A 72,089-nucleotide genomic window follows, 5' to 3' on the forward strand; every position below is an offset into this window, starting at 1 on the left:
AACTTTACCTTGGGGGTCACATCACGTATGAGTGTAAGGTCATAGTGGATGAGGCACCTAAATAGCATCATGAACTTTCTATGGACTGGACTCCTGGAGGCTACGATCCCACGATGAGATTTTGGTGTGATTTTGAGGTTTCTGAGATGCTGCACCAGTTTTGCACCTATTATTTAAATGAGGTTTCTTGCGTTTTTTCATTAATTTTTTTAACCTGCGTTTTTGTGGCAATTTTGATACTGTGGTTTTTGCCTTTCTTTGGTGCATCATTCTTTAAATAAAGACGCCTTGTTTTTTAAACATTCTGATATTTTCATTTCATTGAACTTTAATGACATACGTAGGTGCAGATTACATGCAGTTTTTATGTGTTTCTGCCTTGGAACCCCATGTGCTTTTTTTACCTGTGGAGTTTCTGCATCTAATGTAAGTATATGGGAAAAAGCTTCACAGAAAAAAGTAAGTAAAAAGCACTAGAAATCCCATCCACTTGGCTGGGCTTGTAAGATGTTGAGTTTTTGACAATGGAGAAAACGTGCAGCATCAAAAACTAAATAAAAATTCCTTGTGGGCACATAGCCTTATGGTACAGAGGGTCTACTCTTTATTTTTTGACTCCCATATTCAGTACTAGAACCAGCACTATAAGAACACATTATTTACATTATTTTCTACAAGCTGGAGATGGGCGTTCAGCACATATGATTGACAGCCCCATGCAGCACAAACCGGGGATTCTCCATCCTGCAGTCCAAGTCATTAAGGATGATATTTTTTGTATTTATTCACATTACTATTTCTCTGTTCCAGGCAAGAAAAATACATTTATGAGGTTTCTGAAAATAAGATATTTTGTAAATTGGTGAAAAATATCGAAAGCAAAGGACAACGATTTGCAACGTTTCATTTACCCCTTAATTTTAAACTTTCGCTTTTTCTATTTTCTTCCTCCCTTTCTTCCAAGAGCAATACATTTTTATTTTTTCCATTACCTCATCTTTTATTCTTTATTTTCTTGAAAGTTGATTTGTAGTTTGGAATGACCTCATTAACTTGATCATATAATGTACAGAAAACAAAATTCCAAGTAAGGCAAAATAGTGAAACACATGCAAATCCACATTGCTGTTTTTTACATTTTGAAATCAGTGTGAGTCAATAATCGCCTGGAGTCATGACTCTTAAGGTCAGTGTGATTTTGGAAATATCATACTTGTAAAGTTTTTTGAGTAATTTGTAATATGTTATGCTGTTTCTCCCAACTATAGTAATACCCTAGATGTGGTCACACACTCCTGTTTGGGGTTCAGAAAAGAAGGAGTCTCATTCGGCTTTTGGGGCACAGTTTCTCGGACTAATATCTGGGTGCCATTTGCACTCCCCAAAAGCTGCCAACATAAAAGAAATGCCCAAAAATTGTCCCCATTTTTTCAAATTACACACAGGCTAATGCATCTATGGTTGTAGTGAATATTTTGATCTCAAAAATTAGTGCACAGTAGATGATGTAGAGTGCAAATATGTCATTGTAGTGCTCAAAACATAGTGCCCATTGTGCTTCTGGGGTCTAAAAACTTATATTTTTTTTACCCACAGGGCCATATAAGGGCTTATTTTTTTCAGAACAAGATGACATTTTCAATGGCACATTTTTTTGTATGACTTTTTAATCACATTTTATAATATTTTGTTTTGTTTGTCAGTTTGATAAAAGGCTGTTTTTGCTGTTTTTTATTTTATTTATGCTGTTCACCAATCGAGCTCAATAATGTAATAGCCTAATAGATCAGGTCAATCCAGACGTGGTGATAGCACACGTGTCCTTTTTTTGTTTTCTTTAATGTTTACAGAAAAAAAAGGATTTAGTTTTGCAAATTATTTTTGGATTTCATTTTTGTACATTCGCTTTTACTTATTTTTTTCACATTTTTACAAACTTAGTTTGTCTTTTTTTTTTACTCATTATGGAATGTCTCAATATGAAACATCTACCTGTACTTGTTTAATTGCCCGTCTAATATTTTGCAATGTTTATTATTATTATTATTATTATTATTATTATTATTATTATCAGTCTCACACTGACGGAAGGTGTCAGGTCCTGCTTTTAACAAGACCCTTATAGGCCACCATAGCTGGATGCCCCCTTGGCCACTACTTGGCCTGTTGTCATCATTGCAAAGATTTGCACTGTAATTTCGGGGCGATGATGCGGACAAAGATGGAGCCACCGCTCACCAGCTAAGACCACTTCAGCAGGTTAAAGGCAAAAAAACTCAACACCGAAATTATTAAAAAGAATAATTTTAGTATTAAAAATAATAATAATTAAAATCATTAAAATAATAATAATAATAATAATTAAAATCATTAAACATAATAATAATAATCATTTTATTACTAAAAAGAACCTTGATGCAATAAGTGAATATTTCATTTTTATCTGCTGAATAATCTCTAATTTTATCTGATGAGCTAAATAAATTATATTTTGGTATGACTTTTGTGGAAAAAAATAATTATTTTTTTATTTATTTTGTATAGGAAACAAAGAGTTGATTCAAACTTTATTTGTTATATTTTTAAAAACTTTTTAATTATTTTTCAATTTACTATTCCTCTAGAAAACTTAAATCTGTGATAGTTTGTTCCATAGTTTGTTTTATAGACTGCAATACTTCTGCTTGTATTCATGGTGAAATAGTCTGCATGTCTGTAGATCAATACAACCGAAAGAAAAAGAGTGATATATTGCAATGTTGCTCAGTAGTAAGTCAGGTATTAACGCTCAATGCCAAGCAGCAGGTGGAAAAGCAAATACAGCAATACACTACTGAAGGTAAAATGCCACCGAGGTTTACGAATGTTCCTCGAGTTTTCAGTGGATAACAGTTGTGATAAACCTGAATACAATGAATATTGGAAAGCTTTGGAGCTTCTAGTGGATGGATTAATAGAAATAAGATAAGTATTTTACATGTAGGGTATATTGGATGGAGACAAATGACTAGTAAATAATATTCATTCTAAGAACCATAAAGGAAACTGGAGACATTATTCACGTAAGGAGGAACCTGACCATATCCACAATATAGAAAGGGGTTCCTAATAATAAGACTAATTTTGGACAATTATTTTTGATTGGAAAAATAGCGAAAACTTGATGATTATTTTTTTACATGTAATAATGGTGAATGTCGTTCATTTTGTCTTACAGGGCTTGTTCAGAAGTAACATCACCTCCATTATACTTCTGGGGTTTCCTGATCTTCACAACTTTAAATTCCTGTTCAGCACATTACTGATTATTGTATATTATGGGGTCATTGCAGGAAATCTTCTAATAATAACCTTGTATTTAGTCAGTAAAACCCTCCAATCCCCCATGTACTTCTTCATTACTCAGCTGTCACTGTGTGACATTCTGGTGACTACAGATATTGTGCCCACCCTTCTTACTTCTGTCCTGGATGGAGAAATCATTGTGTCTTTCATCGGATGCATCATTCAATTTTTTTTCTTTGCTACCTCGGAAGCCCTGGAATGTCTTCTTCTGTCGGTGATGTCTTACGATCGCTATCTGGCCATCTGTAACCCTCTCCGTTATAACGCTATAATGACTAAGAAATTTTGTGGCATGTCGGTAAACATTATTTTGTGGACATGTGTTGTGATAATATCTTGTAATTTAATTTCCATGTATAATTTACATTTCTGTGGACAAAATGTCATTGACCATTTCTATTGTGATTTTGTACCTCTTGTGCAGCTCTCTTGCTCGGACACAACCATTATCGATATCCAGGGTCTTATTTTGGGATTCTTAGTTGTTGCAGTACCGTTTATAATAATTGTTATGTCCTATGTGTACATTGTCATCACCATTCTGAAGATTCCATCCAACACCGGTAGACATAAAGCTTTCTCCACCTGTAGCTCCCACCTCATTGTTGTTACCATATTTTACGTGACATTATTCATTGTTTATATGTTTCCAACAAAAGGACAAAACCTAATTCTGAACAAGGTCTTATCTCTGATGTACAGTGTGCTGACTCCACTTCTTAATCCTATCATATATACCTTGAGGAACAAGGACTTTAAAGATGCTTTCAACAAAATTAAGTTTAGTTTCTAATTTAAAGTAACATTGAACAGTTAATTTATCGCATCTTGTTTAATAGAAATTCTGGTACAGAAATGTCAAAAACAGGTTAAATGTTTCTCAAAGTAAAAAAAAAAATACAAAATTGAGAACCCTTCATCCCAAGATTCTTGTAAGTCTTAAGATTTCAATACATATTAACTAGCTATCGACTGATGAACTACTTTCTCTCCTGTCTCCAATACACAGAAGTGATTGACTTTGCCTGTGTTCTCCATGGAGAAAGATTACAAGACTCTTCCAGCAGGAGCTGATCTCCAAAGAGAGCAAAACGATCAGCCACTGAAATACCGAATCCTCCACTCTTATGATTTCATCTATCGGGGGAGAGATCTCACCGGTTGTCCAACTTTAGTTGAATGTTCATTCATTTCGGTTTTATCCTTCTTGCATCCAAAATGATAGAAAGGACAGAGTGCTTAGTCTTGAGTTCAGAAGTCATAGACTTAGAAAATAAACAGGACAATGTGCCAAAATGTCTACTACCTTGAGATTATCTTGATTTCATCTAGTTAAGATACCAACGATTTGTTATCTTGCTTAAATTATGAACATTTTCTGTTCATGCATCCTTAGCATAAATTCTCATAGTTCAAACACTGCAAATATTAAGTTAGAAAAACTATTTTCTGTTTTTAAAAAGCAACATGAGATAGCCTGGACTCTGCTCTGTATCTGTGTGATCAGTCAAAAGCTGCATGTTCCTGCCTTCTGAACTGAACAATACTAAGTGGGCTTTTTCAGCAATCCTTTGAGACCTCAGAACTTGGAACGCCACTTATATAAAGGGAATTAAAGGAACGAAAAATTCTAAACACTTTTGAAAAAAGTTTACTTAATCTTTAAGAGCCAATTGGAACATACCAAAAGAGGGTCATCCAAATAAAGAATCCTGGATCTCATCCTGACTTTGACAAATGACATTGACAAATGTCATATAGATATTCCAAGTGGTATAGAAAAGTTCTTCCTGAAATTTTATCTTGGCTCAAGATAATGTCTGATAGAATTGGGGGGATAAGGCTATTGCCTTCTGTATAACTCCCAATAGAAAATCCTTGGAGGGATATGAAACTCACCATTGCCTGGCAACAGCCCTGAAACCTAGAAGATCAGTATGGAATAGGGGGCAAAAATGCCTACTGCAGTGTGTGCAAACCTGGTCAAGCACTGCAGGAAACGTCTGACCTCCGTAATTACAAACAAAGGTTTCTGGACTAAATATTAAGTTCTGGTTTTCTATTGTATCAAATACTTAGTTCATTCAATAAAATGCAAATAATTAATTTGTAATTTTTTTAAAATATTTTTTTCATTTACATAGGGCAGCACGGTGGCTCAGTAGTTAGCACTGCAGCCTTGCAGCGCTGAGGTCCTGGGCTCAAATCCCTACAAGGACAACATCTGCATGGAGTTTGTATGTTCTCCCCGTGTTTGCATGGGTTTCCTCCAGGTTCCAAAGGCATACTGATAGAAATGTAGATTGTGAGCCCCAATGGGGACAGGGATGATAATGCATGTAAAAATGCTGCAGAATATGTTGGCGCTATATAAAAATAAAGATTATTATTATTAATCATATACAAATATTTGTCTTTGTTCCTGACTAGGCTTCATTTTTTTAAATCGACGCATCACTGTATGTGGCAATGATTTTTTAAAGCTTTTACATATCCCCCCCCCCCATTGAGTTTATTTATAAAAATCTGAAATTTGCTGAACATTTACTACAGTATATTGTATATTTGCCGGAAATTATCCAAATGTCATCACTTTTTAAAAACGGCTGCTGTCAAAGTATGAAGATGCAAATTTTCTAAACCATTGGATGCCTTACATTCATTAAGGCAAAGAGTCATGTAAAATGAAAAATTCTATTTATTTCCACAAAAATATTGAATTATCCTCCAATTTTTCATTTGTTTAAAGTATAATAGGAAAAAAGAGGCCCAATAATTTGATATGCAGCTATGTGTAGTCAGAAATTACTGTTTGGAATGTCAATTATTTTATTTTTGGAATTCAAATTTGGTTAGAAGAGCTTGCAGATGCAAAGTCACATTTGCAGAGTCATTTTCGTGCCTGAACAGTGAAAATCACCTAAAAGTGACCCCATTTTGGAGACAACATCGCTCAAGAATTTAATTCAAGCGTGTATTGAGTATCATCAATTCATAGCCTTCTTACAGAATGTTATAACATTGTGCTATTACAATTAAAAATGTTATTTCTTTGTATCATAGCCAAGATATAGACATTCTTCTTGTTCTTTACCAACAGGATGTTCTAAATAAAATAGTACCAAGGTCTTGATCTTTCTAACCAGCTTCCTATTCTGCCTTCTGCGTTCCTTTGCAAGAAAGAAACTTAAAGAGTGGGGTGGTGTGAGAGGAGTTATACATATAAATCCTGCGTTTACTCTTTATTGTTGCTAGGAAGCTTGAATTCCTGCACCTGGAAATTCTGTGTTCTCTAATTAGTTAAGATTTTGCACAGTGGACAACTGCCAACCGCACATAAGACCTGTTGACCTGTCTCCATGTTGCGTGTCCGGATGGTGGAACCACTGTGCTGTGGTACAAGGAGGGACCAGAGGGGCGTAACTAAGCACCTACCTGGACTGACCTTGACTACACCGCAGCTTTGTCGACTTTGTGAACCAAGGAGGGACTGGGAAGATGGACTAGTTGCTACACTGGGACTGACTTCATCTGAGAGCAGACGACTCCCAGGGGACTGACAGCTGAAGCAGACAGGCACGGCATATGGGCTGGCAGATGAGCATGGCTGGTAGGCAGGCAGGCAGCACTGGTAGACAGACAGGTGGTCACGGATGGTAGACAGGCTGGCGGGCAAGGCAGAAAGACAGGTTGGCGGGCACGGCCAATAGACAGGCTGGCGGGCACGGCTGATAGACAGGCTAGTGGGCACAGGGGCTGGAGCAAGTGTTAGAGCACAAACAACAACTTTGCACAGGCACCTCCATTTTGGAGGAGGTGCTTTAAATAAGAGAAGTCGTCCGGCCATTGGCGGGGACATTTTAGGACGGCGCGGACGACCCCTTTAAGAGCAAGGGAGCGCGTGTGTGCATGCCCTAAGTACAGTGTCCGGGGATCTGCACGCGGTTAAAGCACCCCAGGCAGACGCGGCAAGGGACCCAGAAGGAGGAGCGAAGGGATGCCGGACTGGGGCCGCAGCGGTGAGGGGATCAGCCCATCTACCGGGCAGGAGACAGAGACGCCGACACTACACTCCACTCCTTACAGGTTTAACACTTCTGTGACCATGCACAGGGCATGTCAGAATAGGCAATTTTTTTTTACATTATCCAACCAAAATTCTTTGAATTATTTAACTTCTTCATCCCAGGGCCATTTTTTGTTTTCATTTTTTCCTCCCCTTCTTTTATGAGCCATCACTTTTTTTTTCCATCAATAAAGCCATCTGAGTGCTTGTTTTGTGTGGGAAGAGTTAATCTTTTGAATGACAATTGTTTTTAATGGTGAAATTGCAGAAAAAGTTAAATTCTGCAACTGTTTTTTGAGTTTTTTATTTACCATATTCACTGTAGGATAAAACTGTCCTGTCAATATGATTCTCCAGTGCAGCATAAGAACACAGATACCAAACATGTATATATTTTTTTTATTTAAATCCTGAATATAAATTTGGAAATTTGCATGAAAATATTATTTTTGCTTTTGTTGTCATTTTCGGAGATCTGTAAGGTTTTAATTTTTTGGGATATATGTCTATGTGATGGCTTATTTTTTGCATGCCAGGCTGGTGTTTTCACTGATACCATTTTGGGGTAAGTTCAATATTTGCATTATATTGCAAAAGTTGCGGTGATCAAAAAAAACCAATAATTCTGGCATTTCAATTTTTTCTTGTTACACTGTTTATAGATCAGATTAATTTATTTAATATTTCTCGGCCTTTTGGCTAAGATGAAGTGTGGTGTCTTTCGTAATGGCGGCATGGCACGAGCCGCCCTAATAGATTGATACAATGCACACTGGGGTTTGGGCGCTTGTTAGTACGCCAGGTGGCTTATATAGTTATCTGGTGGAGAGCATGGCCCCCCAGGATCTATACCATTGGGTCGGGGAAGATTGAAAGCCCGAAGTGTGAAGTGCCCCAGGAGTCGTGACCCTGGGGTGCCTTAACTCACTGGGATTTGGAACCCCACTTGAGTTTTTGGCACATTTGCACAAGCACTTCTTTTCTCTCTTCTAGCACACACTATTCTCCGGGCCTTCTGGCCTTAGGATGGGTGATTTTTTAAATTTCCGGTCAGAGGTCCGGTCAGTATTACACTGAAAACACCTTCACTATTTATTTTATTTATTATATTTTTGCCACTGTGTCACCTATTCACATGTGTCCACATGTCACTTGGATTTTGTCGGGATGCGGTTCCCTTATGGGTTCCTCTCTTGACAGGTCTAGGGGGGAATGTGTGGCCATCAGGTTATACTCCCCCCTGAACCCCTCTGGCTCTCCTCTTTTGGGAGATGTGCATTGTTGGCTTCCATCTTCCGGGAGGGGAGCAGTCTTTGGCTCCCAGTGCCTTGCTCGGGTGAAAACTCGGATAGGTACTGGGGGTAAGATTGGGTCACCTCTGGCTTCTGCTGGAGGTGGCTATTTGTCCCTGTTCCTCGCTGTGGCCCTCTGGCTCGGAGGGATTGGGAATGGTTTGGGGGACCCTTCTCTTTTTGGAGAGGGTTTCAAGAGGACCAGCATCCTAGTGCACTTTTTTTGTGGCACTTGTCACTTTTTGAAGCGCACTCGGGTTTAGACACAAATTCAGGCTTTCAAAAAAAAAACAAAAACATTGATTCCAGTTCTGATACTTTGCACTGACAAGGGCCAACAGCCCGAAACACCGTGTCTGCAAATTGAGATTCTGATTTGGCTTTTATCCTAAGTCATTTTGCATGACTCGTTAAAGGGTTGATTGTGACTTGTAGGATTGCTGCTTCCAATAGGAGGCGCTATAGACTCCAAGTCCTCCTTTTCTCTGAAGAGGCAATTTGCGCAATTAATTTTAGTAAATTTGAACATTTTGCAACAAAAGTTATATTTTTAACATTACATTCATTCATTTTATGGTTTAAAATGTTCTATGGCTATGACATGATGGGTCAGATGGTCTATTTGTCAGCAAACTGATGAAAATCAGCAGATTTAAACCTCCTAAACTGCCAGTTTTAGTCTTACTTGCAGTGTATCCTTTCTTCAGCAGATACCTTGGGCTCCAATCCCTTGAACTTCTGGGTCAGCAAATTGGATCAGTGTCACGAACTAACCCTGTTTGCTGTGGGTAGCTTGTCAAGTCCAGCTTCCAGTGTCATGTCAGAGAGGACAGTATATCTGGGGGGTTTGTCACACTTTAATGGAGCAAGTTATCCACCACAATCTTGGAAAAACTAACATTTGTCAAAATGTACCACGCTTAAAATGGGATAATTTTTGAAAGGGTTAATTTTTAAGGTTGAAGGCAGAACAAGGATGTCAAACTCAATACACAGTGGGTCAAAATAAAAAACTTGGACAGAGTCATGGGCCAACCTTGATATTTATAACATTAATAACAAAAGGTAAAAAAGAGGGAGGAAGGGGGGAAATAGGCTGGAGGAGTCTGCCTATGTCAGGGAGAACCCCAATACAGCAGGAGACGTTAGGGTTGTGGGCATGGCAGATAGCAGTATACAGGGATATGCAAATGGTGTGGTGTCTCTCATATATAAGGAAATATAGTAAAGTAGAGAACATCAAAAGTACATAAACAGCATTGAAACAATATTATTAGCTGAGTCAAGATCATAGGGAGTGAACAAAAAGAGTAAGATCTCAATACATAAGGAAAGGTTAACAATGTATAAAAATATGGAGACTACTTGACCAAATAGCACAATAAAGTAAATCATGCCTTAAGCACATCAGCTTAATACCTGATCAGAACTCTCCTTCAAACCACATATCCAAGCCCTTTCCACTTCCTGCCGACTCCAACTCAAAAATATCTCCCGGATCCGCACTTTCCTAAACCATGAATCTGCAAAAACACTAGTGCACGCCCTCATCATCTCCCGCCTTGACTACTGCAGCCTCCTGCTCTGTGGCCTCCCCTCTAACACTCTCGCACCCCTCCAATCTATCATAAACTCTGCTGCTCGACTAATCAACCTGTCCCCCCACTATTCCCCGGCCTCTCCTCTCTGTCAATCTCTTCACTGGCTTCCCATTGCTCAGAGACTCCAGTTCAAAACCCTAACCATGGCATACAAAGCCATTCACAACCTGTCTCCTCCATATATCTCCGACCTAGTTTCCCGTTACATACCTGCACGCAACCTCCGATCCTCACAAGATCTCCTGCTCTACTCCCCTCTTATCTCCTCCTCCCACAACCGTATACAAGATTTCTCCTGTGCTTCCGCCCTACTCTGGAACCCTCTACCCCAACGTATCAGACTCTCGCCTACCGTGGAAACCTTCAAAAGGAACCTGAAGACCCACCTTTTCCGACAAGCCTACAACCTGCAGTAACCACCATACCGCTGCACGACCAGCTCTTTCCTCACCTACTGTATCCTCACCCATCCCTCGTAGATTGTGAGCCCTCGCGGGCAGGGTCCTCTCTCCTCCTGTACCAGTCGCTGTCACATTGTGTTCAAGATTATTGTAATTGTTGTTTTATTATACCCCTTTTTCACATGTAAAGCGCCATGGAATAAATGGCGCTATAATAATAAATAATAATAATAATAAGAGCATACCTATGCCCAGCTTGTAGAGATAGAGGGTAGTAGATTTAATACGCATTGAGATATCTGGGAGAGTACAATGAGAGGGGAACACAGGATTTGTAGTATTAGCAGTGCATGCGCTGTCTCCGGCGGGTCAGCTATAGTAGGCATTTGATATTTTCTAGCAGGCCAAATATAATTAAACTATGGGCCAGATTTGTACCGCGGGCCTGAGTTTGACATCAATGTGGTAGACAAAAGCCCATCTAGATCAACTTGTAGCCTAATATGTTGATCTAAAGAAAAGCAAAAACACCATGCAGAAGATGACAATTGTCCCATATTAGGTGATATAATCCTTTTCGACTCAACAAACTGCAATCAGAATAGCTCTCTGGATCAGCGCCCCATCACAGAATCTAATGCCCATAATCAGTAATGTTATATTTTTTCAATACAGGCATCCAGACATTTCTTAAAAAATTTTAGTGAATCAACCATTAGAGCATCATGTGACCCAGAGATCCATAGTCTCACTGCTCTTACAGTAAAGAATATCTGTGTGTGAGTATGATAAAACATTCTTTCATTTATATTTAGGGGATGCCTTGAGGTGTAAAAAAATTATTAGATTTCTGTAGTGTACCTTCATATATAGCATTTGTACATGGAGATAACATCGGCTTCTAACCCATCACTTTTCCAAATTGAATACGCCCAAGTTTAATTGTAGCATATACCTCAGAACCAAAAATAGAAAAGTAGAGATTTTGGCACCAAAGAAATTGACAGATTTATGTCCAACGTTTCGATCAACTGGTGGTCTTTCTCAAGGACATCTATAGTGTACAAGTGTGACAAATACATTCAGTATGCAAATTGCCTCTTCGGAGAGGAAGAGGACTTGAACTCTATAGTGCCATTGTTGGAAGCAAAGAAAAGAGGTGTATGTACAGCATTTTTCTCCAGGCTTTATTAAGGAAACTTATGGCCGAAACATTCCCTGCTATGTAGTCATGTTCAATTTTTAATTGACTTGGAATAAAGAACAAGTTTTTACCAAGAATTTGCTGTTTTGGTGCCTCGGCTTTCCTGAACTTCTATGTGTAGAGGCAGAACTATGTTGTCACCATGAGCCCCTATACCTCATTTAATTCATCCAATGATTTTATTTGCCTTGGCAGCTGCTGCCTGACACTTATCACTAAAGTGGAATTTGCTGTCCACCCAAGTCTTTATCGGTGACATTTTTTCTAAATGTTTTACAATTTGGTATATAATTGTACATTTTATTTCCTCTCCCAAGTGCATGACCTACCTTTATCTACAGTAAACTTCCTGGATCATCTAAAATCCTTTTGATCCATTACATTGATTTAAACATAAATTTGGTTCACAAAACAATTCAATCATTTCTAAAATATCCCATATATGAAAAAAAGCCATGGTTATCCCAAATAAAACAAGTCAAACATATCAAACTATTTACGTCTACTTCTGTAGTGCAGTCATATAATGTAACTCTGTCCACATTGGAGCTCATAAATCTAAATTTCCTCTCAGTATGTCGGAGATCTATTTTTGCTTCATTGACTACATCAAAGCCTTCGACTGTGTTGATAACCAGAAATTTTGGAATACCATGAAGGATATGGGTATCCTGAACCATCTGAGCATCTGTCTCATTAGGAACCTTTACATTGACCAAGAAGCAACAGTCCGAACAGAACACGGTGACATGTCATGGTTCAAAGTAGAGCAAGCTGTCTCTTCAATTTATAATCAGAAGCTAATTTCAGGAAGGCTTGCTGAAAAAGTAGAAGGAATCAAAATTGCTGGAATAATCATCGACAATCTTAAATGCACAGACAATACAGTACAACATTGATAGCAACAAGCATAGATGGAATGAAGGATTTATTACAGTGTCAAGATGGAAAGCTCAATCATGGGACACCTACTCAATACAAGGAAGACAAAGATATTGACTGCTGCCAGGTGCGACCAATACACATTTGCGATGGACAGCGATGAACTGGAAGTCATAGAGGACTTTAACCTACTCGGATCAATGATCACTCAAGATGCAGTTACGTTGCTGTAAGTCAATAGAAGAATAGCTATGGGCAAATCAAAAATGAAGTCACTGGACAAGGTCTTTACTGAGGAACATTTCATTGGTGACGAAGACACAGCTTGTACATAGTTTGGTCTTTTCTGTAGTAACATGTGGATGTGAAACTTGGACGATAAAAAAACAAGACAGAAGAAGAATCAGCACCTTTGAAATGTGGTGCTAGAGAAGAATTTTATCAATCCCATGGAAGGAAAGAAGAACAAACAAATCAATTTTGGACCAAATCAAGCCAGACATGTCACTCGAGGCAAGGATAAACAAGGTATGACTTGCCTACTTTGAACACATCATACAAAACGAACAATCACTTGAGAAGGACATCATGGTCGGAAGAATAAAAGTAACAAGATGTTTAGGAAAACAAGCAACCCGATAGCTTGATACAATCAAGATAATGGCAGAGAAGACCCTGGTGGACCTATGTAGGCTTGCACAAGATCGATCTTCTTACAGAGGGTTCATCCATCAAGTCGCCATGGCTCCAGATCGAGATGAGGCCATTAATAATATTATTAATAATAATAATCTTTATAGTGTGAGAGGAAATTGGAGCACCCATATAACACCCACACAAATTCATAACAGGTCTTGTCTTTGGTGAAATTTGAACTCAGAACCTCAGCTAAGCTTCGAGCCACAATCAAGGGTATAAATCTAATATGTGCAGGGCTTGCAATTGCACCTGGGAACTGCAAAATAGTGGGCCCAAAAAGTCCCTTTTTCCCATAAAGAAAGACTATTGTTATATTCAGAGAGCTCTGCTGATGATTTTGCAGTGGGTTCGCGAGCTACAAGTTACTCCACTGGCATCTCTGCAAGTGCAGAGATCGAAGTGATGAATCCTGTTAGAGAAAGTTAGTGTTGGATAATTGGCAGGTAAACACCTACAATACCTCTGAGCTTGTTCCATCAATTTCCCAATTATATATATATTTTTTCCAATATCAGCTCAAGATATAAATCATGAAGTTAAATACCAGTTTTGGAGGATGCGAGATGCAGAAAGCCGAAGAAAATACAGACACTTTTTTTCTAGTCACGTTTGATATTTTTCCTTCAATATTAGATTTCCATCTAAATACATTGAAACTCATGTTTTAAAGTTCATTTATGCTGCATGATGTGCAAGACAAATGACCAGCAACATGTTTAATGATCACAGGTTTACCTTGATAGTCCAGTGCACTGAACTGTTGGTTTATAAATCGGTCAGTGCACTTTGTTCTCAGCAGCAAAGGTCCATAAGCTCTTGTGCAAAGAAAAAGATAATTTTATCCAATGAACAGGAAGTTTTCTCGTTTGACGGGTGATCGGCAGTGTGTTTACAAGTTATCTTTCCAAGGAACGTACATTCACGATAATTGTGCAGTATAAATACACCTTTACATTTCACCAGTTTATCCACACAATGTAGCAGAAACATTTTATGAGTAAGGACTTCACCTCTGGGACAAACATCCCTCTCCAGTAAAGGTGGCAAAATAAGAAACAAAACTGCAACTCTGTTATTATATAATCCTCATAGGTTAATATTTGACAATTTATTTTATTGCTATTGTCGGTCATGACATGTTTAATATCTATGTGTCTTCCATCACAACCATAATGTTGCCAATTTTAAGGACATTTTAAACAATTGCAAATAAGAAATTTCTACTTTTCCGTCCGGAGAAAAAATTTTACAATTCTTTTGTGTTATTAAATTACATAGAATTATTGTCATTTCTTTATTTCTAAGACTGTATATAATGGGGTTCACTAAAGGAGTGCCCACAGTATATAAGAGTGACAGTACTTTAACAATGGTCATCGATTCTGATTTTGATGGCAAAGTATAAACACTGAACACGGATCCAAAAAATATGGACACAACCATCAGGTGAGAGCTGCAGGTGGAGAAGGCTTTATGTCTACCGGAAACTGACTGGATGCTTAGGACTGCACGCATTATACAACCATAATAGACCATGATTACGAAGCAAGGGAGGATGATTATAGCAAAGCTTAGTATAGAAATGTCCAATTGTACAATGTAAGTGTCAGAACAGGGAATGTCTAATAAAGGAGCGAGGTCACAGAAGAAATGGTCAATAAGGTTTGATTCACAGAAGTACAACTGTGAGATCATCATAGTAATGATTAATATAATCAAAAAACTGAATATCCAAATGCTAGAGACTAATGTCCTATAAAGTGTATTGTTCATTTTAGAGGAGTAATGCAATGGTGTACATATGACTAAATATCTATCACAAGACATCACCGTAATGAGGAGACACTCTTAGGTTTCTGAGGTGCCAAAGAAGAAGAACTGAGCGATACATACTGAGAAAGTAATGGCGCCCCTATCCTTGCTTTGAATGTAAAGCATGTTGGGTACAATGTCCGTGATCAGTAAGATGTCATTCATAGACAGTTGTGTGATGAAGAAGTACATGGGAGACTGGCGGTTCTTACTGTAGGAAACCAGTGTGATGATCAGGAGGTTTCCCAATAATGTTGGGCAGTAAGTGACAAGGAGAAGAAAGAAGAACACAATTCTGAAGGTTCTGCCACCCTGAAATCCCAGAAGAATGAACTCAGTGACCACAGTAAGTTTGGTCTCCTTTTTTTCAATAGTATTTTGGGGAAAAAAGTAAATAAAATAATAAACATGTGAATTATACAGTATATTGCTTAATGAACAGTAATGTTAAAGGGATGATTCACCAGTCCACCTATCTCCATACTTGGCAACTGTCTCAGATTTCGGGGGCATTTCCCATAGGGGTGGGGTTGTTAAAATGATTGTCAGCACAAAATACTGCATATTGATGACCTATCTTTGGAATAGGTCATCAATATCTGATTGTAGTGGTCCAATACCGGGCCATTTTACTAATCAGTCAGTACAAGCTACAGTGATGGCCATATGTAAACACATTGAACAGAGCTGCAATTCTGGAACACCCAACAGCTGCCACTACACAATGAATAAAAGTGGGCATTGGAGCTCTATTCAATGTGTTTATATCTGGCTTCTACTGGAGCTATCAATGGCTGATTGGTGAGGATGCCGAGTTTCAGAACCCCAACTGTCCAATATTGATGATCTATCCTAAGAATAAGTCATCAATATATTCTGAACAGACAAATAGCTAGAAAAGTTAGTGTGGATCCTTCAATTCTCAGTCTTCTCTTCATTTTTACAAAATGGCTGCCATATTCTCAGCTCCTTATGCTCCTCTACCCACTCCACTGTAATTATTTGAGACATGGTCTCTGCTTCAGGTTGATCCTTATAGTATTAGGAGGGGGGTGTCTCTGGCTTGGCTATGCACATGGCTCTCCCCTCTCCTGCAGGTATAGAGTTTGTGTAGAGAATTCTAAAAAGCAATCATCAATTTTAAAGAACTAAAATAAAAGGCTAAACTGAGAAAAATATGTTTGTCATATTAGCGTGGATCATAAAAAAACACTTATTATAGTGATTTAAGCCCTAGTCTAGTCATTTAAGTCAATATCAACTGTAGTATTTATGCTATTTGACTAAAGGAGGAGTCTTCTTCTGTCAGATCATCAGTGCTCTACAATTGCCAGAAAGGAGATGAGATATTTGGCAGTTAGGGACCTAAAAGGTCCTTCAAGTCTGCCATGATTAAACTTAATACATTTTCTCCACAAAATAATAATGAAACCTTAATTTCATAATTCTTTCATTAAAAAAAATATATATTTTTTTTAGATAATATGTGTTTTTTGCCATTCGGTCTAAAAGCAATTAAGAAAAAAATAGTCAATATTAGTAGATAAAAGAACACAAACAATCCAGAACCAATAAACACACCAATAAACTCAAGAAGAGAAAACAAAGACAAAAATAAAATAGAGCAAATAGAGATTTATACGATTGTCGACTATAATGTTTGAGTTGTTTAAATGCAAATATAAAGTAACTTCTGTGAATATCTAAATCAGAATTTATAGCATTCTGACAACCCTGGAAGTGAGGAAAGTGTTAGGAGCTTTGCAGAGGAATCTAGCAAGACTGGCATAAACCAGCAAAGGCACAGGCACAATCTGCCCAGCTAGGCGAGACCTTGAGGGCCAGGAATACTCTTCACCCAACTCCCAGTAAAAGGAAGTGGAACTGTGGCAGTGCCCTTTCCAGGCCGACTGGTGACACGGCTGGTGCCTAGTCAAGAACCAGGTGAGTACCTCTGCAAGATCCCCAGGAAGTGAAACCAGAAGAGAAAATGGGAAAACCCCTAAAAAGATAGAAGCACTAATGCTAGCATTACTCACGACCAAGTACATATGAACTGCAATAAACAGCAAAGGACTTAACCGGGAACAGGGTTAAATAGCCCACCTAATGATCAGGTGTTGATTAGCTCCCAATCATGCCTAGACAGCAACTCCATACTAGCTTCAAGACCAGACAGGACACAATTCCACAACTGCACTGTGCCAGACACAACAGAATCCTGAATTGCCTGTCAACCAGGGAAGACAGTGTCCCATCTTCCCCTGGCAGAGAGATCAGTGAGAGACACCACATCCCGTGTCCTCACACATCCCACAACATGAGAACGTGCGGCTCCACAATATTGGGACAGTTTTCCTGCAAGCATAGTAGCTCTGCCTCCAGGGTCAGGACAATGGCGGTGCTTCTGATTGGAGTAGCGTAGCACCAGACCTGCTCCATTCCCAGATGGGAGCACAGAGCCATGATTCCTAATAGGTGAGACTCCCAGGCTCTCACCTCCCAACTTGTCCAGAAACCTCTTATCGAACTCAGCGATGAGACGATTGGCATGAATAGTAACTCTTGAGACACAGGACCTCTCTTCAGAACCGTACCCCTTCCATTGAATTAAATTCAGAATGGAGTTCAAACTCTACGAGATTCCACAATGCTTTCTATCTCAAATTCTTCAGTATTATCAACCAGAATAGGAGAAGGAGGATCCTGGGTCACAAGCTGAGTAACCACCATCTTTAATAATTTCTTGTGAAAAACATTGGGAACCCGCATAGAGGAAGGCAGACCTACACAAAAAGCCACTTTATTGACAACCTTGATAAAGAGAAATTGTCCTATAAACCTTGGTATGAGCTTAGAAAAAGGTACCTTAATTTTGAGATTCTTAGTAAACACCCAAACTCTGTCCCCCACTCTGAGTTTTCAACCTTGCTGACGACGTTTATCGGCCTGCCTCTTCATGCTCTCCACTACTTTCTTTAAATGGATACGGGCTTCCCCCCCAAAGCCTTTCGGAGACAGTGGATAGTAGCAGAGTTTGTGGGAAGGACATCGTCCCCTCCCTCAAAACAAGGGGACCCAGGTTGGAATTCTACATTACAGAGGAAGGAAGACATCCCAAAACCCTCATGGTGTCTATTGGTTAAGGAGAACTCTGCCAAAGCTAAGTATGATACCCATCATGCTGATTATGGGATCAAAACTATCTTAGATAGGACTCAAGACACTGGTTGGTTTACTACGTTTGCCTATTAGTTTGAGGATGGTATGCCAAGGAAAATGAGAGTTCCGACATGAGGTGTCTACAGAAAGCATTCCAAATCCTGCGCATTGGGCAACTGAGCCAAGGTAACCAAATGGCATTGTTTACAAAATCAGTCCACAATAACCCCACCATAGTCTTACCCTTAGAGTCAGGGAGATCCATAATAAAGTCAATAGATATGTAGGACCAAGGACATATAAGAATGGGCAAAGGGAGAAGTTTACCTACCGAGGCAAGGCAAAGCACCTTTTTCCTTGCACAGATCACGCATGCCTTAACATAATCTTCAACATCCTTACCCAAGAACAGTCAACAATACTTTCTGCTGAGCAGGTGACAGGTCCTCTTATTGCTCGGGTGGCCCGCTGTGACCGAGTAAGCCCAACCGTAACTGCATCGAAACTAATAATTTATCATGAGGAGTGCTGGATGGAGCCATCCCCTGAGCCTTAACCACCTTCCAAGCTAAATTGACAGAAGAGGACAATGCCCTTTGGAAGAATTAAATCAGGTTCCATACTTTCAGACTCACTATGACAAAAAGTCCGAGATAGAGGGACTGGACATTCTTAGTCCGAGGGAGGTAAGAGATCGAAAAATTGAATCTGGTAAAAAAAAATAAATAAATAATTGAAAACCCCAAAAAATGCTGCTATCCCTTGAGGTTAACCAGTTAAGTCCACTCCAACACCACCTTCACTTTCTCGGGGTCCATCCAAAACCCCATGGGGGACAAAATGAGTCCAAGGGACCCCAACTCCTGCACTTCGAAAACACATTTTTCTTCTTAGACATACAGAAAATTATCCTACAATCTTTTCAGGAGGATGCATACATGGTCCCTATGTACAGTCAGGTCTCTGAAGAAGATGAGGATATCATTGATGTTAACAAGAACACAACTACAAAGAAGATCATGGAAAATACCATTTACAAGCATTTGAAACACAGCTGGAGCATTAAAGAGCCCAAAGGGCATGACATGATACTCATAATGACCCTCGGGGGTATTGAAGACAGTTTTCCACTCATCCCCCTCCTTGATGCAAACAAGATTATAAGTCCCCTGAAGATCCAGCTTAGTAAACCAACTTGCCCCCACCAGTTGGTTAAAGAGGTCAGGGATGAGTCGGAGAGGGTACTGACAGTTATGCGATGGAGCTAACGATAGTCAATACACAGTCTCCAACCGACATCCATTTTGCCACAAAAAATAACCCTGCTCCAACCGGGGATTTCAAAGGGTGGATAGACCCGTTTTTCAAATTTTCTTGAATATATTCCCTCATGGCTTGCCTCTCGGGTTCTGAAAAGTTAAACATTCTGTCTATAGGTAACTTTGCCCCCTTAATGAGCTGGATGGAACAGTCATAAGTTCTATGTGGAAGGTAATTTCTGGGGGACCTCTTCGGAGAACATCCGTGAGAACTCTGCCACGTACCACAGGACCTGGGAGGTGGAACCTACTACCTTAGGAAGCTTAATGATGCAAAGGAATGGGCAGTTGGAGAACCACTTAATATTATCGCCACTTTGTCAGTCAATAATAGGGTTATGAGTGCAAATCCACGGGAGACCTAACATCACAGCAGTCGGAAAATTCTGTAAAATAAAAAACATGCCTTTTCTTTATACAGACAACCTGTGGTGATAGATACTGATTCGGTGGTGTGATACCCAATACTTTTGGCAAGGGGAGAATTATCAAGAAAATATAATGTTATTGAAGCATCCAAGGAACCTCCAACTTCTTGGCCACGCAGAATTTAAAAAACTTCTCATCCCCACAATCCACAAAAGCATAACCCTCCACACTCTTACTGCTAAATGTGATAACAATAGGTAAAAGTATCTTTTTATAGGGTACCTGAGTGCCTACCTGGGGATCCTCAAATTCAGCAATGCACAGTCATTTCCCACCAGCTCCAGATGTGGACATTCACGAACCAGATGGTGCACAAAACCAAAAAAAGACAATGTTGCTACCTCCATCTTTGCTGCCTTGAGTCCCGTGAGGTTCCAACTCCACCAAGGTCCATGAGTTCTCTCTAAGTTTCAAGATCGGCAGATGGTATGGATGAACTCCTCCCGAGGACAATTTTTCTCTACTTCTTTCCCATCTTCTCCGATCAAGCCACAAAAATCTAAAAGCTAAAGTCATGGGGGCCACCAATGACCAGGAAGAAGCACTAGCATATCTTTAATATGTTCAGTAAGCCCAGACAGGAAAGTACTGTGAAGAGCAGTATCGTTCCACCCAGTTTTTATGGCCCGCCTACAAAACTGGGAGCAGTAGTTCTCCGTAATGAGCTCCCGCTGACATAATCCCAAAGATGTGGTTCAGCTAAAAACACCCGGTCTGGTTCATAATAAATCTGCCACATAGTTTTAAAAAATTCATCCACTGACGGTATAGGTGAACTTGAGGGTAATGAAAATGCGCAAGATGGGGGATGCCCTCCAAGAAGGGAAATAACAAGTGTCTTCATACCTGGAGGAAACAGGGCGAAGTTGGAAATATAATTTGCACCCCTTCTTAAAATTATTATAACTGTTTCCAATCTCCCCCCAAAAAATCAGGAAGGGGCACATTCGGTTCTATGGGAGTGACCACCGCTGCAGAACTGTGGTTAAAACATGCCTGAGCAAGGGTTAGGCTTTGCTGGTTCATGGTGCTCGCCAAATCCTGGATCATTGCATCTGGTCAGTAAGTTGGTTGACCGGATCCATGTTTTTTTTTAATATACATACAGTACAGACCAAAAGTTTGGACACACCTTCTCATTTAAAGATTTTTCTGTATTTTCATGACTATAAAAATTGTACATTCACACTGAAGGCATCAAAATTATGAACTAACACATGTGGAATTATATACTTAACAAAAAAGTGTGAAACAACTGAAAATATGTCTTATATTCTAGGTTCTTCAAAGTGGCCACCTTTTGCTTTGATGACTGCTTTGCACACTCTAGGCATTCTCTTGATGAGCTTTAAGAGGTAGTCAGCGGAAATGATTTTCACTTCACAGGTGTGCCCTGTCAGGTTTAATAAGTGGGATTTCTTGCCTTATAAATGGGGTTGGAACCATCAGTTGTGTTGTGCAGAAGTCTGTTTGATACACAGCTGATAGTCCTATTGAATAGACTGTTAGAATTTGTATTATGGCAAGAAAAAAGCAGCTAAGTAAAGAAAAATGAGTGGCCATCATTACTTTAAGAAATGAAGGTCAGTCAGTGCAAAAAATTCGGCAAACTTTGAAAGTGTCTCCAAGTGCAGTTGCATAAACCATCAAGCGCTACAAAGAAACTGGCTCACATGAGGACCTCCCCAGGAAAGGAAGACCAAGAGTCACCTCTGCTTCTGAGGATTATTTTAGCCGAGTCACCAGCCTCAGAAATCACATGTTAAGAGCAGCTCAGATTTGAGACCAGATCAATGCCACACAGAGTTCTAGCAGCAGACACATCTATACAACAACTGTTAAGAGGAGACTTTGTGCAGCAGGCCTTCATGGTAAAATAGCTGCTAGGAAACCACTGCTAAGGACAGGCAACAAGCAGAAGAGACTTGTTTGGGCTAAAGAACTCAAGGAATGGACATTAGACCAGTGGAAATCTGTGCTTTCGTCTGATGAGTCTAAATTTGAGATCTTTGATTCCAACCACCATGTCTTTGTGCGACGCAGAAAAGGTGAACATGAACGGATGGACTCTGCATGCCTGGTTCCCACCGTGAAGTATGAAGGAGGTGGTGTGATGGTGTGGGGTGCTTTGCTGGTGACACTGTTTGGGATTTATTTAAAATTGAAGGCATACTGAACCAGCATGGCTACCACAGCATCTTGCAGGGGCATGCTATTCCATCCGATTTGCGTTTAGTTGGACCATCATTTATTTTTCAACAGGACAATGACCCCAAACACACCTCCAGTCTGTGTAAGGGCTATTTGACCAAGAAGGAGAGTGATGGGGTATTACACCAGATGACCTGGTCTCCACAGTCACCAGACCTGAACCCAATCGAGATGGTTTGGGGTGAGCTGGACCGCAGAGTGAAGGCAAAAGGGCCAACAAGTACTAAGCATCTCTGGGAACTCCTTCAAGATTGTTGGAAGACCATTTCCGGTGACTACCTCTTGAAGCTCATCAAGAGAATGCAAAGAGTGTGCAAAGCAGTCATCAAAACAAAAGGTGGTTACTTTGACGAACCTAGTATATAAGACATATTTTCAGTTGTTTCACATTTTTTTGTTAAGTATATAATTCCACATGTGGTATTTCATAGTTTTGATGCCTTCAGTGTGAATGTTCAATTTTCAAAGTCATGAAAATACAGAAAAATCTTTACATGCGAAGGTGTGTCCAAACTTTTGGTCTGTAATGTATATTATATATATATATACAGTATATATATATATATATATATATATATATATATATGGTTGTTTATTCTGTTATGAGATTCGCAGAGGAACCCAACAACGCTGGCACCAACCCAGCAAAAATGCAGCCACAGACGCACTTGACACAAGCTGCCCAGCTAGGAGAGCCCTTTAGGGCGAGTAATACTCTTCAATTAGCTCTAAGTGAATGGAAGACTTTGGCAAAGCCCTTCCCAGGTCCACTGTCACCATACAGCTGGTATCTGGTGATGTGGCTGGTGCCTAGTCAAGAATCTGGTGAGTACCTCTGCAAGAACTCCAGGAAGTGAAACCAGAAGAGAAAATGGGAAAACCTCTGAAAAGACTTCAAAGGACTTAAATAGCCTTCCTAATGATCAGGTGTTGAATACCTCCCAATCATCCCCAGACACCCACTCCCTACTAGCTTCAACAGCAGACTTGACATAATCCCACCACTGCTCAGTGCCAGGCACAACAGCGTCCTGTGCTGCCTGTTAACCAGGGAAGACAGCGTCCCAATTTCCCCATGCAGAGAAATCAGTGAGAGACACCGCGTCCCGGGTCCTCACACATCCCACAATATGAGAATGCGATGTCCCACAAGATTGGGACAGTTTCCCTGCAAACTCAGCAGCTCCATCTCCATCAGGACAGTACCAGTGCATGCGACCGGAGTAGCATATCACCGGACCTGCTCCATTTCCAGGAGGAAGCACAGAGCCATGATTCCTAACAGAAAGAATGATTTTCATAAGACTGTATTCACACTTTCAATCAACAAGTGAGGAGATTCAATTAAGGCACCAGAGTCTATATAGTATGCAGATATTTACAACATGCAAAATATTTTATATTTGCTATTGTTTTTATTGAAATGCTTGTTTAAGAGTAGATATTGACTTTTAGGATTGCTGCTTTCAATAGGTGGTACTAGAGTTCTAGTCCTCTCCCTTTCTTAACAGACAATTTGCATATTTAATTTGCCAGAGGAGTATGCATGGCTTATAAGTCTCCTCACTCTGACATGCCAGGCTTGATTTACAATGTATGTCTGTGACGTGTTAGAGCAAGGCTTCATAGACTCACATTGTAAAAGAGACTTTTGGCTCCCAGAGAGTGAGCCAGCTAGTCTGAAGAGCGGTGGCGGCAATGAGCAAAACATACAGATATTATACATGTCTGCTTTTTTCCGTCTGCATAAATGACAAAGGCCAATGACAATTCTATGGGTTCATAAAAAACACATACAGCACACAAATGGCATCTGTGTACTATCCATGTGACTTACGTATGTAAAAGTGAAAAGGGTAGAAAGAAGCTTTGCAATTTCTTTATATGTCAATGAAAAACATTGAGGACACTGATGGTAAAAATGTACACATGGACCATACACTGATGAAACACTGGTATAAAACGCTTACATATTTTCACGGATATGTGAAATAGACCTAGATGCAATAAAACATGGCATACGGTGGTTCAGAGTCCGCGCTGCCCAAGGTTCAAAGGTGCGATCACACACGGAGGTGAAGTATGAATGCGGTTTATTTCGTCAACAAGGTTTTCAAACCTCTTCATCAGGACCCAACCACAATGATCAGATACAACTCAAAAAGTGTGGAAATATGTAAGCAATGTATTCATAAATTGGCCCGCAGCAACAAATACATGGTGTGTGGTCGTACCTTTGAACCTTGGGCAGCGCGGATTCTGAACCACCCTAGTCCTCATTTTATTGAATGTTATCTCTTTGGTGGTCTTCCAGCAGCCTTTACATGCTTATATTGGAGTTATGACTGTCACAACCCTATCAGGTGAGCGTACCTATCACATTTTATGCCACTTGGTTATCAGATAAGACCCTATTTGCCCTTTTTGTCTTTCCAGTTTGATTGAAATAGACCTAGGGTACACATCAGGGTTTTTTTTCCCACGTGTGAAAAATGGTCCCTGTTATTTTCAGCTTGTAGGTCTATTTTTGATCTGCATGCAGTTTCTACAAACCTTGTTGCATCCCTTTTTCTTGAATGAAAAAAAAATAAAACGTTAGCTTCTCCTCCCTATTACACATTAAAAAACGACATGCCATGAGGTTTTTTGTCACAGGGCCATTGATTTGCATTGATGAGTTTAATTCGCAACATGGATAAAATTTGGAGATGTTTCCTTTTTTTTATGGAGAGTCGGTCCGAAAAAGTGTGAAAAACTTATTGATTGTAATAGGTTTGTGATCTATCCATAAAAATAACCACTAACACATATACCAAAGAAGATACAGCAAAACAGGCATTAGAGCATCATGTAAAGTATATAAAATTCACCGGAGTATGAGCCTAACCTGACATTACCTTATGAATTTGTCAGACCGAGAACAAATGGCAAAATGTTTTATATGCAGAATATAGAATATATGCTGACAACAAAACATCTGCCGGTGACTTCCATACTGCGCTTTGGTACCTTTTTTATTGGAGAATTGAATTACTTCTCAAACAGATGAAAAATACAAGGTAATGTTGAATCTATTTGATCTTGCTCACTAAATGCTAAAATCTGATAAATTTTACTTACAGGAAATTCCATATTTAGCTTTTCCTATTTCTCCTTTTTGGTCGATTAATTTTTTCTTATTCCAAGATAACAATAAGAAAGGGAACGGAAGCAGCAAAACAAAAAAATTCTTATTGCATCTCTGAGGCGATCGGGGAATTCTCTAGAAAACATAAAAAGCAGCATTTACGTAAATGTTAATATTTGTCCATTTGCAAACCTTGTCCATATCCCCATCTACTATCTCTTGCAGATTAATCTTCCAAATATCATTTAATTTTGGTATAAAATAAGTTAAAATAAAATGCTGTCGCCTCATTTGAGCAAAGAAGTGTAAGAGCAAAATCTACTGACTCATCATAAGGGCCTGAGCATAATGACATCTTATATATCATGTTTATTATGTTACCGTACAATTACATGTCTTGGGTCTACACAAATCCCATAGATAATATTTATTGGATGCTTTTGTGCTCCATTAATAAGTCATTTTAAGGCTGTTTTTGTTGGTTTTTTCCTGTCAGGACATTAAATCCATTAAATTAAAATTATATGAAATAAAAGAAAATAAAAATCATATATAAACTGTTCAATTTGTGCTTTTCATATTTACTGTTGTATCTTCTATTTACAATGATGTTTTTAAAACTGACAAAATATCAATAATTATGTCACTGACGTCCATTTGTCCACAGCTTCAGAATTAACTAACTGGAAGGAAGGAGCCTTTGTCAACTGTAATATATATATATATATATATATATATATATATATATATATATATATATATATGTATATATATATCTAAACTGTGCTAGTATCGATGTATGTAACATATATGTACCCAATTCTAAAGAGTAGAAGAGGAGATGTCGGCTGTATAAAACACAAATTTATTTAGAACAATAATAATTTGATTAAAAAAATACTTGATAAAAACAAAAGGTAAGTTTTGGACAGATCCTGATGGTCCTAAGTAAAGTGCTTCTTAGTTTTGTAGTGGTTGGTTCCACATGGAAATAATATCGTATGGGAGGAAAGGAGGATAGTAAATAACAGTAACAGGATGGATAACCTAATGGAGGGAAAGGTAGAAAGGATATTTACCTTTAAGTTGGGGTTGAAGGGATATGATCGGTCAGTAGAGGTTCAGCCTGAGGGATGCTCTGTTTAAAAAGGTAGATGTTTTAGATATACAGTACAGACCAAAAGTTTGGACACACCTTCTCATTTAAAGATTTTTCTGTATTTTCATGACTTTGAAAATTGTACATTCACACTGAAGGCATCAAAACTATGATTCAACACATGTGGAATTATATACTTATCAAAAAAGTGTAAAACAACTGAAAATATGTCTTGTATTCTAGGTTCTTCAAAGTAGCCACCGTTTGCTTTGATGACTGCTTTGCACACTCTTGGCAGTCTCTTGATGAGCTTCAAGAGGTAGTCACCGGAAATGGTCTTCACTTCACAGGTGTGCCCTGTCTGGTTTAATAAGTGGGATTTCTTGCCTTATAAATGGGGTTGGGACCATCAGTTGTGCTGTGCAGAAGTCTGGTGGATACACAGCTGATAAAGTATATTATTGATTAAGTATATAGTTCCACATGTGTTAATTCATAGTTTTGATGCCTTCAGTGTGAATGTACAATTTTCATAGTCATGAAAATACAGAAAAATCTTTAAATGAGAAGGTGAGTCCAAACTTTTTGGTCTGTACTGTAGGTTTATAGTTTTTGGATTTTTGGCGAGTATATTTCCCTGGAAACGGACCCGCAAATGCTTGAGTATCAAAACATGCTTTTACACAACCTTAAGATAGGTTTTCCCCAAGCCAGCAGTGAGGCACATGGAGTTCATCGCAGCTCTACTCTTCCAACCTCAATTCGTCTATGCCAAAATATTAGCAGCAGCAGTAGTGTAAGTGGCATAAACAATTTCTGTGAGTCCTTTCACACATTTTTTAGACCAATCGTGCACCTGCATGACAGAGTACAAGTCTGGCACGTGGTGAACAACTGGAGAGGATGGTGCACTCCTCATTGAGTCTCCATCTACTGGGTTGGCTTTGGGGGAAAATGTGTCATTCCTAATTCTATAATTTCTACTGTAGTGAAATTGATGCCACTTTGCTGGTGTCTGCCAATAATTTTTGGAAATGTGGAGAGTCCTGATTGGGTCTCCATCTATTGGGTTTGGCTGGCTTTACTGGAAGAGGTTTCTGTCTCCATAAAACTACTTCTACTCTGGTAAAATTGATGCCAATTTGCTGGTGTCTGCCACTAATTTTTGGAAATGTAGAGAATCCTGATTGAGTCTCTGTCTATTGGGTTTGGGTGTAGTGGAAGAAACTTCAGTCTCCATTATACTAGTTCTACTCTAGTGAAATGAATTCTTTGGTGCAGATATCTTTGTCACAGGGGTACACAAGATATAATCGAAATTGGTTTTCTTAGTACAGTGGTATAGAAAACAGGCTATATTTCATCTTTTAATTTTTTGGAGCTGATATTGTTCTCCATACAGGGGTTCACATTAGTAATGAGAGAACACTAAATGTGCTTAGCTTAGTGGTTCAGCGGTTTCTCAAAACCTGCTGAGATCTGCCAGAGCTGCTTGTGAAAGTACTATGCGTGTGTGCCTATTTCAGAAAGTGAGCTATAGCTTCCACCACCATGGCAGTGCTTCAGCAGCATATGCAGCTTCCAGCTCACGGACTGTTGTGCGATGTCACCACATGTCGGAAATCAATGCTGCAGATGTTGGGAAAGATTTGTGAGCAGCAGAAGGCAGTTGTTGAGTACCAGTTTCAACATGCCCATTGGTATTCAGGTTAGCCTTTGCACATAAGAACTGATGAGTGGGCATGGATGTCTGACATCTGTGCAATCCTCCAAAATGTTGAGGACTCCTCCAAGATGGTGAGTGGCAATGACTCCATAATTAGCATCACCATTCCGCTTCTCTCTCTTCTGAAATGCTCGATGCTCACAGTTAAAGAATAGGCATTGCAGGTGGAGCAAGGAACTATGCAGCGCAGCCTCATCTAATCTCAATAAGGATTAGGTGATAATGAGGAGGAGGAGGATGAGGAGGAGAACATAAACAGTCATCCTCTTGGGGAGGACAGGTAATTCTTACCTATAAAGTAAGCAAGGATCTGGCACTCATAAAGATGAAGCAAGTCAGAAGTCTATAAATTCACTTTTTTTTATTGGTTCTCCAGTGAGTGGTTGCTCAGCGTTTCTACCCAGCAAGGGTTTTCATCAGGGGCATGGATCAATAGAATCCGGAACCATGAAAGATGAATGATCCTCAGGATAAATATATGGCAACTAGAAACAGTAGAGAGTGACGTGGGAAACTTGTAGTCGTCAAAAGCCAGGCTGAACGGAATAGCATATATGCTCAGTGATTATGAGCTGCCATCTGGGTCCTGTACGAGGTGACCGTGGTGTATGTATTCTTACCTGTCTTTGAAGTCTTGATACCCCTCTTTCAGTCTGTGGGAAATCTGTATGAGTTTTGCTTAATGACCTCAGTGGCCTAAACCGTGGCTTTGCTCATGCACCTTATTTCTCAAAATGCATTGCAGATCAGGCCATTGTCCAACTCTGTAGTGATTAAATTCAAGGCGTAAAGAAAGATCTTTGTCTGTGGCTAAACACCACCGAGAATTGTGAGCTGATGTTGGACAGACCGAGTAGATACGGTTTCCCTTTATGCCAGTCCTTTCACCAAGCTAAAGAATATGGCTGTGGTGAAATTAGAGAACCCTATCTGTTTAGTAATTTAGTTCTCCAACCCCTGTTGTATATTAGTTTAGTTCTCCACGTTCTGGTGTGTATTTATTTCTTTCTGAAACCCATCCAAGCCTACCCCCAGCGGTTGTAGTATGGGAGGAAAAGACACTACATAATAGACTCGCACACCTCCAATGTAGAAGATATAAAGAAGTTTATTAGACCAAACGAGACATAATAAAAACTTTTAAAAAAAGGACCATATTGACCTGCAAGACTGTCCACCACATGGCAGGTATCAAAATAATGACACAATAATTGGACAATGAAATGAGCCCCCCAATAGCATATGAATATAATAAACAGGTAAGGTATTACATCCAGATAGTGTGGTAACACATATTTAAGAAGATTCCCTGATGAATCTGGGTAAACAAAAAGTTACATGGAATGGATGGAAAATATCACATATGCAAGGCAGTAAATTACTGTTAATAAATGAAGGAACACATTTCATAACAATAATATAAATTTGAGAAACATGTCACATTCTGTGAGCCATCCATAATAAGAAGGTTCTCACAAAGAAAGGTAACTATAAACCCACATTATTGGAAGAATAAATCTTACGGAATACATGATAAGCATCCCATCAGGATGATGGGTCGTTACTAGTGTTGATCAAGCACTAAAATGCTCGGGTGCTCGAAGCTTGGGCCGAGCTCACTGTGATACTCGGATGCTCGACCCGAGCAACGAGCCCAATGTCAGTCTATGGGAGACCAGAGCATTTTTGCGGTGGCACCCCCGGCAATCTTTTAAAAGCCTAACAAGTGCCCAAAACGATAGTGACAGTGCTCAAATGACATAGGGACAGCATGGGGATTGCCCCAGGAAGCATTTGTGACCCTCAGGTCACTGCTGTCAACAACGTGGTCAGAGGTATTAAGCCACTTTTACGGGCTCACAATAAAATGTTCAAAAACGAAACTGAAACTTTTTTCCTGTGAAATATGTTAAGGAATTTCTATTCCAGGGTAAAGACTTGTGTATAAGGTAAAATAAATAACCAAAAACAAAAATACTCCTCCACACCATGGGCTATGTTCACAAGTAGCATTTTTTATGCGTTTTTGCACTTTTGTATTGCCGTCAACTGTGACAAATGCATTCACCGGGAAATGTCATTTTAACATTTTACAACCTTATCTGGCCATGTGCTGAGTGACACATGCATAAAGTGCTGAATAGACATGGGAACAGCATGGGGAAGACCCCTGGAAGCATCTCTGACACCCATGTCACTGTCTAAAAGTGTGCCCATCATAAGTGATCCTTGCCGCATCAGAAGATGCAGACTTGCAACTATCCTCGTGCAAGTTCTAGTCCCAGGGCAGTGTTCATATGTACCTCCCCCATTCCTTGCAATACAAGCGCAAGTATGCAGCCTGCCACCCACCCACCCCCAGGCTGCAATACAATACTGCTTGCTTGCTTGCACTTGAAATTGGGCCTTTTAGGCATGTGGAGGCGGAATCTGGCCACCACGTCATGGCTGCGTTGGCGGCCTGGAATCCATATTCAGTCCCTTGCCGCCCGGCGGCCGGGTGTCCATGCTTGGTCCCCAGCCGCCCCACGGCCGGGTGTCCACACACGGTTCCCAGCCACCTGGGGGCAGCCAGGAGTCCATAAACGGTCCCCAGCCGCCCATATTTCTCCTTGGACATCCCCCCACACACTTTTCTTAGCCTGGCCTGCTTTAGGGCAGCATTGGACGAGCCCACCAGAGAACCAGACTTCTCCGGTGGGCCCTGGCTTCTCCATCAGGGGAGTTGAGAGTGCCAAGGTGAGGACCATGATGATGATGACAGAAGTTAGCATCTGCTTTGTTTTCTTTTAATGCAAGTGTAAGTGTGCAGCCTGCCACCCACCCACCCCCAGACTGCAATGCCACACTGCTAGCTTGCACTTGAAATGGGGCCTTTTAGTTTGGAGAAGGCCAAAGCTGGCCACTACCTCATGGCTGCTTCGGCAGCGAGGTATCCATACTCAGTCCCCAGCCACCCCTATTTGTCCTGGTGTGCCTTATACATAAGATTAAGTGCGTATACCAAAACATTACCTGTTCCCTCCCCAGTGAATTTAGTGGGAAGGAGAGCCTATTCTGCTGTAGTTTGTGCATGCCAAACCCCTGTTCATGGTACATGCGAAGATGCCTCCCACCCCGCACCTGTCGTTGCAGACTTGCAACTATCCCCGTTCAAGTCCTTGTCCCAGGGCAGGTGGTCAGCGTTTTGGCGCATATCCTACCTCCTGCGAGGATTGCTGGATGTTTTCCTGCTACTATCCAAGTTCTATGACTCCCGTTAAAACAAAGCTTCAGGTGATAAATGATGGATGAGGTAGTGGCAAAGGAGAAAGAGCAGGAGGAACAGGGACCATTCACATCAATATCAGGCCAGTCAACCAGATATGTCTTGTAGGATATGTTTCCGTAACAAAAGGAGCGGTTCGGCTACACAGTTATAGGGCATACAGTGAGTGAAATGCCTACCAAAAATTTCAAGGCACTCCAATGCCCCTTGGAAATAACATGGAGGTCAGAGGGCCTTAACTAAACCTTTTTTTCCATTTATAGCAACTGGGTCTCCTGTGCACTGTTGGCCTAAGCAGTGAATGGAAGGCTTTCCAAAAATTATGAGGAACTGCAATGCCCCTTACAAGAGCCATGCATTACAGCATATTACAAACATAAGTCCCATTATTAGGGAGTGGGTCTCCCATAAGATTTGCTTATGCCTTCCAAGCAAAAGCTTCCAAAAATTAGGACGGAGCAACTTTCAATGCCCCTTACAAGAAACATGCAGTACAGCATATTACAAACATAAGTCCCATTATTGGGGTGTGGGTCTCCCATAGTATTTGCTTATGCATTCCAAGCAAAAGTTTCCGAAAATTAGGACGAGCAACTTTCAATGCCCCTTACAAGAGCCATGCAGTACAGCATATTACAAACATAAATCCCATTAATGGGGAGTGGGTCTCCCATAGGATTTGCTTATGCCTTCCAAGCAAAAGCTTCCACCCATGTGTGGGTGTGAAGCGGTGCATGTGAATACACCTCCCGAAATAACACAGTGGATTTGACTTTATGTTACTCTGCTGTCATTTGGTGGTGATGAGAAGTCTGGCCCAATCCTGTCCTTGTTCATTTTGATAAGGGTCAGCTTGTCAGCATTGTGACTTGACAGGCGAGTGCGCTTATCAGTTATAATTCCCCCAGCAGCACTAAAAGCACGCTCTGATAACACGCTAGCGGCAGGGCAGGCCAGGACCTCCAAGGCGTACAGAGCGAGTTCATTCCAAATGTCCAGCTTGGATACCCAATAATTAAAAGGCACAGAGGAATCATGAAGGTTGCTGGTACGGTCTAGCGTGTACTAGCGTGTTCAGATGGGAATTTTTTTAAGAGTTCTGCAGCAAGGTCCTTCTGGTACTGCCCCATTTTTGTAGACCTCTCCACCTTAGGAATATGAGAGTGAAAATTCTCCTTGTAGCGGGGGTCTAAAAGTGTCACCAACCAGTAATGACTGTCACCCAACATTTTGACAACGCGAGGGTCATGGTTAAGGCAGCGTAACATAAAGTCAGCCATGCGTGCCAGACTGGTAACAGGCAAGATTTCCGTGTTCTCACCAAGATGACGACTGACCATGCTCTACTCCTCCTCCTCCTCCTCCCTCATCCTCCTCCCCCCTGTCCTCATGCCACCCACGCTGAACCGACGGTATGACACTTGTACAGGTACTTCCGTCTATAGCGCATGATAGCAGCTCCTGTTCTTCCTCCTCCTCCTCTCCCTCATTGTCCCCCAATGCACATTGGGATGATATGAGGCTGGGCTGTGTGTAATCGCCCACTACGGCTTCTTGATACATCTCATCATACTCTGGCTTCAATGCCTCCTCTTTAATTCTCTGCATAGAGCGTTGCAAAAGACAGACAAGTGGGATGCTGACACTAATGATGGCGTTATCGCCACTCACCATCTTGGTGGGCTCCTCAAAGTTTGTGAGAATGATATATATGTCAGACATCCAGGTCCACTCCTGAGGTCTTATGTGTGGAGTCTGACCTGAATATCGACGGCCTTGTTGCATCTGGTACTCAACAACTGCTCTCTTCTGCTCACAAATCCTTTGCAACATGTGGAGGGTAGAGTTCCAACATGTGGGGACATCAGACTCCAGTCTGTGTGCCAGAAGCTGCAAATGCTGCTGCAACACAGCAAGGGCGGCGGAAGTAGTAGACAACTTGCGAAAATGAGCTGACAGGCGGCGTACTTTCACGAGCCGATCTGGCAACTCGGGGTATTATTTAAGAAACCGCTGAACCGCGAGGTTAAGCACATGAGCCAGGAATGGTACGTGTGTGGTCTCAGCTCGCCTCAGAGCCACCACCAGGTTACGGCCATTGTCACACACGACCATGCCGGGATGAAGGTTCAGCAGTCTCAGCCACAGATCACCCTGCTCTTTCACCGCTGTCCACAACTTACAAGCAGTGTGAGGTTCATCACCTAAGCTTATGAGTTTCAGCACAGCCTGTTGCCGCTTGGCGGAGGCAGTACTGCATTGCTTCCAGCTTGTAACTGATGTGGTGATATCTGAGATGGAGGCTGACCATGAGGAGGAGAATGATGATGCACAGGAGCTATACACTGTAGGGGCAACTATGACTGACATAGGGCTCGCAATCCTCGGTGTGGGGAGGACGTGTTCCGTCCCAAGGTCCGACTGGGTCCCGGCTTCCACTATGTTTACCCAGTGTGCCGTCAGAGAGATGTACCATCCCTGGCCACAAGCACTTGTCCACGTGTCCGTTGTCAGGTGGACTCTCCTAGTAACTGCGTTGTTGAGGGCACGGCAGATGCTTTGGGACACGTGCTTGTGTAGTGCGGGGATGGCACACCGGGCAAAATAGTGTCAGCTGGGGACCGAGTACCGAGGGACGGCCACCGCCATAAGATTGCGGAAGGATTCCGTCTCTACCAGCCTAAAAGGCAGCATTGCCAATGCAAGCAGTCGTGAAATGTGCGAATTTAGGACTGTGGCCTGTGGGGCGTTAGCAGCAAATTTCCGCTTTCGTTCAAAGGTCTGGGATATGGACAATTGAATGCTGCGGTGAGACGTGGACGTTGATGCTGTTTCTCGAGAAACTGCCATAACAAGTGAAGACTGAGAGGAGGGGGCATCTTTACATGCAGTATGGACAGGGGATTGCCTTGCACACACAACAGGGGGTTCTATTGCACGCACAACAGTGGAAGAAGCAGTGGTGACACCCGCTGACACTGGTCATGGACCCTGGGTTTTGCCCCACAAAGTCGGGTGCTTTGCTGACATGTGCCTGATCATGCTGGTGGTGGTCAGGCTGGTAGTTTTGTCACCCCTGCTGATTCTGGCATGGCAGGGGGAACATATGGCCTTTTTGGGGTTATCTGCAGAGTCTTTAAAAAAATTCCAAACTCTGGAAGACCTACCCCTTGTACTGGCAACGTCCCTCGTGTTGGTGTTACTGGGAATGGTTGCCCGCCTTCTGTCTGCAGCCACCACACTGCTTCTTCCTGCCTGTTGGGGTACTCTGCCTCCCTCCCCCTGTGTTCTGCTGGCCTCAATCTGCATGTCCTCCTGCCACGTTTGGTCAGTTACTAGATCATCCACCACCTCCTCCTCTTCCACTTGCGCACCACGATGCTCCTCCTCCCTTTCTGGCAATTGTGTCTCGTCATCGTCCACCTCTTGAGAGAAATTGCCAGCGTCGACTTCCTGTGGCCGTGGCTGTTCAAATATTTGGGCATCGCTACATGGGATCTCCTCTTCCACCACTTCAAGCGTATCAGGCGAGGGGCACAAATATGGAAATGGACCAGTGAACATCTCTTCAAAGTGTCCAAGTGTGGGATCAATTGCTGTCTGATGACACTCGGCATGGTGGGAGGAAGGAGCATCAGGGTGAGGAGGAGTATGCGGTCGAGACTCACGGCTACTAAGAGTTGACCGTGTGGAAGACAGACCGGAGGTGGTGGTGCCCAGATAACTGGAAGTATTATCTGCTATCCAATTAATAACCTGTTCACACTGATCAGTTCTCAATACTGGTGTTGTTCTGTGCTTCACTAGTAATTCGGTCAAGAAGTTGGAGCGAGAAGATGTGACTGTTGGTTGTGGCACATTTTCACCTTGGCCACGGCCCCGTCCTCTGCACGAATCATCACCAGAACGTCCACTTCTGCGTCCCTTGCCACGCGCCTTGCCCATTGTAAAGGAAGTAAAATAGCTTACACATGCACTATCAATGGAAAAAGGGAAATAAAAAGTAGATTAGAACCGTGGAAGAGGAAAACCACAGTTCTATTTCTCTGGCCTACACCTGACTCTTTTAAACAATCTGAACAATCAGGGAGAAGCTATTACTGTTTTTCTTTATGTAAAAAATACCAAAACCTGAATAATAGAGATTTTTTACCGTGGGATGGAAAAACCACAGTTATTGTTTACTGGGGTATATAGATAGATTTGCGGCTGAACGGTGAGCGATACCAAAGGCCCAAAACTGGATAGTACAGAGATTTGACCCGTGGAACTGCGAAACCACACTGGGATGTCGGGCCTACACAAGACTATTTTCAACAGATATATTTTTTGTGTCACAACAGTCAGGAGACACTACTGTTTTTATTTACCGAAAATATACCATAACCTGAATAATAGAGATTTTTTACCGTGGGATGGCAAAACCACAGTTATTGTTTACTGGGGTATACCAGACTTTTTTAAATAGATATATTTGCGGCTGAACAGTGAGCGACACACTCAAACTGTTTTTTTTTAGATACAAATGGCCCAAAAGTGGATAATACAGAGGTTTGAACCGTGGAAGTGCAAAACAACACTTCTGTTTCTGTAGCCTACACCTGACTATTTTCAACAGATATATTTGTGTCTGAAAAATCAGAGACACCCTTTTTTTTGGGGGGGACACCAAAAGGTTAATAAGATGGGTATTTGTACAGTGTGAAGGAGGAAAAAAAAAAGAGGATTTAGATGAAAAAAAAGGATTTTTCCTGTCCCCTGAGACCTGGAGCTAAGTCCAGCAATTTCAGCAACAGGAGCAGCACGCAGGACTGTAATGCAGCATTTGCTGGTATAACCACTGCGTCTCCTATACAGCCTGCCTGCCTGATATCTGGGATGGATATTAGTCCTGAGAAGGACTGTTTGTTTGATCTGGCAGCCTTTACAGACCCTACACTAACTATTTCACAGTTTATATCTCTCCCGAAATCAGCAGCGCTGTCCCTACACTGTCTGATCCGGAGCGACTTTGTCCAAGATGGCGGCGCCCAGTTTTAAATACTCGAGGTGACGCTGTGCGGCCAGCCAATCACTGTAATGCCCACAACCAACATGGCTGCGGCATTACAGTGACTGGCTGGCAACCCCTGTATGTTCATTGGCTCTGTAAAGAGCGCCAAACATGCAGGGTGGAGACCCAAGCTCCCGCCCGGGTAACCCGGAAATGCTCGGTGCTCGCCGAACATCCCGAGTAGCGTGATGCTCGGGCGAGTACCAAGCAGTGTCGAGCATGTTCGCTCAACACTAGTCGTTACCTAATAATGACCTGCAATTGAATGAGGGCCTGTGTGGCATCAGGCAGAGGACAGGACGAGACCCCACGCGTATCGCCATATCACGTACGGCTTTGTAAGGAGAATGGTTAATTTCTTGTGACAAGGGTTTGGATTCATCTCGGACCCTACTTTGTCCGGGTCCGGATCAACTGAAAAAAATTTGGGGCATCGCTACACATGCTTTCCCCCTCTTGAGTCAGACCTCTGATGCCCCGGAATAAAATGTGTGAACAGCTTTGAAGACTCTCCCATCTGTGCTTCCCAATAGTCAGTAGGCCAGCTGGATAGTTGTGACATGGGTGAAAACAAGGGTAATTGGGTTGCACCTCTGAGGACTGTACTGTGTGTGATGTTAATGTTGAGGAAGAGGAGCAGAGGCCACTTGATTCAGCGCTTGTCATCTACTGGAGCACATGTTCTTCCTGCCCCTCATCTACAAGGCCTACCACGGTGCGATTGCCAAAAAAAGGAAGTGGAGTCCAGTATCAGAAGTTTTCAAAATGCTGCACATTTGCTCCCTGCATCAAAACAAACCTACTCCTCATCTCTCATATCATACGTGTCTCACAAACCTAAACAGCTAATCAGTACTTTCAAGTACCTCTCATGTCCACCAGCTTCCCTTCCCTCTCTTCTCCTATCATCTCTGCTGAAGACTTAGCCTCATTGTTCAAGCAGAGGATTGACAAAATAGGGCAAAACTTTTGCTGAAAGTCCCAACAGCCCTTTCTCATAATTACTCAACTATCCTCCTCCAAAACCAGATTCTCCACTATCACGGGAGATCATTTTTACTCTCCAAATCACATCTCACCACCTCTGAACTTGACCTATTACCATCCCACCTCAATCCAAACAGTACCACAGTCTTCATACCAAGCCTAACCCTCCTCTTTAGCCTGTCACTAACAGCTGGTGTCTTCCGCTCATAATTCAAACATACCTCCATCACATTCATCCTTCAAAAACCCTCTCTTGACCCATCCTATATTTAGCTATCGCCCCATCTCACTTCTCCCCCATGCCTCCAAACTACTGGATCAATATGTCTATTTTGAACTGTCCTCCAACCTCTCCTCCCACTCCGTCTTTGACCGCTTACAATAAGGCTTCTGACCTCACCATTCCATTGAAACTGCTCTGACTAAAGTCACCAATGACCTACTAACTGCCAAATTCAAGCCAGACTACTCTGTCTTCCTTCTCCTACTCTTGTCATCTGGGTTCGACACAGTAGACCATACAATCTTACTACCGACTCTCATCTCTCAGCATCACAATCTTGGCCCTGTCTTGGATCTTTTCATACCTAACCGACAGGACATTCAGTGTCTCCCACTCACACACACCCTCCTCATCTCACCCCCTATGTGTCAGTGTCCACTAAGGTTCAGTTGAAGGACCCAGGCTCTTCTCCATCTTCACCTTCGGCCTGGGACAGCATATGGTCTCACGGCTTTCAGTATCACATCTATGCTGATGACACACAGATCTACCTCTCTGGACCTGATATCACCTCCTAACTAACCAGAATCCCCCAATGTGTGTCCTCTATTTCAACTTTCTTCTCTGCTAGATTTGTAAAAATTAACATGGATAAAACAGAATGCATGACCTTTCCACCATCACATTCATCCCCCCATCTGACCTATCCATCAAAGTGAATGTATAGAGGTGATATTGAAAGCCATGGGACTCTATGGGCTGTACCAGGCCGGAGGTGTAGATGGAAAAGAGTAGGGGCCCTAGGACTGAACCTCAGGGGACACCGACAGATAGGGGGTAATATGAGGAGGTGGTGTGTGAGTGGGCAACACTGAATATCCAGTCTGTTAGGTATGAAAATATCCAAGATAGGGCCAAGTTTGTGATGCAGAGAGATGAGAGAGTCTGTAGTAAGAGGGAACAGTCCACTGTGTCAAAGGCAGATGATAGGTCTAGACGTAGGAGGACAGAGTAGTATCACTTGGACTTGACAGTTAGTAGGTCGTTGGTGACTTTAGTCATGGCAGTTTCAGTCGAGTGATGCAGTCAGAAGCCAGATTGTAAGAGGTTTAAGAGGGAGCAGGAGAAGATGTGGGAGGGCAGTTTAAGGAGGACGTGTTGTTACAGTAGTTTTTAGGCTTAGGGGAGAAGTGATATGGGGCGATAGCAAGTCAGAGAGGATGGGTCAAGGGAGGGCTTTTTGAGGATGGGTGTGATCGAGGCATGTTTGAATCATGAGGCGAAAACACCAGTTGTTAGTGATCGGTTCAAAAGGTGGGTTATGGCTGGGATGAAGACTGTGGTGAGGTTAGGGATGAGGTGGGATGGGATTGGGTCAAATTTGCAGGTGGTGAGGTGTGAATTGGAGAGTAAAGAGGAGAAGAGAATTTTGATCTTCCATAATAGTGGAGAGGCTGGTTTGGGAGGAGGAGGGATGAGTAGATATGAGAAGGGGCTGTGGGGACTTTAGACGAAAGCTTTGCCTGATTGTGTCAAACTTCTGTTTGAAGAATGAGGCAAAGTCTTTGGCTGAGATGAGACATGAGGGAGGAGGTGCCTGGGGGGTGGAGGAGAGAATTGAAAGTGTTGGATAGCTGTTTAGAGTTGTGAGACAGGGGGGATATGAGAGATGAGAAGTATGTTTGTTATGCTGCAGTGAGTGTGGACTATAGTGAGTGACTGTTTAAATTCGGTGAAATGCTCATTGTAGTGGGTCCTTTTCCTTCTCTACTCAGAAACCCTGGAGGTCCTTCGCAGTTCTTTAGTCAGGTTGGTGTGCCAGGGTTGCCTGTTGAGTGGGCAAGCAGTGGTATGTTTGAGGGGGGCAACCAAAATGAGAGCTGCAGCTATTCTGGTGTTATATAAAGTGGCAGCAGCATCTGCATCGTGTAAGGAACTTATGTCTGTAACAGGGAGGAGGGATTGTCAATGGGGATGTTGAAGTCACCTTTGATGATAGTGGGGATGTCAGCGGAAATTAAATATAGCAGCCAGGTGATGAAGTGGTCAAAGAAAGAGGTAGCTGGTCCTAAGGGACTGTAAATGACAGTCAGTTGGAGGTTGGAGGGGAAATAAATGTGCACAGAATGCACCTCAAAAGAGGGGAGAGCAACAGAAAGTGGCAGTGGGATATGGGTGAAGCAGCAGTTGTCTGACAGGAGGAAACCTACTCCAACATGCTTGTCGTTGGAGCGGCATGTGTGAGAAAGATGGAGTCCACCGTATGGTAGTGCAGCTAGTGAAGCTGCGTCAGGGGGAGTGAGATAGGTTTCAGTGATGGCGAGGTAGGAAAGTTTGTTAGTAATGAAAAGATCATGGACGTAGCAAAGTTTGTTGCAGACAGAACTAGCGTTCCAGAGAGCTCCAGGTTCGTAGTTGAGGAATGTGCAGATCAGGGAAACATTTTTGAGTTGGAGTCGGCAGGAAGTGGAAAGGTTATAGAGCAGGTGGAGTGTAACAGATTGATATATACTCTTGTGAGAAAAGTTTCGGTATAATGTGCTTTCATCTTTTAAACCTCTGCTCTTTCTAGGATTTTCAGTCCAGTGGGTGGTCCTATCAGTGACTTAAAATGCACTTGCAACTTTTTATGTTTATTGAAAGGATCATGGAACTTTTTACTCCATACAGTTGCAAAAGAGCAAAGAAATAAACATTTCAGACATGGATGTGAAGCCTACAGCTAAACAGAAATCAGCTGCAACGGTCACATAACATTGTTTGTCATGAAGTCAGTACAAGATACAAAGCTGAGAGTCCCAGGAGATAACGGGACCAGCAGCTAGAACCCTGATAGCGAGCACACTGCGCATTGTTAGGATTCACAAGACTTCAGTATCTTCAGACTTTCACCCCAATCCTGGACAACCTCTTTAAATAAGGTTGATCAACATGTCAGAAAAGCTTTTTTTATACATATTTTCCTTGGAGCTTAGTGGAGATCATTCTGACTCCATTGATGTCACATGTGGAACCTGCTTCATTTGATTCAGTGGAAAAACTTAAGTTTTAGCCCTAGACATTAACTAAAGAAATCCTCTCTATTTCCACTTAAATGCTTACCATGTTAAACATCACAGGAGGGGCTGGGGGCATAAGCATCACTGGAGACGCTGGGGGCATGCACATCACAGTAGATTCTTGGGGCATGCACTTCACAGGAGATTCTGGGGTCATACACGTCTCAGGAGATGCTGGGGGCATACAGATCACAGGAGGGGCTGGGGGCATGCACGTCACAGGAGATTCTGGGGTCATACACGTCACATTTGATGCTAGAGCATACACATTACAGTAGTGACTAGGGGCATGTAAATCACTGGAGGGGCTGGGGGGCATACACGTTACAGGAGGGGCAAGGGGCATACAAATCACAGGAGATGCTAGGGGAATACATATCACAGGAGGGGCTGTGGGCTTGCACATCACAGGAGATTCTGGGGTCATACACGTCACAGTAGATGCTGAGGGCATACACATTACCGTAGTGTCTAGGGGCATATAAATCACTGGAGGGGCTGGGGGGAATACACGTTACAGGAGGGGCAAGGGGCATACAAATCACAGGAGATGCTAGGGGCATACATATCACAGGAGGGGCTGTGGGCTTGCACGTCACAGGAGATTCTGGGGCATACACATCAATGGAGGGGCTGGAGCGTATACATAACACGAGGGGCTGGTAGCATTGACATCTCAGGATTGGCTGGGGGCATATACATTACAGGAGGAGCTACGGGCATATACATCACAGGAGTGGGTGAGGGAATACATATCACAGGAGGGCTGGGGGCATAAACATCTCAAGAGGGGCTGGGGCATACACATCACAGGAGATGCTGGGGGCATTCACATCACAGGAGATGCTGGGGGCAAGCATGTCACAGGAAGGGCTGGAAACATACACATCAAACAAGGGGCTGTGGGCATACACATCAAAGGAGGGGCTGGGGGCATACACATCACAGGAGGGGCTCGGGCATATACAGCACAGGATGGGCTGGGGCTGGTCATGGGCAATATAAATTACAGGAGACGCTGGGGCTGTCGCCGCGGTCTTTGTTAGTGGGATGTGAGTGCAGAGCGCAACTGACTCTGCCCATGAATTGCATTCTGATGCTGGCACAGACGTAATCATTTATTGCGTGTGATGCGCCTCCTGGGATGTGGGGTACTCGGTAGCCGGGCCAGTCGATGCTGGGGTATGTCACTGTGGCAATGACTCAGTCCGTGACCCAAGGTGGTCAATTAAAGGGAAAGTGAAAGGGGAATAAAGTTTTTAGAGATTATGTTCATGACACCACCTGTTGTATGCGGCTATATGGGGCCGCCGCTGCGGTGCAGATCCACTGGAGCTGATGGTGATGCAGCAGAGTTGGTTAAGCTCTCCACAGGTAGAGCTAAGCTCCAGGGCAGTATATAGTGATGCTATGAGGTAGATGTTGTTGGTGCGGTGTAGTGCAGGGCTGGTGGTGCAGTAATGAGTCAAGGACACAGTGGGGTGTAGTCTTCAGGCTTTACTCACAGTTCAAGGCAGTTCCAGGATACCGCTGCAGCTGGTAATGACCGCCAACATCGGCCTGTGTCCACCGGGGTAGGGATCTAGCAATCTCTCAGGTACCTCAGGAGCACTTAAACGGGACCCAGTTCTATGTACCTTTCCCGGTCGTCTCACTGTGCTGGGTCTCACCCTCCTGCCCTGTGCCTCACAATCAGTGTCCTAAACCAGTGGCCTCAGGCCTTGTCGTGCGATGTGCAGTCCCCTGGACCCTATTTGGCCACCTTTTCAGCGATGTAATTATGGGTTTTGTTGCAACAACTTGAAAATGCTGCAGCCTCCAGTTGGCTAGCTGAGCCTCGTTGTTCTCCACTAGTTTTGGGGCCGGTCCCCTTCTGCGGACTGATCCCTCCATGTCAGGTGAATTGGGGCGCACGGGTGGCCTCTGCACTCGCCGTGCCCCTGGGATCCCCTCTGTCCCTCTCTGGAGCCTTTCTCACTGCTCCTCTCTCCACTCTCCTCCTGGGCTGCTCTCACTAGGTCTGACTCTTCTCTCAACTCCTCTGATCGAAGCTCCTCCTGAGCTCCTGCTCCCAACTCGACTCTGAGCTCTGACCACTTCCAGAACCTTCCACCTTCTCTTTTATACTCCTACCCTCTGTGCTCCGCTGATCCACTTCCTCCACCCACATGCACTACATGGTTCCCCCTCTCTTGGTTCCCCCCCTTCCAGCCAGGGCCAGGGCTCAGCAGTGGACAAATGCATCTTGTCCCGCCTGCTGGTCTGGAGTGGTGTAGCGTTGGATGTAGGTGGGTGGGTTGTGGGTAGTGCTCCCTCCTTAATTGAGAGTGGGGTACCACACCTCTGGGTGAGATGCAGTACCTCTGTGGTGACTAGACCCGCAGGGGCACCACACGTGTGCCACAGCATTCAGCAGTGAAGTATTGACAAAGGGCTCATTTTTGGCATCTTGCTTGCCACAGGAACAAGCACTCTGGTTACCAGGAATCTGCCTGTAGGCTGGAAGACAGGAGTTTGTGGGCCATAAATGGCCAGCATGTCTTGGGTTCCCCACTCCTAGACTATTGGAGAGGTTTGCTACAATTTGGTGTGCTGTTTACCATGTGAGATGTTAGATTGTGGTGCAGTTAAGTGATCGACCTTGTTCACCAGGAGTACCAACTTGTCCGTTTCCTATACAACTGAAAGTTGATAAATAAGGGAGTTCATATCTAGTGACAAGACCTATAAGTATCTGCAGCGAAAGGTCATCTGTTGGAGCAAGTGGTAAGTGCTTGTGTAAGCCATTTCTCTTGTCTTGCATAGTGGAGCACTGTATGGTGAGTTCAGATCAGCAAATTGATTCAATCAGAATTGAATTTGTGTTACATTTGCACACAAATTTGCATTGAACTTGGCAAATTTGAACTATTTGCAATTCACATAAAATGTTTGCCATAATTTTACACAAGAGATTATATCAGCCAGAGAAAGCTCATATAACCTCAGGCATGATAGTGCTGGCCTCATTATGCCTTGCAGCTGCCACATCACCTGGTATAGCACAAACAGTCAAGAAAGACAACTGTAGCCTGTAAAAAAGCAGAGTCAGAGAATGCAGCTGCCATTTTGTGGTAAATCTGGATACCAAGTGTAATGCACACGCCCGGGCTGAGTGGCGTGTGCGTGTGATTCCAATGGACCGTGCCGGAGAGTGAATGCCTGGAGGGGCGTAACTAGGTATTCACCCGATCCGACCATGGTCGCACGACGGCATACGACGCCAGTGCACCAAGGAGGAACCGAGCAGAGGGACCAGGTGCTACTCCAGGACAGACCCCAGACACGGCTGTTGACCCAAACAGGGGAATACAGGAACAGACTGGTTAGGCTGGCGCACAGACTGGTGGGTATAGGCAGGCACGACTGGTATGCAGGCAGGCGGGTATGCAGGCAGGGTCAGATAGAGTGCAGACAGGGAGGCACCAGCAGGCAGGAACACAGGCGGGATAGGACCCAGTACACACTGGGACTCAGGAACAATACAGGCAGAGGGGCACAGGCAAGCACAGATAGAGTGCAGACAGGGAGGTACTAGCAGGTAGGGACACTGGCGGGATAGGACCCAGTATACACTGGGACTCAGGAACAGAACCACAGATGTGGCGGACAAACACAGCAGAGTGAGGCCGCCCAGAGAGGTGAGCGAGAACAGGGCAGGACAAGACCGCCTGGAGCGGTGAGCAAGAGTAGAGCTGGACAAGGTCGCCAGGAGTGGTGAGCAAAGGGTCAGAGCTGAGCAAGACTGCCGGAGCAGTGAGCAAGAGTAAAGCAGGACGAGGCCGCCTGGAGTGGTGAGCAAGAGTGGAGCAAGACTGCCGGAGCAGTGAGCAAAGGATAAGAGCGGAGCGAGACTGCCGGAGCAGCGAGCAAAAGGGTCAGAGCGGAGCAAGGCTGCCGGAGCAGCGAGCAAAAGGGTCAGAGCGGAGCAAGGCTGCTGGAGCAGCGAGCAAAAGGGTCAGAGCGGAGCAAGGCTGCCGGAGCAGCGAGCAAAGGAGTCAGAGCAGGCTAGAATCGCCGGAGCGGTAAGCAAAGGAGTCAGAGCAGGCTAGAACCGCCGGAGCGGTGAGCACAGGAGTAGGAGCAGGCTAGAACCGCCGGAGAGGTGAGCAAGGCAGAGCAGGGGGGACAGGGCTCTGCTCACACGAAACAGACAGGAAGAGAAAGGCAGAGCCAGATACCCACAGGGTACTTGCAGTGAAGTAGCGAGTGGACCACAAACTCACAAACGGAAGTACAGAGACAACAAGCAGGAGTTAGGTACGAGTTCAGACTCTGCAGAAAAAGCAAGGGAACGGACATAGAGGCAAAACAGGTAAAGGATAGGAGAGAGTTCAGACTGGAACTGAGTGTACGGAGGAGACCGACACTGCAGCGGAATACAGGAGCGGGTCTGGGAATACGGCCCCCAGAGAGGCGGGACAAACAGGCAAGGAGCGTGTTCAGACAGGACAGACAAGATACAGGTGCGGGTCTAGGTAATCGGCCCCTAGAAGGCGAGAGGAACAGGCTAGGAGCGTGTTCAGACAGGACAGACAAGATACAGGAACGGGTCTAGGTAATCGGCCCCTAGAAGGCGGGAGGAACAGGCTAGGAGCGTGTTCAGACAGGCCTGGAAATACAGCCTCCAGGAAAGGCAGACAAGAGAACACAGAACGGGACCTGGCACCTTCAGAGTGCAAGCACACACTGAATGAAACACAATGCTCAGGCAGGGATTGATTGGAGCAGCTGAGCTATATACCAGGTGACAGACAGCAATAGGCTGAGGACACACAAGGGGTGTGACCCAGAAAAAGCAGGAAGTGATCGGGCGCCGCCCTAAAGCAGCAGAAACAGACACAAACAGACAGCATGGAGGGAAGCCAGAGAGACATTCTGGACTGGAGATCAAGTGCGCGCTCTTGCACAGTGGGAGATGGACCACCATGCAAGGACGCCGCCAGGTATGTTACAGTACCCCCCCCCCTTACGCCCCCTCTTCTTCAGGCCTGCCAGAATCTTCCGCAGGGAATTCGAGGACCAGTCGTTCACTTCAAGGAGATCACTTCCACTGTCCACAGGAAAAACTGATCCCATCTGGTTAGCTAGGATGCTACCTCCTATCCAGCCATCCTCAGCAACAGACGAAACAGGTGGAGTACCAGGAACAGCACACAAGGAAGTCTCTCTCCACATATTTTCAGGTGGCACCCCAGAGGGTACAGGAGACAACTGGAAGTCCTTCACCGGGTTGGAGGGGGACAGAGACTTGGGGGTAATCTCTGCTTCGAGGTACATCTTGTCAAGCTCACAGGAAGAAATAGACGGGTTATCAGGTACATAATGAGGAAAAGTCACTGTCTCTTTGTTATCTGGTGGTACCCCGGAGAATTCAGGAAACAACTGGAGATCCTCCGCCGGGTCAGAAGAGTGCAGAGGCTCAGAGAAAACATCTGTTTCAGAGTACACTAGGTCGGACTCACTGGAGGAAGCAGGCGAGGTATCGGGTACTGAGTATAGGAAAGTCTCTGTCCATTCACCACCAGGTGGCACCCCAAAGGGTTCTGGAGACAACTGGAGGTCCTCCGCCTGGTCAGAGGAGTGAAGAGACTCATGGGTAACCTCTGCTTCAGAGTACACTAGGTCAAACTCAGTGAACGAAGCAAGCAAGGTATCAGATCCAGGATATAGGAAAGTCTCTGTCCATTCACCACCAGGTGGCACCCCGAAGGGTTCTGGAGACAACTGGAGGTCCTCCGCCTGGTCAGAGGGGTCTAGAGACTCATGGGTAACCTCTGCTTCAGAGTACACAAGGTCGGACTCACTGGATGAAGCAAGCGAGGTATAAGATCCAGGATATAGGAAAGTCTCTGTCCATTGACCACCAGGTGGCAGCCCGAAGGGTTCTGGAGACAACTGGAGGTCCTCCGCCTGGTCGAAGGGGTCTAGAGACTCGGGAGTAACCTCTGCTTCGGAGTACACTAGGTTGGACTCACTGGACGAAGCGAGCGAGGTATCAGGTACAGAGTATAGGAGAGTCTCTGTCCTTTCGCTACCAGGTAGCACACCGAAGGGTTCTGGAGACAACTGGAGGTCCTCCGCCTGGTCAGAGGGGTGTAGAGACTCGGGAGTAACCTCTGCTTCGGAGTACACTAGGTTGGACTCACTGGACGAAGCGAGCGAGGTATCAGGTACAGAGTATAGGAGAGTCTCTGTCCTTTCGCTGCCAGGTAGCACCCGAAGGGTTCTGGAGACAACTGGAGGTCCTCCGCCTGGTCGGAGGGGTGTAGAGACTCGGGGGTAACTACCACTTTGGGGTACCCATTGTCAGGCTCACAGGACAAAGCGGACAAAGTATCGAGTACCAGGTGTAGAGAAGTCTCTCTCCATTTGTCATCGAGTGGTATCCCAGAGGATTCAGGAGGCAACAGGGGGTCCTCCGCCAGGTAGTAGAGGTGCACAGACTCTGAGGTAACCACAGCTTTGGAGCATCCTTGGACATGCACACCGGTTAAAGTGGGTGAAGCATCTGATGCCGGGTGCAGGAAGTTCTCCTGTGTGGAGTCTGGATGGGCAGAAGTCTCTTCGGGCAGGAGAACCGGTGCACTACCCACGCACATTACCCGTTGGGGCTTCTCCGGGATACAGGGAGATGAAGCTTCAGTAGGGACTTCAAGGTTGGGGTCAGGAGGTCTCAGGGAGGACAGACCCTGGCGTGATGGCTTGCCTCTATGTCTAGCACGTCTGGACTGACTCTTGAGGTTGGGAGAAGTATTCCGGAAAGCGTAGTCACCCTGTGAGGATTCTGGGTGGGCACTAGTCTCATTGGGCTGGAGGACTATTGCGCTACCCACACACATTACCCATCGGGGCTGCTCCGGGATATTGGGAAGTGAATCTTCAGCAGGAGCCTCCGGGTTAGGATCATCGAAGACCATTAGAAAGGCCACCAGGAAGGCATGAAGGTCCAGGAGGATCGGATCCTGTGTTTTGAGAGAGTATTTACAGAATATCCCATGAACATTTCCACATTTCTTCACATTATACCAAAAAATGTAAATGTATTTTATTAGGATTTCATGCAATATATCAACAAAAAGTAACAAGTTTTTGTGAAGTGTAAAGGAAATGATACATGGTTTTCTAATTATTTTAAAACTGGAGTGTAGGTTTATCCTTCATCAGAACAATGACCCTAAACATCCTGCCAGATCTACAATGGAGGGTTTAGATCAGAGCATATTCCTGTGTGTGAACGGGGCAGTCACAGTCCCGACCCAAAACCCAGAGAATCTGTGACAAGAGGTGAAAATCACTGATCACAGATGTCTCCATCCGATCACTGAGCGAGAGCGAGAGTGCAAAGAAGACAGGGCAAAATGTCAGCTCTAGATGTGAAAATCTGGAGAGACAGACCACAAAAGACAGAGGCAGAGAAAGGTGGGAGAGACACCAAAAGATTGCAGCGAAAGGTGGGAGAGACTCAACCCAAAAGACTGCAGAAAATTCTGGAGAGACAGACCCCAGAAAACTGCAAAAAAAGCTGGAGAAACAGACCTCAAAAGACTGCAGCAGAGAAAGCTGGTAGAGACAGACTCCAGAAGACTGCAGTGAAAGCTGGTAGAGACAGACCCCAGAAGACTTTAGCAAAAGCTGATAGAGTCAAAACCCACAAGACTGCATCGAAAGCTGAAGAGACAGACCCCAGAAGACTGCATCGAAAGCTGGAGAGACAGACCCCAGAAGACTGCAGCGAAAGCTGGAGAGACAGACCCCAGAAGACGGCATCGAAAGCTGGAGAGACAGACCCCAGAAGACTGCAGCGAAAGCTGGAGAGACTCACCACCTCAGAAGACTGCAGTGAAAGCTGGAGAGACAGACCACATAAGACTGCAGCGAAAGCTGGTAGAGACAGACCATGGCATTAATTACAGGGAAAGGTGGTCCTACAAAGTACTGACTCAGGGGGGCTAAATACAAATGCACCTCACAGGGTATGAATACTTTTTTGAGACACTTTATATAGAATAAAAAGAAACAAGACCACCCAGCTCAGTAGTGTCTTTAGATGCACAGTGGGTAGAAGCTTTCATGGAATCACATCCACTTTGTTTGGACAGATAAATGCAGCAGATTTCCTGTGCCACAGCATGCAGCAGAAGAAAAGCAGCATTTATGCTACATGTGAACACAGACAAACTGTCCATGTGATTTCATGAACAACCCTGCCCAGTAAAGACACTAGTGAACTGTAAGGTTTTGGTGCATTTTATTCTCTATAGGCTCCCACAGGGAAACTGAAAAAAACGAATGTAGAAAAAATGCAGCTACATCAAAAAATGCAGAATGAAAGCATCTCTTTTTAAAACACATTTAAAACAACGCTTCAAATCTGCATCAAAATGCATCAAAAATAAAAAGATTATTATTCCGTGGTGTGCTACAGAAAGCTGCTGAAAGCAGCAGAAAAAAATGTAACATTTACTCTATATTTAATTATTGCCTCAGCGTTACATTTTTATTAACTTTATTTGTGGTTTTAGTAAAGATCAAAAAATCTATCACACCAATTTTTTTTGCCATTTGCCAATCACCACAAACAATCTGTTCACTGGATTAAATGGGTTACTATGAATACCAAGATACCTGTTACTTGCTGATTCGTGATGGTTTTTGGTCTTTTCAAAATTAATTAAAAATTGTATTATTGTTTTTTTTTTTTTATTATGATTTACAAATTTTATACAGAGAAAAAAATTCTCTGACTTAAATTCTCCCATTAGAATGCAGGTACATAGAAATGCACTGGTGTATAGAAATGTATCTCTGTGCACCAGTACAATGTGCCTGTAAAGAAGAAGATTACACAGTACATTAAAGTACAGAAAATTCTCCTATATCTCACAATGCAGTCTGTGGCTCACTGCAATTACTGCTGCCTCCTATGCTACAGATTGGGAGCTAAAATGAATAAATTAATTTAAGTATTTTCAGCTTAGAGAACAGCTGCCTCCTCCTCCCAAAGAGGAGGTACTACTGAACAATGAACTCTGCAAAGTAAACAATGCAGCCTGTACGGCAGCATGAGACATGAAAGACACAGATTGCTTGAAAGTTAGTATGTAGTTCTATCTTTGCAGGACAGCTCCCCCAAAGCAAGACTTTTCCGGTTAATCCGGTAGTGTTGGGATTTATGGCAATATGAGTGTGGTAAGTATGATTATCTAATTTGACTGGTAAAATACTTTTTGAAAAAACTGACATGCACATTTACATGCGAACATGTCAAATAGAATTTTTAAATTTTTTTTTAATTCTACCCCATTCCCAAAAAAAGAGGAAATGAGATATGTCTATCTATCTATCTATCTATCTATTTATCTATCTATCATCTATCTATTTATCTATCTGTCTATCTATCTATCATCTATCTATCCAACAGTTTTACTTTAGTTTATAAAGTTTGAGTGAGCCCAGTAACCCTGAATAATTGCTCTCTCGGCGTTCTCTCAGTGGACTCTCAGGAGACTGTTGTGGCACAGAACGCTCTTTATGGACCCCCGGGGTCTGTACAATGAGACTATAAATGGTCCTGATATCTTCACACTGTACATTCGACAATATTATTTCACCAGATATGAGCATGAACTTCTCTGTCAAAGAACATTCGCAAAGTCTCCCGTCCACTCTCGGGGTAAGGTATTGTACAGCGTCTCTGCATCTCGATAATTCCAGTTATTTTTTCCATCATACACTCATTAGACAAGTTCCGCTAATTCCATCGATCAGGATTGCATACGATCTTCATGGCTTTTAATACAGCGGCAAATCTTCTATTAGTTACACTTCCTCTAAAATCATGTTGGGACACAAATATTTTCTGTATAAGCCCTTGAGAAAACTTTAATTTTATTAATTCACATAATTTTTTTTATTATTGCTTACTATAAATAAATTAATAGATACAACCAGTAAGATAAAATTGTTCTTTCAGTAACATCACCTTATTGACCTTCAGATTACTATTCACAGTGTGAAAAATGACCCGGAAAACACGATTCTCCAGGACAGTATGATTACAGCAATATGGAATAAAAATCAGAACTTTGTAAATAAAAATAGAAAAAATTACCTTTTTTCTTGCTTTTTTGTCTGTTAATGGACCTGTGCTAGTCATGGTTTTGCATTTCAAGTTGTAATTTTTATTGGTATTCTGGAGAACATATTATTTTATCACTTTGCATTGCATTTTTGGGAGAGAAGAGGCAACCAAGAAAGTCAGTTCTGGGATTTTAGTTTTCTTTTTTTCTTTATGTTATTTACCCAGTGTTTTAAATAATTTTATACTTTGTTAGATCAGACTTTTCCAGATGCAGCGAGAGCCGAATGTGTTAATTATTCTTTTCTGAATGTTTCACTTTAGAGGAGAAATTAGGGGGTGGATTAATAAAGATTAATACTTTTATGTACTTTTTTTTTGTATTTTTTTCAAGTTACTTTTAGTTTCTCTATATAGAGCAATGCTTCAGATCTACAGAACAAAGTACAAATAATGAACTCCTGTGAATCCGGGCCACAAGTAAGTTCTTCACAGTAGCAGTAAGCTGGCAACGAGTGTGGTCTTCAGTGATAAACCCAATGGCTGTGTCACGGGGGAGAGAGGTGATATACACTGAAATGAAGGACAAAGCAGGATTCTTCTTCTTAATTGCTGTTTTCAAAGATTGACAGAAAATAAAGTGTTTAAACAGCAGCATCTGTTAGTGGCAGCTGTCGGCTGTATGACACAGCCAGCACTTGCTCTGTTGGAGCTCCATACACTATATCCTCTATAGGATGTACAACTACATCCCAGGGGGTTAATGAATTAATTACAGTAAAATGTGGACAGAACAAGGCTGTGTGATATCTGGCATATGGGGAATCTTTCTTAATTTCTCACAATTACTTATCTAGAAATGTATTTTTTTGATCTTTTAATCAGATTTTTCTATGTAAACAGAAGTACAATTCTAAGCATTTATTAGCATTATAAACAATTACAAGTTTACATTTTTATTGACAAATTCTGTCCATCAAGTTTATGCAAAATTCAATATTTCCAAAGTATTTTTTCAAAACTTCTGAAATTCATCTTGGCATGCTGCATATCGGTTTTTGGGTCAAATCTAGTGTTGAGCGAGTATGTTCTATTAACCCTTTCGGCGAGTATGCTCGGGCCGAGCTCCGAGTATTTATAGCTGCTCGGTGATATGGTTGAATCGCTCCCGTTTGCATGATTTGCAACTGTTTGACAGTTTTATTACATGTGATGTCTATTTCTTACATATTCCTCACATGTAATAAAACTGTCAAACAGTCGCAAATCATGTACAAGGGAGCAATTCAACCATATCACCGAGCAGCTGTAAATACTCGGAGCTCGGCCCGAGCATAATCGGACAGAACATACTCGCTCAACCCTAGTCAAATCCTGACTGATGATCTTGCCTTATCAGTGCTTGCAGTCACATTTTCTGTATTTCTTGTTTGTCTAGTCACTTTTGAGGATTGACCACAGGTTCTCACTGTGATTGAGGTTTGTGGAGTTTCCTGGCCATTGACCTAAAATTTCAATGCTTTACTCACCGAGCCACTTAGTAACCGCTTTTGCCTTGTGACATGGTCTCCATCATGCTGGAAAAAGGATCATCACCACATTGTTCCTGGATTGTTAGGACAAGTTGCTTTTCGAAGATGTTTTGATACCATTCTTGATCCAAGGCAGTGTTCTTAGGCAAAATTTTGAGTGAGCCCCCTCCCTTGGATGCGAAGCCCCCACATATGAATTATCTCAGGGTGTTTTAATATTGGCATGAAACAGGACTCATGGTATCGTTCCTGTAGCTGAGTCCACTTTATGAGACAGTTCAAGCACTTACTGATCTTCTTCGGTGTCCTAAATCCTTCTTCACAGCAATTGAACTTCTCTCCTTGAAGTTCTTGACAATCCAATCTACCTTTTGAGTCTCCTCTATTTCCTCATAGATTGTAAGCCTGAGATCAGGGCCCTCACTCCTTCTGGTATCTGTTGAATTATGTGTTTACTCTGTTATGTCTTTATTGTCTGTACAAGTCCCCTTTGTAATGTAAAGTGCATCGGAATATGTTACCACGATAGGAATAAAAATTATTATTATTATCCAATAAATGGTTAGTCTAGGGCCAATCTTATAAGCAGCAATGTCCTTGCCTGTAAAGTTCGTTTAATGAAAATCACATATTTACTTGAGATAATCATGATTAACAGAAAAAGACTATGATTTAAGCATCAGCCCCCTCTTAAAGCAACAAGTCTGCTCTCATAATTCAATCAGCATAACAAGTGATAGCAGATACCTTGTCTTAGTTAAAACCTTCTCCTGCACTAATGAGAAGATCACTGAAATGATATAAGCTGGTATTTTGTAGGAGGATTGAAAATCAATTGGGATTTTTTGAGATTAATTTAATTTTTTTGTCAAGGAATGACCCAGCATTTTTTTGCAATTTATCCAATCACTCTTCATAACAATCTAATATTAATACAAGTTGCAACTATAGAAATTGAAGTAGCAAACTTTGTGAAAACCAAATTTTGTGTTAGCCTGAAACCTTTTGGCCATGACTGTATTGCTGAGCTATGAGTTGTAACGTTTCTTCACTATTCAGATTCACCCCAAATGGCTGCCCACCACCTCAGCTTTTAAACAGTTGCCATAGTTCCTTCTGATTGGCTGCAGTAGACCATGTGATGTTATATCTGCATGATATTATAGGGAGTCCCACAAAACTGCACCAGAGATTATGTGAAGCTTTTATGGCTGATGCCATCTTCTGCATTTTGTAAAATGGATATTATTTTGGTGATTCATGTGAATTGAATCGTAAAGGGTTTGAATTTGCTGGGACCTGCAACTTTCCTAAAATTTAAAATGAATTTGATAGGCATCAAATTGATTGAATCATGTCTAAAATTTATACTTGTTCTATCATTTATGTTTTATGTACAGTGGTGGCCAAAAGTATTGGCACCCTTGCAATTCTGTCAGATAATACTCAGTTTCCTCCTGAAAATGATTGCAGTCACAAATTCTTTGGTATTATTCTCTTCATTTAATTTGCTTGCAAGGAAAAAACACAAAAGAGAATTAAGCAAAAATCAAATCATTGATCATTTCACACAAAACTCCAAAATGGGCCAGACAAAAGTATTGGCACCCTCAGCCTAATACTTGGTTGCACAACCTTTAGCCAAAATAACTGCGAACAACCGCTTCCGGTAACCATCAATGAGTTTCTTACAATGCTCTGTTGGAATTGTAGACCATTCTTCTTTGGCAAACTGCTCCAGGTCCCTAATATTTGAAGGGTGCCTTCTCCAAACTGTCATTTTGAGATCTCTCCACAGGTGTTATTTGGGATTCAGCTCTGGACTCGTTGCTGGCCTCCTTAGAAGTCTCCAGTGCTTTCTCTCAAACCATTTTATAGTGCTTTTGGAAGTGTGTTTTGAGTCATTGTCCTGCTGGAAGACCCATGACCTCTGAGGGAGACCCAGCTTTCTCACACTGGGCCCTACGTTATGCTGCAAAATTTGTTGGTAGTCTTCAGACTTCATAATGCCATGCACACGGTGAAGCAGTCCAGTGCCAGAGGCAGCAAAGCAACCCCAAAACATCAGGGAACCTCCACCATGTTTGACTGTAGGGACCTTGTTCTTTTCATTGAATGCCTCTTTTTTTTCCTGTACACTCTGTTGATGCTTTTTCCCAAAAAGCTCTACTTTTGTCTCATCTGACCAGAGAACACTCTTCCAAAACGTTTTAGGCTTTCTCAGGTAAGTTTTAGCAAACTCCAGACTGGCTTTTTAATATCTCGGGGTAAGAAGTGGGGTCTTCTTGGGTATCCTACCATACAGTCCCTTTTCATTCAGACGCCGATGGATAGTACGGGTTGACACTGTTGCACCCTCGGACTGCAGGGCAGCTTGAACTTGTTTGGATGTTAGTCGAGGTTCTTTATCCACCATCCGCACAATCTTGCGTTGAAATCTCTCGTCAATTTTTCTTTTCCGTCCACATCTAGGGAGGTTAGCCACAGTGCCATGGGCTTTAAACTTCTTGATGACACTGCACACGGAAGACACAGGAACATTCAGGTCTTTGGAGATGGACTTGTAGCCTTGAGATTGCTCATGCTTCCTCACAATTTGGTTTCTCAAGTCCTCAGACAGTTCTTTGGTCTTGTTTCTTTTCTCCATGCTCAATGTGGTACACACAAGGACACAGGACAGAGGTTGAGTCAACTTTAATCCATGTTAACTGGCAGCAAGTGTGATTTAGTTATTGCCAACACCTGTTAGGGGCCACAGGTAAGTTACAGGTGCTGTTAATTACACAAATTAGAGAAGCATCACAGGATTTTACAAACAGTGCCAATAGCTTTGTCCACCCCCTTTTTTAGGTTTGGTGTGGAATTATATCCAATTTGGCTTTAGTACAATTCTTTTTGTGTTTTTTCATTGAAGACAAATTAAATGAAGATAATAACACCAAAGAATTTGTGATTGCAATCATTTTCAGGAAGAAACTGAGTATTATCTGACAGAATTGCAGAGGTGCCAATACTTTTGGCCTCCACTGTATACAGTGTTTCACATGGTTATCTGCAGATTATATATTCATTTATGATGGTTTGTAATTGTGATATTTGTTTATTAAATGTCTCGTTATTACATTTTTGTAGTTCCATCCTCTTTGCTCCAGTATCTGATGGTCTTATTAAATTACTTGCACACAGCAATTTTCTTCATATTTTTATTGCATAGCTGTGCACAGTGTTTAGACTCATGATTCCTCAATCTCTTCAGACCTTTAGGTTTATAGCATAGTATACTATAGTACTAAATGTCCTTCTACATTCAGACTTTATTTGTTGAATTAACTGAATTAAAAGTAATTGCCATCTTGTTTTCATTAATATTATGTATTATTTTGTGTATTATTGTTTAATTATTATGTTCACTATTTCAGGAGAAGAACAAGACCTGGATCACTGAGGTTCTTCTTTTGGGATTCCAGAAGCTTCAAGGTTTTCGAATAGTTTTTTTCCTCTTTCTACTGTTAATCTACAGCTTGACAATATGTGGAAACCTCTTGATCATCACTCTGGTGTCCTACTCCAAGATCCTTCAAACTCCCATGTATTTCTTTCTTATGCAGCTCTCCGTATCAGACGTCCTGCTGACCACAACCATTGTCCCCAACATGTTATACATCATCTTCAATAAACAGCAAGTCATGAATTTTGTAAACTGTTTAATCCAATTTTATTTCTTTGGTGTCTCGGAGTGCTCTGAATGTCTTCATCTAACTGTAATGTCCTATGACCGATACTTGGCCATTTGTTCTCCATTACGTTACTCTACAGCGATGGACCCTGTGTTTTGTCTCCATCTTGTTTCCTTTTCTTGGATCCTGAGCTTGTTTGTAATGTGGATGGAAGTGATAACCATCAGCATGTTGCGGTTTTGTGGATTTAACATTATTGACCATTTTTTCTGTGATCTATTTCCTCTTCTAGATCTTTCTTGTTCAAATACATTAATGGTTCAAGTAGAAATTATTTTGCTTAGTATCCCAGTACTTGTTTTACCTTTTGTTTTTATTATAACATCCTATATTTTCATAATTTCTTCTATCTTAAAAATTCCTTCTATCACTGATAGACAAAAAGTTTTCTCCACTTGTAGCTCCCACCTGACGGTGGTCTCTCTCTTTTATGGGACATTGTTCAGTTCTTATGTTCTCCCAACCAGAGGTCAATCAGTAAATGTGAATAAGGTAATACCGCTGCTATACACAGTGATTACGCCTTTAATTAACCCCATCATTTACAGCTTAAGGAATAAAGAGATGAAGACTCCATTAGACAAATTTTTGTCACAATTTATATGTTAGCTTAATTCTGGCATAAAGAAAAAAAATGATGGCGTCTATGATGATTTTTATCTTTTTTTATAATTAATTAGAATATAGAATATAGTACATTAGAATATAAATTAAAGTTATATAAATGAAATACAGTAAAACATAATGAAACCTAAGCTTCTACTAGCTAAATACTCCAGAATTATGAACATTTCACTTTAATAAAAGACCATAAAATAAATTTACTTGTCAAACACAAATACATGGTCACGCTTTCAGATTTTTTCATCTCTTCCATTCTCTACTGGAAAATTCTGGAAGTCTGTCATACACGCATGTGGTGCACGTGGTTTATGGACCTACTGTGCCACAGGGCAGAGCTTGCCTAGCAGGGGTTTTCACTGGAGCTCCTAATGGTGGAGTCAGGCTTGAGCTGCAGGTTACTGCCAGGTCCCACTCGCAGGCAGTCCCCAGTACTGCAGCTGTCAGGTTTGCAGATACTGACTGGACTTGGGTTCCGTTCAGACTGCTCCTTGGTCGCACGGAAACTGACAGGAGTCACAGAAATGGCTCTATTCAGAGATTGTATAACAGTCCCGACAACATGAAACACTGGAATAGGTACTTGCTCAGACATGCAAGTTTCAGGAACTGGTTCAGGTTCCGCCGGAGAAGCTTCAGAGTTCAGGGATAATCTGAGAGGCATCAGAGATCAGGACCTGGCCACACAAAGATCAGGGTTTCTGGTTCAGGGCTTGGCCACACAAGGACCAGGGGTTCGGGTTCAGGACCTGGTGGCATAAGGACCAGGGGTTCATGTACAGACTATGCAGGAACTAAGGGACACGAGGGACCTGGCAACATACAGTTGCACACACTACACAAACTACAAGAACTATAGGGTTTGCTCAGGCACCTCTCTGTTGGGGAAGGTGCTTTTTATTCTTAGATACCTCCCAGCTATTGGCTGGGGGCCATCTAACAGGTGCAAGCACTGCCCCTTTATGGGAGTGCACACACACTAGGTGCACCGCCGGGAGGTACACTGACACCAGAGATAAGAAGCCCACCAGGGACCACACTGCTTGGCTGAGGTGGTGATTATGTCGGCATCCCTGCATGGAGAGGAAGGAGAGCCATACGGGGACACTGGCATTAGCGGTGCAGTACCCCTCATTTTACGCCCCCTCTTCTTCAAGCCTACAAGAACTCTGCAGAGAAATTGTGACTCGACTCGTTTTCACAGACTCACACAATTTCTCTTCAGGACGAGCCTTCTCCAGTCCATTAGAAGCTAGTTGTTTGATGAACAGATTCTAGAGGAACAGTTATGTCTTCCATGTTTCCTCAAAAATAGGATCTACCCTGAAAATAAGCCCTATCATAATTGTACAGGATTTTTGGAGTATGCTTGAAATATAAGCCCTAATTCAAAAATAAGCCCTGGTTACAATCGGTGTTTGGGAACGGGAGAAAACTTGTCGATCGCCCAGGGCACCCATTCTCTTAAAGGGCCTCCAACTTTTCTATTATATGGTTAAAACTGTTTAAGGACCTTTGCTGACATCAAGGTCATATGACTATGATGTCACCAAATGTCCTTTGACTGCAGGAGTCTAGAGAATATAAAGAGGACGCAGGAAAGTATGCAGAGATGGTGTTAGGAAGGGGATGCAAACTGGGCAATTTTTCAAGGCCCCCTCTTTCTTTGGGACCCCTATAGTTTCTATTTTGATGTTAAGACTGCTTAACCCCATAACACCCAATGACAGTGATAACCCGTCATGCCAGGATGCAGGTTCGCGCACCATGACGGGTTATCCCAATCATGACTTTGAACTGTCACTGTGTGTAAACACGTAGTGCCAATTCCATGCTGAAAGCTGTCACAGACAGGGGAAGAGGTGCAGGTACCCATGCTAGTGGTCCCTGCACCCAGATCGCTGTGATCGGTCAGTCAATCTGACTGACCGATCACAGCACGATCATGCAGGAGAAGCTGAAGTATCAGCTTCTCCTGCCCTATCAGTGCTGCCAGTGGCTGAGCTCCTGCACTAAACTGCCAGGAGTGGTATCAGTCAGCTGATCTGAGGAGCTTTCACTATAGGTATAATGTACTGCAATGCTAGTGTATTGAAGTACATTATATCTGTGGAAAGAGGGAAAACAGTAAAAGTCCCATAGAGGGACTAAGTAAAAAGTTTAAAAAAAGTAAAAAAAAATTGTAAAAATCTAAAAAAAAAGTTAAAAAAATAATAAAATATGTAAAATAAATTGAAAAACAAAAAAGTACACATATTTATAATTTAGTATTGCCACGTCTGGAACGACCCCGATCTATAAATGTGTCACATTAGTTAAACCATTCAGTGAACAGCGTAAAAAAAAAAAAAAACATGGGAAACTATGCGTTTTCATCATACCGCTAAAAAAAAGTGAAACAAAATGCGATCAAAAAGACAAATGTAAATAAAAATGGTACCGCTGAAAACGTCATCTTGTCCCGCAAGAAACAAGCCACCAGACAGCTCCATAAGAGGAAAAATAAAAAAGTTATATCTCTCAGAATAAAATGATGCTAAGATAATTATTTTTTCTATAAAAGTTTTTATTATGTAAAAGTGCAAAAACATTAAAAAAATTGCATAAAAGAGGTATCGCTATAATCGTACTGACCCAAAGAATAAAGATGCCTTATAATTTTTAGCACACGCAGAATGGCATAAAAAAAAATAATTCAAAAAAATTCCTGAATTGTTGTTTTTGTTCATTCTGCCTCCCATAAATCGAATTAGAAAGCGATCAAAAAGTGTCACATACTCGAAAATGGTACCAATAAAAACGTCAACTTGTCCCACAAAAAACAAGCCCTTACATGACTCTGTCAGCCGAAATATGGAAAAATTGTAGCTCTCAAAATTGGGCAATGGAAAAACTAGTTTTTGCAAAAATAAGCGTATTTTAGTGAATGACAGCTGTCAATCATAAAAACCCACTATAAATCTGGTATCGCTGTTATTGCACAGACCCGAAGAATAAAGTCGCAAAATCACTTATACTGCACGATGAATGGCGTAAAAGATAAATAAAACCAATTCTTCATCTGCTGTTTATTTGTTCATTCTGCCTCCCTAAGATCGCATTAAGGCTCTGCTCACATTTATCTTGCGCTCTACGCTGAGCATTTACAACGGGGTTTCCGTGTAAATCTCTGAATTAAGTGATTCAGACAGAACCCATGGTGGAAGATTCCCTTTATGGAAGCAGATGGAGGCACTATGGACGCCATTTGACCTATTATCCGGCGGTGTCTGTCTTTTTAGGCATAGATAAAAGTGCTGTCAGCCACAGTTTTGTGAATCTCTGAAAAGGACAATGCTGAACAGAGGCCAGACGGAGTCCAGAGTAGCTCTGCTGCCTCATCTCATTATAGTGAATGGATCCATCAGGTGTTTCATCTGAATCACATCATTCAGAGATTTAGATTGAAACTCAAAAGTAAGTGCTCAGCGTAGAGCGCCGGATAAATGTGATCTAAAATGTTATGTAAAATATTCCCAATAAAAGCTTCATATAAAATTCCCCACTCAGGTCTGTCATGTGTTAATGGAAATATAGGGGGCTTCCACATTACTGGTAGTACAAAGGCTCTGGAAAAGCGAAATGGCTCCTTGCCCCCTCAAAAGAAATTCAGCAAATTCTGCGCTCCCAAATTCAAATCCCCCTCCTTTCTGAGCACCACAGTGTGTCTGTAACACATTTATTATCCACATGTTTGGCAATGGTATGGTTTCCAAAATGGGGTCACTTGAAGGGGGGGGGTTCTGCTCTTCTAGCACTTAGGGGCTCTGTATATGGAGTCTGCAAACTATTCTTGGAAAATCTGCACTCCAGCAGGCAAATAGCGCTCTGTCCCTCCCGAGTCTCACCGTGAGGCAAAGCAGTACTGTACAACCACATGTGAGGTATTGCCATGTTCGGCAGAAATTGTGTGACATATTTTGGTGCCATTTTTTTTACCAATTTCCATGTGAAAATGTAAAATCTGGAGCTAAAATTGTAATTATTTTTTCTTCACTGCCCAATGTATAAAATTCTGTGACACATCTGTGGTGTCAATATGATCACTGCACCCTTAGATGAAGTCATTTAGAGGTGTAGTTTGCAAAATGGGGTCACTTATGGGGATTCTGCTGTTTTAGCACCTCAGGGGTTCTGTCAATGTGTCATGGCACCCTCAAACCATTCCAGCTAAATTTGAACTCCAATATAGCACTTCTTCACTTCTGAGCTTTGCACTGTGCCTCAAAAGTAGTTTTCAACCACACATTGTGTATTGTCATACTCAGGAGAAATTGCACAACAATTTTTGAGGTCCATTTTCTCCTGTTACCCTTGTGAAAATAAAAAAATTGGGACTAAAAGATAATTTTGTGGAGAAAAAATATTTTTTTTATTTTCACAGCTCTACATTATAAACTTCTGTGAAGCACCTGGGGGTTCAAGCTGTTCATCACACATCTAAATATGTTCCTTGAGGGGTCTAGTTTCCAAAATGCGGTCACTTGTTGTATGTTTCTACTGTTTAGGTACATCAGGGGCTCTCCAAACGCAACATGGCGTCTGCTCTTGATCTGAGCCAATTTTGTGTTCAATAAATCAAACAGTGCTCCTTTCCTTCCAAGCCCTGCCGTGCGCCCAAACAATGGTATTCCCCCACATATGGCATATCGGCGTACTCAGGAGAAATTGCACAACAATTTTCTCCTCATACTCCGTGAAAAAAAAGGGTCTAAAATAAAATTTCTCTGAAAAAAGTTAAATGTTCATTTTTCCCTTCCAAATTGCTTCCGTTCCTGTAAAACACCTGAAGGGTTAATAAACTTCTTGCATGTGGTTTTGAGCACCTTGAGGGGTGCAGTTTTTAGAATGGTGTCAATTTTGGGTATTTTTTGTCATAAAGGCCCTTCAAAGTCACTTCAAATGTGATATAGTCCTTAAAAATATGGTTTTGAAAATGTTGTTGGAAAAATGAGAAATTGCTGGTAACTTTTAACCGATCTCACTTCCTAACAAAAAAAAAACGATGTTTCAAAAATTGTGCTGATGTAAAGTAGACATATGGGAAATGTTATTTATTAACTACTTTGTGTGACATACAGTACAGACAAAAAGTTTGGACACACCTTCTCATTTAAAGATTTTTTCTGTATTTTCATGACTGTAAAAATTGTACATTCACACTGAAGGCATCAAAACTATGAATTATCACATGTGGAATTATATACTTAACAAAAAAGTGTGAAACAACTGAAGATATGTCTTATATTCTAGGTTCTTCAAAGTAGCCACCTTTTTCTTTGATGACTGCTTGCACACTCTTGGCATTCTCTTTATGAGCTTCAAAAGGTAGTCACCGGAAATGGTTTTCACTTCACAGGTGTGCCCTGTCAGGTTTAATAAGTGGGATTTTTTGCTTTATAAATGGGGCTGAGACCATCAGTTGTGTTGTGTAGAAGTCTGGTGGACACACAGCTGATAGTCCTACTGAATAGACTGTTAGAATTTGTATTATGGCAAAAAAAAAGCAGCTAAGTAAAGAAAAGCGAGTGGCATTCATTACTTTAAGAAATGAAGGTCAGTCAGTCTGAAAAATTGGGAAAACTTTGAAAGTGTCCCCAAGTGCAGTTGCAAAAACCATGAAGCGCTACAAAGAAACTGGCTCACATGAGGACCGCCCCAGGAAAGGAAGAGTCACCTCTGCTTCTGAGGATAAGTTTATCCTAGTCACCAGCCTCAGAAATCGCAGGTTAACAGCAGCTCAGATTAGAGACCAGGTCAGTGTCACACAGAGTTCTAACAGCAGACATATCTCTTCAACAACTGTTAAGAGGAGACTTTGTGCAGCAGGCCTTCATGTTAAAATAGTTGGTAGGAAACCACTGTTAAGGACAGGCAACAAGCAGAAAAGACTTGGACACAAGGAATGGACATTAGACCAGTGGAAATCTGTGCTTTGGTCTGATGAGTCCAAATTTGAGATCTTTGTTTCCAAACACCGTGTCTTTGTGCGACGGAGAAAAGGTGAACGAATGGACTCTACATCCCTGGTTCCCACCATGAAGCATGGAGGAGGAGGTGTGATGGTGTGGGGGTGCTTTGCTGGTGACACTGCTGGGGATTTATTCAAAATTGGAGGTATACTGAACCAGCATGGCTACCACAGCATCTTGCAGCGGCATGTTATTCCATCCGGTTTGCGTTTAGTTGGACCATCATTTCTTTTTCAACAGGACAATGACCCCAAACACACCTCCAGGCTGTGTAAGGGCTATTTGACCAAGAAGGAGAGTAATGCAGTGCTACGCCTGATGACCTGGCCACCACAGTCACCAGACCTAAACCCAATCCAGATGGTTTGGGGTGAGCTGGACCGCAGAGTGAAGGCAAGAGGGCCAACAAGTGCTAAGCATCTCTGGGAACTCCTTCAAGACTGTTGGAAGGCTATTTCTGGTGACTACCTCTTGAAGCTCATCAAAAGAATGGAAAGATTGTGCAAAGCAGTCATCAAAGCAAAAGGTGGCTACTGTGAAGAACCTAGAATATAAGACATATTTTCAGTTGTTTCACACTTTTTTGTCAAGTATATAATTCCACACGTGTTAATTCATAGTTTTGATGCCTTCTGTGTGAATATACAATTTTCATAGTCATAAAAATACAGAAAAATCTTTAAATGAGAAGGTGTGTCCAAACTTTTGGTCTGTACTGTATCTCTCTGATTTAAGAGCATAAAAATTCAAATTTTGAAAATTGTGAAATTTTCAAAATTTTTGCCAAATTTCCAATTTTTTCGCAAACAAACGCAAGTCTTATCGAAAAACATTTACCACTATCATGAAGTACAATATGTCACGAAAAAAAGCAGTCTCACAATCAGCGGGATCCATTGAAGCGTTCCAGAGTTATTACCTCATAAAGTGACAGTGGTCAAATTTAAAAAATGAGGCCTGGTCATTAACCTACAAAGTGGCTCGGTCCTTAAGGGCTTAAAGTCCTTTGGTGACATCACAGCCAAGTGATCATAATATCACCAAAGGTCCTTTAACTGTAGGAGTCTACAGGAACTGAAGAGGAGACGGACAGATATGTACCGCATGTGAAGTGTGTATATATACATGTGCAGTGTGTGTATAAACATATGCATGTGAAGTGTGTGTAATGTGCATATAAATGTGCAGTGTGTGTAATGTGCATATAAATGTGCAGTGTGTGTAGTGTGTATATACATGTGTATGTGCAGTGTGTGTATATACATGTGTATGTGCAGTGTGTGTATATACATGTGTATGTGCAGTGTGTGTATGTACATGTGTATGTGCAGTGTGTGTAGTGTGTATATACATGTGTATGTGCAGTTTGTTTGCTAACAGGACTATATTTGAATAAATATTACGTTTTTGTTCATGCATAAATGTGGATTGTTGTTCATGGAAAAAAATAAGACATCCTCTGAAAATAAGCCCTAACCCATCTAGCGGAATAAAAAATAATAAAAGATCCTGTCTTAATTTCAGAGGAACACGATTTACTGCAGGCCTGAGGTGTCTGTTGGGGCAGGAGAAGCAAGAAGAGATAAAAGGAGTCTATAAAGGAGGACTGATGTGTCTCAAAAGACAAAAGTGTCAATATTACTACAATCTTCTATATCCTGTATATTTCATATTTCTAGAACTTTTTACTTTCTTTGACATATTTTTTTAGAAGTAAACTGTATTTAATAACATTTTACTTTTTAATAAAGAAACATTTGGGATCTCTTGATAATAACTAATCTTTAGAAGTTTCCTCGTTGATGAACTGGATCCCAGGAGAAACATGAGGTCACGGCAAAATATTCCATAGAGTTGTAGTTGCAGAGAGCCACAATCCATCGGCTTCACTGACTCTTCATACAGTATATAAATGTATTGTTATTCTGTGGCTCATTATGTAAGTAAGGATGTCAGAACGCAACACATAAGATCTTTACTTTGAAAAGCATCTTTATTTCATTGGTAATATTCATCAACATATTTACAAAGGAAAAGATGAAAATTATTTCCAAGGAAAAGATGTGTTTTGGCAAGAAAATGGAAATCGTTCATGTAAGTAAATATTAATTGTGTGCTATTGTTGTCATTATTATTAGTATTTTTATTTATACTTGTTGTCTGCTCTTGAGCTATATACAATATAACACAAATTGTATAAAATGTTGTAAAAGGATATAAAAAATAGATAAAATTGTGACATCTTCCATGTTTTTCTGAAGGTTTATCGAAATATTTTTAAATGCTTGAATTTATAGAAATTGTTAATTTTATACATGTTAGAGAATAAAATAACAAGAAAAATATGAAAAGTCTTGAGGATGAGAAAAAGTGAAAAAAGAGAAAAGGTCTTGTGAAGATCAGAGGATGCTTTTGTGCATTTGACTAGGCATGAGCGGACCCGTGGAAATTCGGACTCATCATTTTTGACTGAACTTTAGTCCAAAGTTCGGTTTAGGTACCACAACTGTATCCAAACTTAAACTATAACCCGAACCCCATATAAATTAACGGGTACCCAAACTTTGGAGTTGAAAAATCCTCTCTCTCTTCTTCTTTCTTCTCATTTCTCTTCTCTTCACTTTTCTTCTCTCTCTTCTCTATTTTCTTCACCTCTTCTCTCTATTCTCACTCCTCTCTCTCTCTCCTGTAAAATAGACCTTCAGGAGAAGTCCTTGTTTGGGGTTCAGCATTGGACATTAGGAGTTCCGTATGAATCCCAAACTTTACAGGTTCTCTCATCTCTACTTTTGACATATGGATATGAATACAAGCATACAGTGCTGGACAAAAGTATTGGCACCCCTGCAATTCTGTCAGATAATACTCAGTTTCTTCCTGAAAATGATTGCAATCACAAATTCTTTGGTATTATTCTCTTCATTTAATTTTCTTGCAAGGAAAAAACACAAAAGAGAATGAAGCAAAAATCAAATCATTGATCATTTCACACAAAACTCCAAAAAAGGGCCGGACAAAAGTATTGGCACCCTCAGCCTAAGACTTGGTTGCACAACCTTTAGCCAAAATAACTGCGAACAACCGCTTCCGCTAACCATCAATGAATTTCTTGCAATGCTCTGCTGGAATTGTAGACCATTCTTCTTTGGCAAACTGCTCCAGGTCCCTTATATTTGAATGGTGCCTTCTCCAAACTGCCATTTTGAGATCTCTCCACAGGTGTTCTATGGGATTCAGGTCTGGACTCATTGCTGGCCACCTTAGAAGTCTCCAGTGCTTTCTCTCAAACCATTTTATAGTGCTTTTGGAAGTGTGTTTTGGGTGATTGTCCTGCTGGAAGACCCATGACCTCTGAGGGAGACCCAGCTTTCTCACACTGGGCCCTACATTATGCTGCAAAATTTGTTGGTAGTCTTCAGACTTCATAATGCCATGCACACGGTCAAGCAGTCCAGTGCAAGAGGCAGCAAAGCAACCCCAAAACATCAGGGAACCTCTGCCATGTTTGACTGTAGGGACCGTGTTCTTTTCTTTGAATGCCTCTTTTTTTTCCTGTACACTCTATGTTGATGCTTTTTCCCAAAAAGCTCTACTTTTGCCTCATCTGACCAGAGAACATTCTTCCAAAACATTTTATGCTTTCTCAGGTAAGTTTTGGCAAACTCCAGCCTGGCTTTTTTATGTCTCGAGGTAAGAAGTGGGGTCTTCCTGGGTATCCTACCATGCAGTCCCTTTTCAGTCAGACGCCGACGGATAGTGCGGGTTGACACTGTTGTACCCTCGGACTGCAGGGCAGCTTGAACTTGTTTGGATGTTAGTCGAGGTTCTTTATCCACCATCTGCACAATCTTGCGTTCAAATCTCTCGTCAATTTTTCTTTTCCGTCCACATCTAGGGAGGTTAGCCACAGTGCCATGGGCTTTAAACTTCTTGATGACACTGCTCACGGAAGACACAGGAACATTCAGGTCTTTGGAGATGGACTTGTAGCCTTGAGATTGCTCATGCTTCCTCACAATTTGGTTTCTCAAGTCCCCAGACAGTTCTTTGGTCTTCTTTCTTTTCTCCATGCTCAATGTGGTACACACAAGGACACAGGACAGAGGTTGAGTCAACTTTAATCCATGTTATCTGGCTGCAAGTGTGATTTAGTTATTGCCAACACCTGTTAGGTGCCACAGGTAAGTTACAGGTGCTGTTAATTACACGAATTAGAGAAGCATCAAATGATTTTTCAATGGGTGCCAATAGTTTTGTCCACCCCCTTTTTTAGGTGTGCTGTGGAATTATATCCAATTTGTCTTTAGGACAATTCTTTTTGTGTTTTTTTCATTGAAGACAAATTAAATGAAGATAATAACACCAAAGAATTTGTGATTGCAATCATTTTCAGGAAGAAACTGAGTATTATCTGACAGAATTGCAGGGGTGCCAATACTCTTGGCCATCACTGTATATTTTGGAGCTAGTCTGTAAAAAGAATTTTATGCTATATACCTTATCTTATATTCTATACCTCTAATACTTTATAACTCAGCACGTACTAGACAATAGATGTACAGATAAATAAAGTAGGTCACGGAGGAGCTGAAGGATAGGCAGTGGAGACATTGTGGGAAATTGAGCTAAAAGAGAAATGATACAAAAGCTGGAGGTAGAGGAGGAACTAGAGAAGAGAAGGAGGAGTAACTGGAGGAGAGATAATGGAACATAAGAAGGACAGGATATTGGAGAACATCTGAAGAATTAATGGTAAAAAAGATGAAGGAGAGGTAGTGGAGAACCTTGAGTGTTACAAGAGCAAAGGAGATGTAGTGGAAGATTCTGAAGAGAAGTAGCTGATGAGAGATACTGAAGATTTGAAGGAGAGGTAATAAAGCAGCTGAAAGAGTAGAAGAAAGTCAGGATTGGTAGTAGAGGAGCTAAAGAGAGGTGGGTGGTTTAAGATCTTAAAGAAGCACTCCTCTCATCAACATTTTTGTCATCTTAATATATTACAGCCATCATATCATATAGCACTGTGCACTTACAATTGATCATTTCATTTTGACCTTCGGACGAGTTAGTTCTTCTCTTTTCCATTAGGTCAATGACATCACGTGATTAAAAACTGACTAGCTGAATCCTTATAAGCTCTATGTAGAAAGAGGAAGTCTCTTTTCCCTGCATGAGTCAACAATGCAAAATCCCTGGCAGGGGGGAGGAGGGAGAAAGTGGGTCAAAAGTTAGAGAAGGGGAATGACACATGCAAGGAAAAGAGACTACCTGTTTCTACATCAAGTAGAGAAAAGAGAAGGATTGACTGGGTAGAAAGGCAAAATGAGCAATTGTACTGTAAGTACACAGTGCTGTATAATATGACTGCAATATAGTAAGTTGCTAAAAACTTTGATGGGAGGAGGAGGGCTTCTTTAATCGGAGGTGATGTGGTAGCTGTAAAAGAGTTGGAAGTTGATCTTATGGGGAGGTGGCAGAGAAGTTGATAAAAAGGTGTTTGAAGAGATGTTGGAAAAGTGTGGGGAGAACTGGAGGAGATGTGGTGGAACAGCTTAGGAAAACATAATAAATAGCTGGAGGAATGGTGGTCACAATACATAGATGGTCGAAACCTTTCTATTTAATATTCAAAATATAAAAGGTCTCCAATAATTTCATAGTGATGTAGGGTAAGAATTATCTCCGAATTTCTCTCCACGCTGGTTCTTACCTCGCTTAGTTGTGCAATACATATAGGCACAGTTCTATGTGGGGGTTCAAGTGTGTATACACTCATTATAGTACCTACGCTCTTCCTGTAGGTCTAAGAATAAAATTGATAACCATTTTCACACAGGTCCAGAAACCTGAGACACTTTGGCATCTGTGCTACACCCAAGTATTCGTGCAAGTTTCTCCATATTATTTTAAAACATTCATTTTGTAACACAGACATGTTCACATCTAACTGTCTGCAAATTTTGTCAAGGATCCACTACACATTTAATAAAATATTTCAATATGGTACCAAATCACAGGCTGAAATATAAATCAAAGCCACTGAGTAGCCATATATAGACAAATGTGCAAGACAAATTATTGCAAAATCACAATTTTTTTTGGAAAGCTGTGGATCTCTACGCACATCTCAAAATGTGACCATCCTAGAGGAAAGAAAAGAAGAGCAAATCTGCAGACCCCAAAAACATGATGTACTATAAACTAAGAAAAAGGCCAGGACAACTCTTTTATAATATAAAAAATCTAGTAAAACACCAAAACCATCTAAAGAATTGGATAGAGATACTGTTAGTTGAATACTCATAGAAGCTGCCATAGCTCAGGGAACAAAACATCCTGTTAACTACTTTTTACTTTGTTATTCTTGCAGACTAATCTGACTGTGGTCAAAGAGTTTTTCCTCTTAGGATTTCAATGCAGCCAACTTTTGAGGAATGTTCTATTCCTTCTGTTCCTTCTTGCTTTTGTTGCAACAATATGTGGAAATTTTATGATAATATTATTAGTGATTATGAGCAAGAATCTCCACACCCCAATGTACTTCTTCATCTCACAACTGTCCATCTGTGACATCTTATTACCCACAGATATTGTCCCAAACTTGCTCCATATTCTTCTGGCAAATGGCAGAACCATCAGTTTTCGTTGCTGCATGACCCAGTTTTTGATTTTTAGCATGTCGGAAATTTTTGAAAGTCTTCTTCTCGCCACAATGTCTTATGACAGATATGTGGCCATCTGTAATCCACTTCGTTACATTTCTATAATGACAAAAGGATTTTGTGTGAAAATGGCTACCATGTGTTGGTTTTTGGGCATTTTTGGTTCATTCATCGTCACCGTGACCCCATCAAAGCTACATTTTTGTGGAACAAATATTATCGACCATTTATTTTGCGATCTTCTTCCTTTGCTAGAGCTTGCTTGTACACGCACCTTTATTGTTCATTTGGAAATCTATGTAATAAGTGTTCCAATTGTTTTAATCCCAACAGCAATTGTTATAGTGTCTTATATCTATATTGTTCAAGCAGTCTTAAGAATCCCATCTAATATCAGTAGACAGAAAGCCTTCTCCACCTGCGGCTCCCACCTCACTGTGGTCTCCTTATTCTACTGGACTTTATTCAGTGTTTATGTTTTTCCCAAAAGTGGAAAAACGTGGGTTGCTAAAAAAATCCTATCCCTGTTGTATACTGTATTTACTCCTTTGATCAACCCCATTATATACAGTCTGAGAAATAAAGATATTAAGAAAGCTGCATGGGAAACACTTAATAAATACAAACATGAATGAATATTGATTAACATTAATATTTATGTACAATATATGTATAACATGTGGCGAAATAGGGTACGTATCATGGCCAAATAAGGAATGTTGCGTTTCCTACAACGATATATTAGGCATTGAATACAAATTGAAAGGCATCCAAAATATACATATTTTTTTTATAAAAGTTTTGCTTAACTTAAATGTTATATGAAAGGAGACACTGGAGTTATGATGGCTAAAACATACATATTTTATAATTGGATACAAAAATTTTACATAGACAACAAACACTAGCAGCTGAGAGCAGCAAAAGTGCAGCCAATTCCTTCACAACCCAAAAAGATGGGACCTTATTAAGAAATATTGTAGTGGGCTGCAGAAAATAAAACTATAAAGTGCAGCACAGGTAGGGCATATGAACAATCACCATTGTATAACAAGTGCCGGTATAAGTATATCTGGAGCGTCCATCAACAATTTACGTATAAACAGGCTAGTTAATCCTATGATGATCACGTCTGTGCATGCTGAGAAACGCGCGTAGGAGTCCACCACTTCATCCCTTGTGCTGCCTCTTTTGCCCACAGCCCATAGCCACTTACTATCGGTAAGATCATCATTATATTAACTAGCCTGTTTATATGTAAATTGTTGATGGATGCTCCAGATATACTTATACCGGCACTTGTTATACGATGGTAATTATTCATATGCCCTACCTGTGCTGCACTTTATAGTTCTATTTTCTGCAGCCCATTACAATATTTCTTACTAGAATCCCATCTTTTTGGGTTGTGGAGGAATTGGCTGCACTTTTGTTGCCGTCAGCTGCTAGTGTTCGTTGTGCAGATTAAATTTTTGTATCCAATAATAAAATATGTTTGTTTTTGCCATCATAACTCTGGTGTCTCCTTTCATATAATGTTTACTAGGAGTTGGTCTAATTTGGTGCTTGTGGGAAGGAATTGCTCCCACTCTCACCATAGTTTTAAGATTTGGGCTATTCAGCTAATAATATTAATTTAAATCTTGTAATTTTGCCTTGTTATTCCTTACTATACCAGGCAATCAAATCTGCAGTTCTTACTTCTCACAGAGATGAGCTAATCTGCCAAAATTCTAATTCAGCAGATTTGTTCAAATTAATCTGGGAAATTAAATTTGCAGCAAATTTCTTTTATGTGAACTGAATGTGGCCCGCATCACCGAAAAGGGTTTCACCACTTAGTGATCTGGCCAAATTTTTCAAATTTGACACATCTCTCTCTATGTGGCAATAACTCTGGAATGTTTCAACATATCCCAGTGATTTTGTGAATATTTTTAGTGACACATTAGATTTTATCATGATGGATGGTAAATTTAGGTCAATATGTTTTGTGTTTATTTAAAAAAAAAATAAGAAATTTTGTAAAAATTTTAAAAAGATTGCTATTTTCAAACTTCGAATGATTATCCCTTTAATCCAGATGGTCATAACTAACAAAGTAGTCAATAAATAAATTTTCCCTCATCTCACCTTTACATCAGCACCATCTGTAAAATGTTCTTTTTCTTTGTTAGGATGTTAGAAGCTTTAAAAATGTCGCAGTGATTTTTCATTTTTCAAGGAATTTTTCAAAAGTTATTTTTTAGGAAGTTATACAGTTTTGAAGTGACTTATGGGGACCTATATATTGGAAACCCCAAAAGTAATACTACTTTAAAAACAGCATCCCTCGACATACTCAAAACTGCTGTCAAGTTTTCAGGACTTAATGCAAAGTGCATTAAGTAAAGTTTGATTGCAGAGAAAAATGTTTTAATCAACTCTGTTTTCCACAGGCTTGC

General features: G+C 41.6%; 2 protein-coding genes across 2 annotated transcripts; both read left to right on the plus strand.

The window, feature by feature from the left end:
- The first annotated feature begins 3,385 nt into the window (after window positions 1-3,385).
- On the plus strand, window positions 3,386-4,138 carry LOC141167535 (olfactory receptor 1M1-like). The gene has a single exon (XM_073654929.1). The coding sequence runs from the start codon at window positions 3,386-3,388 to the stop codon at window positions 4,136-4,138; it is 753 nt and encodes a 250-aa protein (XP_073511030.1).
- An 8,802-nt stretch (window positions 4,139-12,940) lies between these two features.
- Window positions 12,941-56,963, plus strand: LOC141167536 (olfactory receptor 1M1-like). Its single transcript, XM_073654930.1, has 7 exons — window positions 12,941-13,020; window positions 18,714-18,942; window positions 19,391-19,684; window positions 50,500-50,685; window positions 51,503-51,565; window positions 54,018-54,086; window positions 56,037-56,963. Exons 1-7 carry the CDS (start codon window positions 12,941-12,943, stop codon window positions 56,961-56,963), a joined length of 1,848 nt encoding a protein of 615 aa, XP_073511031.1.
- The last annotated feature ends 15,126 nt before the right edge of the window (window positions 56,964-72,089 follow it).

This window comes from Phyllobates terribilis, unplaced genomic scaffold, assembly GCF_046119375.1.
Source record: "Phyllobates terribilis strain yellow unplaced genomic scaffold, ASM4611937v1 Scaffold_11__3_contigs__length_659146591, whole genome shotgun sequence".
Taxonomy (NCBI): domain Eukaryota; kingdom Metazoa; phylum Chordata; class Amphibia; order Anura; family Dendrobatidae; genus Phyllobates; species Phyllobates terribilis.

Excerpts from the sequence above, each read along its gene's own strand:
- LOC141167535 (XM_073654929.1), top strand. The coding sequence starts at position 3,386 with ATGTACTTCTTCATTACTCAGCTGTCACTGTGTGACATTCTGGTGACT.
- LOC141167536 (XM_073654930.1), top strand. The coding sequence starts at position 12,941 with ATGGACAGCGATGAACTGGAAGTCATAGAGGACTTTAACCTACTCGGA. Across the intron at positions 18,943-19,390 it reads GGGTGGCCCGCTGTGACCGA|GAGGATGCATACATGGTCCC; the intron begins GTAAGCCCAACC and ends CAATCTTTTCAG. Across the intron at positions 50,686-51,502 it reads CCGTCCACTCTCGGGGTAAG|AGCAATGCTTCAGATCTACA; the intron begins GTATTGTACAGC and ends TTCTCTATATAG.